Source organism: Anomaloglossus baeobatrachus, chromosome 12, assembly GCF_048569485.1.
Source record: "Anomaloglossus baeobatrachus isolate aAnoBae1 chromosome 12, aAnoBae1.hap1, whole genome shotgun sequence".
Taxonomy (NCBI): Eukaryota; Metazoa; Chordata; class Amphibia; order Anura; family Aromobatidae; genus Anomaloglossus; species Anomaloglossus baeobatrachus.
Window position 1 is genome coordinate 24,322,492 of NC_134364.1, and position 72,089 is coordinate 24,394,580.

Sequence of the window (72,089 nt, forward strand, 5' to 3'; positions counted from 1 at the left end):
AGTGTTTCTGCTGCTCCTCCAGCCTCCTGAGTGCATCATAAATCAAGTCAGTGACCCATAAGTTCAGTGGAAAATACGTACTGATGAGCTCCAAGGGCTGGAGAAGCAGCAGCAATATTTGCTCCTGTGATAATACAGGTAGGGGAAATGTGTCACAGGAGCAAGTGTTTCTGCTGCTTCTCCAGCCCTCAGAGTGCATCATAAACCAAGTCAGAGACTTACAAGGTCAGTGCAATATACTCACTGATGAGAGTGTTTCTGCTGGAGAAGCAGCAGAAGCATTCACTCCTGTGATAAAACAGGCAGGGAAATGAGTTCACTTAGGAAGCAGCAACTGTGTACTCACTTATTATAAGTTACTTATGCTTCCACCCTTGGCCTGGAGCAGTGGTATGTACCGACCATGAAGTAGGGCAGCTCTGCATGGTCAGACACTGTACACAGCTGGGGCACAGTTATAAGATTACCTCGGCACAGGCACATTTTTTAACACATTCATATATGGAACTTATTATTTTTCCATGATTTATTGATTAAAATGTACTTTATTCACTGGAAAATCCCTTTAAGTGCCATCTTTTGCATCTTGTCATACTCTGTAGTGGGGCTGTAGTCACTAACCAAGTCGCTAAAAACAATATAATAATTATAATAGAGTTATCTAAGATTAGGATTAAATTAGCTTATTTTTCTGTCTTCCCCAGTTACAGTGCCACCCTTGTCTATGGCCGGGTCTGGTATTGCAGCTTAACTCCATTCAGGTAAATTGAAATAAACTGCAATACCTGGTGCTGCCTATAGACAAGAGGGGCGCTGTTTGTTGAAAAAAATCAAACCTTGCACAGCTTTGAAATATTTTTCTTTTAGACCACGGCTATTTTTCTAGTCCTGTTCGGAGACCCCCAGTCCTCTGTTTGCAGCCACATTCTGTAACATTTCATTAGTAGCTGATGCTCCATCCCCCGCTGATTATGGCCCCGTCATTGACACTCCTGCAGAGGTTTTGTTTTTTTCATGTGTTGTTCTTTGCAGAGCAGGATGAGATTGTTACTGATGGGGGCACATAGTTGCGGCTCTTCTGTCCATGGGGGGCGTTATCCAGGAGAGGCTCCATTATTAATACCAGGTTATGATGGGGAGGAAGGATGGTCACTTTGAAACCATTTTTTTTGTACTTTTTGTTTTCTCCATTTCAATAAGATCCACCCAGTTGGGAAGGTTCCAAAGGAAAGGGTCAGTCAGGGGAGAAAACCTGCGCCCCCCTTGTCCTCAGGTTGTGCCTGGTACTGCAGCTAAGCATCATACACTTCAGTGCAACTATGATGTAATATCTTCCTAAAAAGTAACTGGTGTTGTCATTTTTATTTTATAAATCGATAGTACACATTAATATAAGGGACTATCTTATTAGAGAAATCTACTTCTTTCTCGTCGTGGACTGATATTTCACTCTCAATTGAAGGGAGAAGCTTTGTATTCCGGAGAAGACGGATGTCCCCATTACTGTGATAGGAGAAGACAGTTAGTGCTCATAGGATTCTATGGAGAGAGGAGGAGGTAGAGACACAGACATTCTGCTGTAAGTTCTTCTGAAACAGCGGTTACAGTTCTTCATAGAACTTTATAAGCACCAACTGCCATCTCCTATCTCAATAATGGGAAATCTCTGTCTTCACTGCAATACTCGGGCATTGGATGGATGGGAGTAAGGGATACGTTGAGATGCTGGGAATGATAACAGGGGCGCAGGGCAGGAGGTTCATTGGTGGGAACAGTCAATGGGGCGGAGAGGAGCAGTAGTTGGAACGATTACAGGAGCATAGGGGGTGCAGTAGTGGGAAGAATTAGGGGCTGAGTGGGTGCAGTGGTGGGAATGCTCACAGGGGTCGAGGGGGTGCAGTAGTGGGGGAACGATCACAGGGGCAGAGGAGGTGCAGTGGTGGGAACAGTCCCAGGGGCAGAGTGGGTGCAGTGGTGGGAACGATCACAGGGGCGGAGGAGGTGCAGTAGTGGGAACGATCACAAGGCCGGAGGGGGTGCAGTGGTGGGAATGATCACAGGGGCGGAGGAGGTGCAGTGGTGGGAACGGTCCCAGGGGCAGAGGGGGTGCAGTGGGGGGAACGATCACAGGGCCGGAGGGGGTGTAGTGGTGGGAAGGATCACAGGGCCAGAGGGGGTGTAGCGGTGGGAACGATCATAAGGGCAGAGGGGGTGCAGTAGTGGGAACGATCACAGGGCATGAGGGGGGTGTAGTGGTGGGAACGATCACAGGGGCAGAGGAGGTGCAGTAGTGGGAACGATCACAGTCCCAGAGGGGGTGTAGCGGTGGGAACGATCACAAGGGCAGAGGGGGTGCAGTGGTGGGAACGATCACAGGGGCAGAGGAGGTGCAGTAGTGGGAACGATCACAGTCCCAGAGGGGGTGTAGTGGTGGGAACGATCACAGGGCCGGAGGGGGGTGTAGTGGTGGGAACGATCACAGGGGCAGAGTGGGTGCAGTAGTGGGAACGATCACAAGGCCGGAGGGGGTGCAGTGGTGGGAACGATCACAGGGCCGGAGGGGGTGCAGTGGTGGGAACGATCACAAGGCCGGAGGGGGTGCAGTGGTGGGAACGATCACAGGGGCTGGACAGGGTGCAGTGGTGGGAACGATGACCGGGCCGGACGGGGTGTAGTGGTGGGAACAATCACAGGGGCAGAGGGGGTGCAGTGGTGGGAATAATCGCAGGGGCAGAGGGGGTGCAGTGGTGGGAACGATCACAGGGCCAGAGGGGGTGCAGTGGTGGGAAGAACTATCACGGGGCAGAGGGGGTGCAGTGGTGGGAACGATCACAAGGCCGGAGGGGGTGCAGTAGTGGGAACGATCACAAGGCCGGAGTGGGTGCAGTGGTGGGAACAATCACAGGGGCAGAGGGGGTGCAGTAGTGGGAACGATCACAGGGGCAGAGGGGGTGCAGAGGTGGGAACAATCACAGGGGCAGAGGGGGTGTCACGGGCGGAGGAGGGGACGCCGCGCTCTCCCACTACTGCTCGGGTCCGGCTGCCGCGGCTGCTTCGGCCTGCTGCTGTTCGGTGGCTCGAGCGATGAGCCGGATCCCGGGGACTCTAGCGGCGCTCCTCGCCCGTGAGTGAAAGGGGGTTGTTGGGTGTGGGGATGGTTTATTGTCCGTGACGCCACCCACGGTTGTGGTGATTTATTGGCACCACCGCTGCTCTGTATGGGGATCCCGGGAAGAGTGGTATGGAGCAGCCAGTTGTTGTGTTGCCCCTCCGTGAGTAGGGGTTGGTGATCCCGGGGCCCAGTGATGAGATGGGAGATGCAGGGCTTGGTGGGCGCAGGGACGCGGGGGCAGCGCGGTGCCTTGCGGCACTGTGGTACTCTCTCAGCCTGAGACGTTGACACAGTTTTTCGGTAAACCACACGGCTGGAAAAACGGTTCCCACGGACGGCTGCACTTGCTCTCCCAGTAGGTAACAGTGATGTCCCTTTGACCTGCACCTAGTGTTTCTGTGTTGGTAGCGATGGGTTCCCACCGGTAACCCGCTCCCCGGCTTGGATATGGGCCGGAGGAGCCCTGCTTTGCCCGCAGACGCTGGCCCCGAGGAACTGGTGCCCTGGCGGTGGCGGTGTTCCTCCTTAATGGTTGCACTTTTGCCTTCAGTCGGGACTTGGTTGTTTGGAGACAGACGTCCCCTTCACTGACGGATTTGGCAAATTATGGCGACTCCTAGCCTTGCCGGGGTCCGAGAGGCCCCTGCCCTGGTGCTGACTGTCCTTCGTATACTGCTCCAGACCGCCGGGCCACTACCCGTCCGCGGTCCTTCCAGCAACCTCCGAGCAGTCCCCCTCCAGACAATCACCGCTGTTGCTGACCTTGCTGACACTGTCCTGCACTTAGCCGGACCAACTTCAGGGCTTTCTTCGCTCACTTTTACTCCTTTTCTTCCTTGCTCCACTACTACTTCACTTTCACTTAGCTGTTTACTCCTTCACTTCCCTAACCTTTCTCTTTTCTGGTTCTTCCCGCCTCCAGGGCTGTGAACTCCTCGGTGGGCGGAGCCAACCGCCTGGCCCACCCCCTGGTGTGAACATCAGCCCCTGGAGGAAGGCAACAAGGATTTTAGTAGCTTTGGTGTTCCTAACTGGGATGTAGGGTGTGGTGGTGTGATGGCCTATGACCCCTGGCTTGCCCAGGGCGTCACATTCCCCCTTAGCAAAATGCAGACCGTCCGCGGGCTGCCCGTCCAACACCGGTTTTATTTTCTGTAAATGTATAAAAAGTAAACGGTAACATATATCATAACATCATCCCACAACGGGAGGCACATTTCTTAAACGTTACTAAACGGTTTTACGGGTACGGTTTCCGCTCTCTCCCACCCAAGCAACCTGGCCCTGATGCTGCCCCTAAAGCCCAGGCAGCACCCCTTGACCCAAGTCCAGCACAAGTTACCTGAGCGGGATCTGTCCTTCCCCTCCAGAGGGTAGCCACCGATTCCTGTGGTGGCTGGGCCCCAGCCTGCTCTGCTGAGGGCCCTCCCTCCAACCTGCCTCTCCGGAGGCGGCAACTGCGGAAAACGGTACGGTAAAACAACTTATTTACAAGCCACTTAACGTTTGTGGTTGCCCTGCAAGTTCACGGGCTTGTCCATGGATAGTTCCCATGCTAACTTTTTTAAACGGTCCCCACGGGGACAACGGTGCCGGCTCCGGCCGGTTCAATCACTGTTAATCAGGTGAAGTACACGGTAATCATTTTCCATTTTCATCAATTTTCAAAACTTTTTAAACTTTTTCCAAACATTCAACAACACTCTGGTGGTCCCAACGGGGACTGGACAACGGTGCTCCGCTGCCCTACTCCGGACCCCTCCTCTTCTGACATGGGCTCGGTGTCAGGCCCGGAATCGCTATCGTCGGCCTCTGCACCAGGCGGGTGGCTACCAGCTGCCGTAGCCTCTAGGCTGGCTACTCTCGTGGCCACAGTCATGGAGGGGTATACGCCCGATGGGCCAGGCGCAGTACGGTGTACGGGTAAGGAGGACGGAGGTGGCGTGGGAGCCAGAAGCAGACCGGGTCCCTCAGCCGCAGCGGTCGGACCCTCGGGGACATGGGCGTGGGTCACTCACCAGCTCCTCCATCATGGCCTCCATTCCATATACTCGTGCAACCGCAGCTATATTCTCCACCTCCGCGGTCCACTGCTCCATCAGCCTGCAGATCTGGCTCCGGTAGTGTCGGCAGATCGCTGCCGTTCGGGCCCTCAGCCATGCCACTGTTCCGGGCACCGGCTCAGTAGCCTCCGCGTAGCTGGGCGGAACAGACATCTCGTTGTAAGGCTCGACAAATCACGGGGTCCCAGCGTCTTGGCTCATACAGCCGCGCGCTACATACATCCAGCCGCCATCGCGTCCCCCTTAGCTTCTTTTCGGCCCCTCCTCTATTGGGGCGGGGTTTTGGCCTTCGCGCCTCTGCTACTCGAGAAGACGCTCGAGCGGGAACTTTTCGCGCCAAAGATGGCGACTTCTGAAATTTTCCAGCCGGATACCTCCGGCGGTCACAAGGCGCACCTCTACCCAACGGCAGAGCGGTAAGATCCTGTTCGTGACGCCAAGTTGTCGCGGGCGGAGGAGGGGACGCCGCGCTCTCCCACTGCTGCTCGGGTCCGGCTGCCGCGGCTGCCGCGGCTGCTGCGGCCTGCTGCTGCTCGGTGGCTTGAGCGATGAGCTGGATCCCGGGGACTCTAGCGGCGCACCTCGCTTGTGAGTGAAAGGGGGTTGTTGGGTGTGGGGATGGTTTATTGTCCGTGACGCCACCCACGGTTGTGGTGATTTATTGGCACCACCGCTGCTCTGTATGGGGATCCCGGGAAGAGTGGTATGGAGCAGCCAGTTGTTGTGTTGCCCTTCCGTGAGTAGGGGTTGGTGATCCCGGGGCCCAGTGATGAGATGGGAGATGCAGGGCTTGGTGGGCTCAGGGACGCGGGGGCAGCGCGGTGCCTTGCGGCACTGTGGTACTCACTCAGCCTGAGACGTTGACACAGTTTTTCGGTAAAGCACACGGCTGGAAAGACGGTTCCCACGGACGGCTGCACTTGCTCTCCCAGTAGGTAACGGTGATGTCCCTTTGACCTGCACCTAGTGTTTCTGTGTTGGTAGCGATGGGTTCCCACCGGTAACCCGCTCCCCGGCTTGGATATGGGCCGGAGGAGCCCTACTTTGCCCGCAGACGCTGGCCCCGAGGAACTGGTGCCCTGGCGGTGGCGGTGTTCCTCCTTAATGGTTGGACTTTTGCCTCCAGTCGGGACTTGGTTGTTTGGAGACAGACGTCCCCTTCACTGACGGATTTGGCAAATTATGGCGACTCCTAGCCTTGCCGGGGTCCGAGAGGCCCCTGCCCTGGTGCTGACTGTCCTTCGTATACTGCTCCAGACTGCCGGGCCACTACCCGTCCGCGGTCCTTCCAGCAACCTAAAACAGGACCCCTCCAGACAATCACCGCTGTTGCTGACCTTGCTGACCTGTCCTGCACTTAGCTGGACTAACTTCAGGTCTTTCTACGTTCACTTTTACTCCTTTTCTTCCTTGCTCCACTACTACTTCACTTTCACTTAGCTGTTTACTCCTTCACTTCCCTAACCTTTCTCTTTTCTGGTTCTTCCCGCCTCCAGGGCTGTGAACTCCTCGGTGGGCGGAGCCAACCGCCTGGCCCATCCCCTGGTGTGGACATCAGCCCCTGGAGGAAGGCAACAAGGATTTTAGTAGCTTTGGTGTTCCTAACTGGGGTGTAGGGTGTGGTGGTGTGATGACCTGTGACCCCTGGCTTGCCCAGGGCGTCACAGGGGCATCAGCAATTGTCCTGTCTGCTTGGTCCACAGCGGATGACGCTTTTTGCAGGCGTTCCCATGGACGTGTCGGTGCCACTTGCCCTGAGCACAGGCGTTATTTCCTTACATTCTCGTCTCCTTCTGAATCTCATGAATTCTGTTGTTGTGTAAGAAAAATCACTTTCAAGTGAAATAAACATGATATTAGAACAAGATGTTTGTGCCTGAAGTGATTGAAATCCATCCAGCTGGACTGAAGTGTCCGATGCCCCCGTCTTCCTTCCTGTGGCTTCTTTCCAATGTTTAGATCTTTGTGACATCGGAAGACATAAAACGGACGGCAGAGCGGGGGTCTGAGCAAGTCCTGGGCCCCAAAAAAAGAAATCATGCTGGGCATGTTCCAAAGAAGAGATGAAAAGCCAAAATATAAGAAAACTGTAGCTGGTCATTTCCAAAAACAGCGACCCACCTTGTCACAGGTTGTGTCTGATATTGCAGCTCAGTTTTATTGAGTGGAGTGTTGAGGTCCTGGTGCATCTTATAGGGCGAGCGCCGCTCTGGTATATGGATATGTTGGCGCGTTACCCCAAGTGAAAGCAAATTTGCAGTCAATGAGGTTCTTTCACAAAAGGTTACTTTAAGACTAAGGCCTCATAGCCCCCCAAAATTCACACATTCTCGCTTTGCGTGCGACATTTTGTTGTGTATCTCCTTGTTTAGCTGCTCATTCCCACCAAACCATGCATGTACAGAGCAGATATAGGAATTAATGGTGCACACACTGGGACGAAGCCAGATAAGAGCGGTGGAGGAAGCCGTTGACTGACACGTTGCGTGCTGTCATGTCAGCTGGAACGATGATTCAGTTTGCTGGAGGAACTAAGTCATCCTAACTGAAAATGGCATCTGGGTTTTAGTAACTTCTACTGTTTGGTGCCTCCAGCGGGGCCCACCAGAGGATTCTCCTGCCCTCCTGTGGGCCAGTCCCAGCCTGGTGCTATGTACAGATAAATGCAATGCCCTGTGTTCACCATACAATGATTATTCTCTTTGTGCTCCTTCTTGCCTCCATACACTAAGGCTATGTGCCCACGCTGCGGAAAATGCGCGGATTTTGCTGTGGATTTCTCGCGGAAAAGCCGCGGATTTCCCGAAAATCTGCAGCTCAGGCACTTCCCAGCCATTTCTATGGCATTTTGGAAATGCTGTGCCCACGCTGCGGATTTTTCCGCAGCGGATTTCGTGCCGATTTTGATCCGGAAAAATCTGCAACATGTCAATTATTGTTGCGGATTTTCATCCGGATTTTGGCTTTAAAATTGGTAAAAAAAAAAAAAATCAGCAGCAATTCCGCGGTAAATCCGCGGCAAATCCGCACCTTTGAAAAGGTGCGGATTTTGCGGGAAAGCTGCGGATTTTGATGCAGAAAAATCTGCAGCTACATTCTCCCGTGGACACATAGCCTAATGATGTATAACACACCCCGATATTCAATAAAACAATAATCAAACCCTCGCATTGCTGTTCTCCATCACCGTGACCAGATTTCTCCCTCAGTATCCTGTGATTTCATTGTGCCGCCTGATGTCCCCCGTACACCTCCATCTGATCGGGCTCAGGTCTGTGACTTACCACATGGCGGAGCAGGGAGCCATAGGGTCTTTGTTCTAAGCCAGTTTTTCACTGTATCTACATCCTCAGTACACATGAAGTTAAAAGCAGGAGCCATCTATCTCTGTCTATTTCGCTCTGGTTGCTGCCTCGCTCTCTCTAGTGGCTGTCTTGCTCGCTCTGGTGGCTGTCTTGCTCGCTCTGGCGGCTGTCTTGCTCGCTCTGGCGTCTGTCTTGCTCACTCTGGCGTCTGTCTTGCTCGCTCTGGTGGCTGTCTTGCTCGCTCTGGCATCTGCCTTGCTCTCTCTGGCGTCTGTCTTGCTCTCTCTGGCGTCTGTCTTGCTCGCTCTGGCGTCTGTCTTGCTCTCTCTGGCGTCTGTCTTGCTCTCTCTGGCGTCTGTCTTGCTTACTCTGGCGTCTGTCTTGCTCTCTCTGGTGGCTATCTCGCTCGTTCTGGCGTCTGTCTCGCTCTCTCTAGTGGCTATCGCTCGCTCTGGCGTCTGTCTTGCTCGCTCTGGTGGCTGTCTTGCTCGCTCTGGTGGCTGTCTTGCTCACTCTGGTGTCTGTCTTGCTCTCTCTGGCGTCTGTCTTGCTCACTTTGGCGTCTGTCTTGCTCTCTCTGGTGGCTGTCTCACTCGCTCTGGCGTCTGTCTCGCTCTCTCTAGTGGCTGTCTCGCTTGTTCTGGCGGCTGTCTCGCTCTCTCTAGTGGCTGTCTCACTCGCTCTGGTGGCCGTCTCACTCGCTCTGGTGGCCGTCTCACTCGCTCTGGCGGCCGTCTCGCTCGCTCTGGCGGCCGTCTCGCTCGCTCTCTTGGCTGTCTTGCTCGCTCTCTTGGCTGTCTTGCTCGCTCTCTTGGCTGTCTTGCTCGCTCTCTTGGCTGTCTTGCTCGCTCTCTTGGCTGTCTTGCTCGCTCTCTTGGCTGTCTTGCTCGCTCTCTTGGCTGTCTCGCTGGCTCTGGTGGCTGCCTCGCTCGCTCTGGTGCACTTAGTCAAGAAATCTAATTTTGGAACACTCAAAAGAGTTGTTTGTTCTAAATCTGACCAGGATTAAAAGGGGGACTTTGATTCAGCCAGCTTGCACCATGAATTAGAAACGTTGCAGCTTTTTTGAGAAAACCTGTTGCAGGCGCTGCTGAGGGTGACAGGTGACTGGACCAAGTGCTATCTCCCGCTGGCTTCTCCTGGCCCAGTATACACAAATAGGAGAGACCTGTCAGTCCGGTGAACGGGCGGGGAGACGTCAGCGGGAAGAAACTCATCCCTAACTGCAGCGGAGCTCTTCAGTAATGGCCACAGCCGACATCTGCCTGAGACGTCTTGGCGTAAACAGTCACATTCTTTTATTTAAATCCGTTTTATTAGAAAAGGAACAATCGACACAAACACATTAAATTAAATAACGGCTCTGTATACATTATACTCAACAAAAACATTTGCTGCCTATGGAAAAATACGACATAAGTGCTTTCAGAAAAGTCTCTTTCTATTATAAACATTATCTGTTTTCCTTTGTTTGTCATTACTTCACAAACTTTAATTCCTCCTTTTTTTCCCCTTTTTTCACAAAAAAATTTCTGAGCGTCACAGGGTCTTTCCACTCTACTATTAGAAATTAATTGCACATTGCTTAATTATTGGTAATGGCAGATTGGGGAATAAACAGGTCATTTGTAATTAATTTCTAATTATATAGTAAAAAGCCGTGCAAAATAATTGCAGAGCTTTAAAATCAGCCATGAGTTTGATCTCACCTTTTAAAGGGAATATGTTGCAAGTTTAAAAGTGGCCACTTTTTGCTCTTATTTTATTCCCGCTGATATCCTGATTATTCTGTTTTTTGCGTTTTTTAAATCGGCCATACTGTTCCAGAGATATGGGCCTTTTTAGTTAGTGCTCACAGGTTCCTTGGGGGCGTGTCTTTAGGCTGCTCTGAGCCACGCCCTCGAGGAGAGACCATAAAAAAAGCACTAAATAAAAAGGCCTATATCTCTGGAACCGTACTATGGATTTAAAAAAAAAAAAAAAAACAGATTACTCAGGGGGGCAGGGGGGGTATAAAAATAGCAAAAAACTGTCTACCTTTAAACTAAAATTTTTATTTTTCGTTGCTATTTTTTTGTTTTCAGAGTTCTGGCTTGAAGGAAAGGCTTGGCATGCTTTAGGTTTTCGTGAACGATCAAGCAAAATTCCTTTCTAAGGCTTTGAATCCAAAAATTTGGATTCCTAGTGGTCCCATCCATGCAGAGTAGTTGGCATGATAGTAGGTCATTCTTTATAAATCTATATTAATAATAAGTACTTCCTGTAAACCATAATCCGTCCTTAGCTCTATAAAGTGCAAAATATAAGGAAATTATGGGACATTTTTATAAGTGCTTAGGTTCTAAAGAAAAATACCGTAATGGAGGCACGTCAGGTACAATACAACATAGCGGTGGCACCACGCCAAACTGAGGTCTGATAACTATGCCCTGCGTTTCCTTGAAAGAGGTAAGACATTATGTACACCAGATCTGTAATTTTTCACAATACAAATAGGTTAGATGAAGCAGATGTACTTACTCTGAAAAAAAGTCAGAATGACTATAGAATCTAGAGGTTGGCTTATAAAAATGTCAGATGAGAAAGCTTCAATAAAGGTTACACAGCCGGTCTGATATATATTTTCAAAGTAAGTCCACCAGCCTCATCAGGTCCGATTTAATAATATGCACTTATATTGTGAAATCTGTTGACAGATCCTTTTTTTAAAAGGGGTTTTCTGATCAAAGCAGACCCCTGCACCATTAGGGCATACTGCAGAAGGAGATCTTAATGCCGGAGACTCCTTGATGGACATATATGAGGCAGCCCCGGACTCCAGGGCCATGTACTGTGATCCAAGCATTGTCTGTGTTCCTCGGACGTATAAAGCCAGTCTTAGCTGAGAATGCCCCCCGTATTATGTAAAAATTTTTGTTTTTGGGCAAAGTTGACTGAGCAAAAAACTGGTTGCAGAATCTAGGTCCAGAGGCCGTGTCGGAAGATGAAGGTACTTTGGTTCTTCAAGCTTTATTGTGGGACTACAATGGTGACCACAGGTAGACGGTGTCAACATGACACCCCGTGGCCCATAACTGTGCGTAGGAGCAACATATCAGTGGCTTGGTTCTCAAATCAGCAAGTCCCCATTGTGTGCCTGGTCCCCATTGTGTGCCAGGTCCCCATTGTGTGCCAGGTCCCCATTGTGTGCCAGGTCCCCATTGTGTGCCAGGTCCCCATTATATGCCTCCACGATGGACTCTGTAACGTGACCCATAACTGCATGCGCCATCTTATAACTTATGGCTTCTGATGATCTCAATCAGACGGTATTTGGCTTTCCTCTGTAACTCCGCCTGTCATTTATAAGCTCGCTACATAGACCCAACCTTTGCCGTTTATTACGCCGTGTCACGCCCTAGGTGTCCGTTTTCTCTCTCCATGCAATTTGGTCACCGTCCGATAAAGGTTTCTTCTGGGAAATCCCATACGTGGGGTCGGCAAAGTTTAGCTTAGTGTTGATTGACAGCCGGGTGCTGAGGGACGGGGAACCCCTGATGCTCCCAATGTTAAAAGAGGTTCGACAACAAAGCACCGAGCGCAGCAGCCGAAGAACGGAGGGGCGCAAGATGGTGAAAATCCACGGGTCAATAATCGAATTCACTGACAAAAATCTCAAGGCCAATAGGTCCATTTTGTCGTCTCCTTTATCACCGTCCACTCTGTTAATATAGGCTCGGACCTGAAAAACAAAAAATCAATGATGGGTGAATGACGTCTGGGAGGATTTATGGATCACAGAACGCTTCATATATATGCAGTATATAACAAAATATATCAGAAGCAGGAATGAATGAACCGTCTTATATTGATTGCATAATAGTGACCTGAAATAATACCGCTATATACAGTAATATTCACATGATATTGTATGCAATGTCTATATACTATACAAACAAAATCTACTCTATGGTACCCACATCCCAGCACCCAAAAATTGCATAAAAGCACCATACAGTGCTAAGGTAATAGTGCTGCAACATGTGATGCAACGCTGGCGGAGTCTTTTTCAATATATTTTGTTACAATTTTACCCAAATTATAGTAACCTGCTGTGCATAAATCATATTACCGCATAGAGCTCACAACATATTCTACGCAGTGCCACACCGTGCCAATAAAAAAAAGTACTCCATGGTGCTACATCACAGTATTGCCTTAGCCTTATGTAACTGTATTATTTGCAGCATGCGATTTCTACCTAATAGTGCCATCCACTTAGTAAATAATGGAGACGAGCCCTGGTCAATATCTATTGCAATTTTTTGCCCCCCTAAAAATAGTGACCTGCTTTAAAAAAATAATACAACCATGTAGTGTATATACATCGCTGGCATAATGACAGTGTGCCCACAAAAAGTGCTCAGTGGTGCCCATACCATAGTGCGGTATAGCATCATTTGTTTGTGCAGCTCTTGTTTAATTGCACAGTACACTGGCCACCTAATAGTGCCAAAAAGTGCCCGGTGTGCCATACCAGAAAAGTGCAGAGGGAGACAATATATTGCCATGATTCAGTCCAAATAATAGTGACCTGTTATACCTAAATAATAGCACAAACTGTCACAGGTGTGTCACGCGTTACAGACAGTCCTGTGGTGTCCGGCTATAGAAGGTCACAGTGTTTGGCTGCACAAAGTACTCCCTGACCTTCTATCATTTCTGCTTGGTTTTCATCCCCTTACCTTTAGAACCCTGCGGAGTTCCTCAGCCTGTCAGCTGCTGTTCATCAGCACTTCCCTTGTCTTTATATACCTTCACTTCCTATAACCCTTTGCTGGTGATATTTGATATATCTTTATCAAGTCTCCAGTGCAAGCAGGCGGCTTGTATACATCTGGGGAATCTTGGTGGTTGTTGAGGCTTCTCTCCTTGATGAACCCGAGATAAGTTGTTTGTTATCCCTGTGTGTCCTTTAGCGCATAGTGGGGTTGACTAAGTGCTCATCCCATCCGCTCCCTACCTAGGGCCCAGATCAGGATCAGCCTTGGGTCAGGTACCCTGCTCGGCGCATAGGTGTGGAACCTATCTAGAGCTGTGAGGGAAGCCAGGGCCCAGCGGTCGGCTTGGTCAGGGGTCACCACCTCTCCCTTCCCTAGACACAGGGTTTCCCTTACCTTTCCCCATTTGCTTGGTACGTCACCGTATCTAGCATGACAACTACATAGTGTTGATATATTGTATAAAAAGCCTACATGATAGCACCATACTGTGCCAACAAAAAAAGGAAAATGAGAAAAGTGTCAGCACTTCCTAACAGACAAGTGTGAACAGGTGCAAACTGAACTTGAAATATATGCTAACATATATATAGCTGCACTCTGAGGGGCCAAGGTATGCAAACATTGAATACAGAATACCAAATTATGTACAGAAGAAAATAATGAACACTAAATTAGGTTTCATTACTTTTTATCTTGTTTTTAATTACTTTTCAATAAACATTCAAATTTTATGGATCTTGTAATTTTTGTATTGGCTATTTTTTGGTCTGTAGGAGTATAAAACATTGAATATAGGATTATATAGACATGCATTACTGCTAAGGAGATGCATGTAAAAATTGAGATACTTAGAGCATAAAAAAGACCAGTTTTATGTGAGTCCAACAACCGGCGTCAGGGCGTATCGCTACCTAAATGTCTCTACCCGGGCTGAAAAGCCTACAATTTTATGGATTGGGTAAGAAACTGCTAATAGAGAATTAAACATTGCCTTAAGCTGGTGTGAAAGAGGCATGACCCTGTTATCTAAAATGAGAAAACTGACGGCACTTTCTAACAGACAAATGTGAACAGGTACAAACTGAACCTGAAGTATACCCTAACAAATATACAGCTGCACTCTGTTTCCACCTTTTCACATTTGTGTATAAGGAAGTTGTCTCATTTGAGATTATGGGGTCATGCCTTCTCACTGAGCACTTCTTTACAACAGTTTAAGACGATTTTTAATTTTCTATTAGCAGGTTCCTGCCCGCCCATAAGATTGTAGGCTTTTCAGTCCAAATAAAGATACGCCTTGACGCTGGTTGCTGGGCTCACATAAAACTGGCATTTTTTATATTCTAAATTTCTAAATTTTTACATTCATTTCCTTAGCAGTAATGCATGTTAAATTGCTATATTCAATGTTTGCATACAGAGTGCAGCTGTATATTTGGTAGAATAAAAAAAAGTGCTTATCATAGTGCTGAATAGTAACTAAACAGTATATATATAATACAAAATGCAGCCCTTGCTGTATACACCCTCACAGTTCGGGGCCATGCAGTGACGTATTTTTCCCATCAGACGGACAGATAGGGAGGATCTCGTTAGGTTTCATGAATAAATGATGGAGAGAATCCATTTTTGGCGCAGACTAATCGGCGCAGGAACAGCTCGATGGCTCTAAAACCTCATTAACGGGAAAGTGACCACAACCCCCCACAGCTCCGGTCTGCAGCGTCTGAGTATTCACAGGGTGCAGATATCTCTCCCCATTAGACAGCGTTTTCCTTCACTCAGACGACGCATTAACAGTCTGGAAACAATTGACACATAAAGGAGCGATTATTCTGTCTCCGGAAAAGTCCGAAAGTATTTTCTAATGGGAGGTTTCCTAATTTCATCCGGTTCCATAATGCATCGTAAATAGAGAAGAATATATAAATATTAAACATTCCAAATACAAGTTCTACAATATCTACTATTTTAGGCCGGACGGGGCGGCGGGGTACGGAGACCAGCAAGACTCCAAAAATTCCAACTGGTTCCGACTTTTTGCAACTTTCTTACAAAACTGCAGTACCTTGCAGATCGCAACGCGACTCCATGCACCTGCAGTCAGAAACTGCCAAGTAGCCCCAACCTTAAAGGGTTTGTTCACCTCCGAGGTATATATATATATATATATATATACATATATATATAAATAAATATAAATATACAGTGTGTGTATATATATATATTATAATGCGAAAAAAATTTGGCGCCAAATTAAAAAAAATAATAATAAAAAAAAATATATATATATATATTTAGATATATATATATCTAAATATATATATATATATATATATTTTTTTATTTGGCGCCAAAAATATTTTTTTCAGCTTGGTTTAAGTAAAAACGTTGCACCGTTTTGGCTTTAACAGTCTTTTTTCCCCTTACATTCAACTGTGCTGTGATCATAATTTAGCTGAGCGGAGCTAAAAAAAAAACTATGAGAGTTAGAAACTCTTCCAGTGGAAAATGAGCTCACTGACAGATTCACAGTTAACTCCTTCTGTATCCAGTAATAGACAGAAGGCTACAGAAGGCAAATGGTGCAATATTTTTAATGAAATGCAATTGCAAAAATGATTATCATTCATCTGGGGGGGGGGGGGGGGTTGGAGGTTCCTGCATATAAAAACCTTCATTTTTGTAGAAGTTGTAACGTGTTTCGCCATAAGGACGAGGCCACACGGTGACACTGGTTGTGCAAACTGAAGATCATTGATGGATTTAATGATCGGAATCGGGTCGTGTCACAATGTTGCATTGGTCACTGGTAGCAATTTTGCTTCTATGGACTATTCTGGTGCAACCAGTCTAAAATTGCTAAATTGTGGGGTGACAGCCGGGGTCCTAAAAACCCCCTATATAAACCTTGTTGTATTGTTTCTAGGTGATAAAAATAGAGCTTCACTGATGACCGCTACCAACAAGGATACCAGGACCATGGATTATGGACCGACGAAGCCCCTCCGGAAGGTAGGCTGGACACTTCCTATGCAATACAAGTCTCACATCTGATCTCTCATTGACTTTTCACACTTTGAAAAAAAAAAGAAGTTTAAAAAAAGTTTGAAAAAGTTTCCTGCTGATCCTTCCAGTAGGTGGCGATCTTGTGACCCTCCATTGCTGTGCCGGTGCAACCGGCCGCTCTCCCCGTGTGCCCGCACAGCCGGATGACACCGGCCGGGATCCTCGTGTGACGCCCTGGGCAAGCCAGGGGTCACGAGTCATGCACCATCACACCCTACATCCCAGTTAGGAACACCAAAGTTAAACTAAAATCCTTGTTGCCTTCCTCCAGAGGCTGGGGTTCACACCAGGAGGGTGGGCCAGGCGGTTGGCTCTGCCCACCGAGGAGGACACAGCTCTGGAGGCGGGAGAAACCCAGGAGTTGAGCCCAGGCAGGGCAAGAGTGAAGTCAAGCTAGGGAGGTGAAGGAGTAAACAGCTAAGATGAGCTAAGGAAGTGAAAGTAGTGAAGTGGAGGTGGTAAAGGAGGAGTAAGAGAAGCTGAAGGAAAGTGAGAACAGTTACAGAAGGAAAGCTTGAAGTGTGTCCAGCTGTGTGCAGGACGGAGTCAGCAAGGTCAGCAACAGTGGTGATTGTCTGGAGTGGGACCGTTTGGAAGTTCCTGGAAGGACCGCGGACGGGTAGTGACCCGGCGGTCTGGAGCAGCGTACCAAAAGACAGTCAGCACCAGGGCAGGGGCCTCTCGGACCCCGGCAAGGGTAGGAGTCGCCAAATTTGCCAAATCCGTCAGTGAAGGGGATGTAGATCCCCCAACAACCAAGTCCCGAGTGAAGGCAACAGCCCAACCTGTACAACAGAGACACCGCCACCGCCAGGGCACCAGTTTCTGAGGGCCAGCGCCTGCGGCAAAGAGTAGAGCTCCTCCGGCCCAGCTTGAAGCCGGGGAGCGGGTTACCGGTGGGAACCCATCGCAACCAACAGACAACATTAGGTGCAAGGAAAAGGGACATCACCGCTACCGACTGGGTGAGCAAGTGCAGCCGTCCGTGGGACCGACCAACCAGCCGTTTGTTTACCGAGAACTGTGTCACTGTCTCAGGCTGAGTGAGTACCACAGTGCCGCAAGGCACAGAGCTGCCCCCGCGTCCCTGCGCCCACCAGGCCCTGCACCTTCCACACCATCACCGGGCCCCGGGATCACCAACCCCTACCCACGGAGGGGCAACACAATAACTGGCTGCTCCCCCACCATCCCTCCCGGGATCCCCGCACCGAGCAGCGGTGGTGAAATCACCACAACCGTGGGTGGCATCACGGACATTATCCCAACACCCCAAAAACCCCCTTTCACTCACGGGCGAGGAGCGCCGTTCGAGAACCCCCGGGATCCGGCCCACGGCTCGAGCCACCACTGAGCAGCGGCAGCCGCCGGACCCGAGCAGAAGGGGTGAGCGCGGTGTGCTGACACCCTCCTCCCCGCCCGCGACAACTTGGCGTCACGAACAGGATCCTACTGCTCTGCCATCTGGTAGAGGTGCGCCTTGTGACCGCCGGAGGTATCCGGCTGAAAAATTTCAAAAGCCGCCATCTTTGGCGCGAAAAGTTTCCGCTCGAGCGTCTTCTCGAGTAGCAGAGGCGCGAAGGCCAAGACCCCGCCCCGAGTGAGGAGGGGCCGGAAAGAGCTAAGGGGGACGCGATGGCGGCTGGCTGCATGTAGCTGCAGCTATAAAAGCAGGGACGCCAGGACTCTGCAGACATACCGTTCCTGGAAACAAAAGTCACCATGTGGATGCCGTCCCGCGACACCGTAGCCCCCGCGCCTGGAACCGCGGCGTGGGTGGAGATCCGGACCGCGCAGCTCTACCAACAGCTGCAGGTGAAGATGCAGCTCCTCATGGAGGATTGGGAGGCCGACATGGCGGACGTTGTAGCCACCGTGCGGAGACGCGAGGAGGAAGCGGAGAAAGGGAGGGTGAGTGACCCACGTCCCGATGCCCTGGAAGGGCCGGTCATCGCGGCTGCGGGGCCCGGTCCAAGCCCTCTCCCTTCGCTGCCTCCCTCGCCACCCGTCCCGGAGGCTGTGACCCCGCCATTAGGCCTGCTACCACCGCAACCGGTAGCAGTACCCAGCATCCCCGCCCAGGCGGGCCAACCTGTAGCCGGAGCCCGCAGTAAACCGGAGGTGTTACCGTGGAAGATTCCGAAGGTTGAACCGGAGGCATCCCCGGAGAAGTTCCCCGAGCCGGAGCCGATGACCCGCCCCGAGCCGAAGGCCCAGCAGCGGAAAGCCCCTATGCCCATCCCCCACACCTCGGCTGAGGTAGCGCCGGGTTGTTGCTGCAAGGCAGCGCCCAAGGCCAAGACACCGCGGGACATGCCGCCCAGATTCCTGACAGTGGGCAATGTCCAGGATGTCCCGCGGGGCCCGACCCGTGCGCCGGAGCTCGCAGCAGCGCCGTATTGGGATAGGGAGCCGGCACCGTTGGGCCTGGAGATCGCTGAACGGGAACGGAAGAAGGCCGAGCTGGTGGCCAGAGCCATCCGGGAGAAAGAGAACCTTCGGCAAGCAACAGCCTGTGTCCGGGGACCGTTGTACGAGGGGCAGGTGAGGCGGTTTGATGTCCACCGGGGCTACGGGTTCATTTACGAACCGGGCCTGGAGGCCGAAGTGTTCATAGCCCGGCGGGATGTGAATGCCCACCTGCCTGAGGAGCATCCCGGCCGCAATCTGATGCCGGGAGACATCGTCCAATACACCCGGTACTTTGGGGAGCGGGGGTGGTTCGCGCTGAACGCTAAACTAAGGAGGGGCCCAGAGGCCCGAGCGAGCGCAGCACTCCCTCCCTTGGCAGCGGCACCAGAACTTGAATATCCGGAGTAGGGCGGCAGATGGCCGTTGCACCGTCCCCGTTGGGACCATCACTGAGTTTAAGTTTGTGTTTGAAAGTTTGAAAAATGATAAGAAGAAATGATTACCGTGTACCTCATCTGATTTTCCGTGTGATTTGCAACCGGCCGGAGCCGGCACCGTTGTCCCCGTGGGGACCGTTTACAAGTTGTTTATGCATGGGAACTATCCATGGACAAGCCCGTGAACTTGCAGGGCAACCACAGACGTTAGTGGCTTGTAAATATGTTGTTTACCGTTACCGTTTTCCGCAGGCCGCCTCCGGAGAGGCAGATTGGAGGGAGGGCCCTCAGCAGAGCAGGCTGGGGCCCAGCCACCAAAGGAACCGGTGGCTACCCTCTGGAGGGAAGGACAGATCCCGCTCGGGTACCGTGTGCTGGACTGTGGGTCAAGGGGTGCTGCCTGGGTTTTAGGGGCAGCATCAGGGCCAGGTTACTTGGGTGGGAGAGAGCGGAAACCGTAACCGTAAACCGTTTGAAACGTTTAAGAAATGTTCCTCCCGTAAGGGAAGAGTTATTAAAAATGTATTTATGTTTGATTAACCTTGTTACCCCTTTTTTTACAGAAAAATAAAACCGGTGTTGGAACGGCAGCCCGCGGACGGTCTGCATTTTGCTAAGGGGGAATGTGACGCCCTGGGCAAGCCAGGGGTCACGGGTCATGCACCATCACACCCTACATCCCAGTTAGGAACACCAAAGCTAAACTAAAATCCTTGTTGCCTTCCTCCAGAGGCTGGGGTTCACACCAGGAGGGTGGGCCAGGTGGTTGGCTCCGCCCACCGAGGAGGACACAGCTCTGGAGGCGGGAGAAACCCAGGAGTTGAGCCCAGGCAGGGCAAGAGTGAAGTCAAGCTAGGGAGGTGAAGGAGTAAACAGCTAAGATGAGCTAAGGAAGTGAAAGTAGTGAAGTGGAGGTGGTAAAGGAGGAGTAAGAGAAGCTGAAGGAAAGTGAGAACAGTTACAGAAGGAAAGCTTGAAGTGTGTCCAGCTGTGTGCAGGACGGAGTCAGCAAGGTCAGCAACAGTGGTGATTGTCTGAAGGGGTGACCGTTTGGAAGTTCCTGGAAGGACCGCGGACGGGTAGTGACCCGGCGGTCTGGAGCAGCGTACCAAAAGACAGTCAGCACCAGGGCAGGGGCCTCTCGGACCCCGGCAAGGCTAGGAGTCGCCAAATTTGCCAAATCCGTCAGTGAAGGGGACGTAGATCCCCCAACAACCAAGTCCCGAGTGAAAGCAACAGCCCAACCTGTACAACAGAGACACCGCCACCGCCAGGGCACCAGTTTCTGAGGGCCAGCGCCTGCGGCAAAGAGTAGAGCTCCTCCGGCCCAGCTTGAAGCCGGGGAGCGGGTTACCGGTGGGAACCCATCGCAACCAACAGACAACATTAGGTGCAAGGAAAAGGGACATCACCGCTACCGACTGGGTGAGCAAGTGCAGCCGTCCGTGGGACCGACCAACCAGCCGTTTGTTTACCGAGAACTGTGTCACTGTCTCAGGCTGAGTGAGTACCACCGTGCCGCAAGGCACAGCGCTGCCCCCGCGTCCCTGCGCCCACCAGGCCCTGCACCTTCCACACCATCACCGGGCCCCGGGATCACCAACCCCTACCCACGGAGGGGCAACACAACAACTGGCTGCTCCCCCACCATCCCTCCCGGGATCCCCGCACCGAGCAGCGGTGGTGAAATCACCACAAACGTGGGTGGCATCACGGACATTATCCCAACACCCCAAAAACCCCCTTTCACTCACGGGCGAGGAGTGCCGCTCGAGAACCCCCGGGATCCGGCCCACGGCTCGAGCCACCACTGAGCAGCGGCAGCCGCTGGACCCGAGCAGAAGGGGTGAGCGCGGTGTGCTGACACCCTCCTCCCCGCCCGCGACACTCGCGTGTTGGTGACAGTTTTTGATTAGGATGTGACTTACAATGTGCAGCGTATGTGTCACATATAAGAGGCGGGTGTCACATTTTGCAACATTTTGCGCAGGGCTCAGACGTGTTCAGCCCTGAAGGCTTTTTTTAATTTATTCTTTTATGTGGGGCTCAGAAGTGACCATCCCCTTTTAATACTAATTATTGATAAATAAATAATATAAAAATAATCAAATGAATAAATAATAATACTTTAATATATCTGGGTGCTCCAATAACAAGAGCACAGAAGCTTATAAATATCCGGTCCATAACGGTGAATTAAAGCAAAGAATACTTGAAACAATCCTGGAAATTTAGACTTTGGAATTTGCATTGTGCCTCAGTTACTCCTCCTGGAAACGTATTAAAAACCGGGAGTTGCCATTCCAAACATGACTAGTGTATCCCCCATATGGGCAGAACGACCTGGGAAAAGGTTTACACCTCTGACAAATGAAATGATCACTTTATACAGACATTGCCAGGAGGAGTAACTGAGGGACGACAAATGCAAAGTTCAAAGAAAAGGGCACAGGGGACCAGATGGGATTAATTATTGGATATGGTGGATTTTACATGGCTCAAGAATGAAAAAATCACATGCAAGGATTAAAAAAATCCCAGAGGTCAGAAGGATTTCCTGACTCTTTTGGAGTATTGCGACTTTCTTGATTCTCGCATACATGTAAGGAAATGAAGCTGCCGTCCCCGCGTTCCTTATTGTGCCCCGACTTGTAGAAGAATGCTGCTCGTTACGCAGTGTAAATATTGTCTTTCAAAACAAGAAACAAAAACAAAACAAAAGAAAACCGTTTACAGAAAAGTCGGAGAATCCTCCAGGAAACCGTCCATCCTGCAAAGATTTATTATTAAGATTATTATTTGCACATGGCAAAAAATGGACTGAAAAAGACGTGAAGCTGGAAACCCCGGAGTGTGGGCGGCTGCGAGCGATCGGGGGATGTGTTTGTTTTATGTGTCACTTTCCCATATTTCCAAGACTCTGGAATCAGACACTGAAATATCAGACAAGAAGTGACTTCTGAGTCAGCGGTGACGAGATGGCAGTGACCTTCCCTCGGCCCCAACACCTTCCCTCCGGCCCCGACACCTTCCCTCCGGCCCTGACACCTTCCCTCCGGCCCTGACACCTTCCCTCCGGCCCTGACACCTTCCCTCCGGCCCTGACACCTTCCCTCGGCCCCGACGCCTTCCCTCCGCCCCGACACTTTCCCTCGGCCCCGACGCCTTCCCTCGTCCCCGACGCCTTCCTCGGCCCCGACACTTTCCCTCCGCCCCGACCGGCCTTCCCTCGGCCCCGACGCCTTCCCCTCCGGCCCTGACACTTTCCCTCCGGCCCCGACGCCTTCCCTCCACCCCGACACCTTCCCTCGGCCCCGACGCCTTCCCTCGTCCCCGACGCCTTCCTCGGCCCCGACACTTTCCCTCCGCCCCGACGCCTTCCCTCGGCCCCGACGCCTTCCCTCGGCCCCGACGCCTTCCCTCGGGCCCCGGCGCCTTCCCTCGGCCCCGGCGCCTTCCCTTGGCCCCGGCACTTCCTGCTCTTATTCACATTTTAATTTTATGTAATGCAAGGTTCATCCGAGTATAAGGAGTAATCGCCCCTCACCCCCCACTACTGACCTCCATAATGCTACATCATTTCCAATTCTTTATAAAAAAAGGGATGTCTGACACATTTACCAACTTGTTTCTTTGATTAATTGATCTGTACTGAAAAAATGTAAAGCAGCAAATTGTATTTCAACACAAGTTTACATCAAGATATAATCTACAGTAACGTTGGAGACACTATATACATATATTACTGATCCTGAGTTACATCATGTATTATACTCCAGAGCTGCACTCACTATTCTGCATGAGCCTGTGGGCTGAAGAAAGCTGTAAGGGACGACTCATATACACTGTGGGTTATAGAAATATGTGACATTTTCAAGATTTAAGCAAAGTCTTATTTTCAGCTTTTTATGTATTTTTTGTTATTTTGTCCAATTTTTTGCTTTGTAGTTTTGTATTTCACGTAAAACCACATAATATGAGGTTTGTAAATTCAGTGACTCAGGAGCTGCAGCCACAAGAAATAACTGTAAAAGGATATTATGGAATCGGAGACCAGCCGTGCACAGGACTGAGGGTGGGCACGCCACCGGATATACAGGGGCACTCCTCAAAATCACCCACCATGGCTGCAATATACTCTGTGGCCTTGTCACTAATTTAGTGAGACAATGCTGAGAAATTAAGCTCTGAAGCCACATGCAGAGGAGCCTGGAAGAGCATCGTGCCTGTCGGAGCACCCACCCCCGAGTACAAGCACCCTCCCCTCGAGTACAAGCACCCTCCCCCTGGGTACGGAGCACCCTCCCCCTGAGCACTAGCACCCTCCACCCAAGCATGGAGCACCCTCCCCCGAGCACGAGCACCCTCCCCCCGAGCAAGAGCACCCTCCCCCCCCGAGTACGAGCACCCTTCCCCCGAGTACGAGCACCTTTCCCCCCCCCCGAGTACGAGCACCCTTCCCCCCGAGTATGAGCACCCTCCCCCCCGAGTATAAGCACCCTCCCCCCAAGCACGGAGCACCCTCCCCCGAGCACGAGCACCCTTCCCCCCGAGCACGAGCACCCCCCCGAGTATGAGCACCCTCCCCCCGAGTACGAGCACCCTCCCCCCGAGCACAAACACCCGCCCCCCCGAGCATGAGCACCCGACCACCCTCCACCTGAGCATGAGCACCCTCCCCCGAGCACCCCTCCACCTGAGCACGAGCACCCTCCCCCGACCACCCTCCCCCCGAGCATGAGCACCCTCCCCCGAGCACCCTCCACCTGACCACGAGCACCCTCCCATGAGCACCCTCCCCCGAGCACAAGCACCCTCCACCTGAGTACAAGCACCCTCCCCGAGCATGAGCACCCTCCCCCTGAGCACAAGCACCCTCCACCCAAGCACGGAGCACCCTCCCCCCGAGTACAAGCACCCTCCCCCCGAGTACGAGCACCCTCCCCCCGAGTACGAGCACCCTCGAGTACAAGCACCCTCCCCCCGAGTACGAGCACCCTCCCCCCAAGCACGAGCACCCTCCACCCGAGCATGAGCACCCTCCCCCAGAGTACGAGCACCCTCCCCCTGAGCACGAGCACCCTCCTCCCGAGCACGAGCACCCTTACCCCAAGCATGAGCACCCTCCCCCGAGCACCCTCCACCTGAGCACGAGCACCCTCCCCCCGAGCACGAGCACCCTCTGCAGACCACCCTCCCCCCGAGCACCCTCCACCTGAGCACTAGCACCCTCCACCTGAGTACAAGCACCCTCCCCGAGCGTGAGCACCCTCCCCCCAAGCACGAGCACCCTCCCCCTGAGCACAAGCACCCTCCCCCCGAGCATGAGCACCCTCCGCAGACCACCCTCCCCCCGAGCACCCTCCACCTGAGCACGAGCACCCTCCTCCTGAGTAAAGCACCCTCCCCGAGCACGAGCACCCTCCCCCCAAGCACGAGCACCCTCCCCCTGAGCACGAGCACCCTCCCCCCGAGCATGAGCACCCTCCCCCCGAGCACGAGCACCCTCCCCCTGAGCACGAGCAACCTTCCTCTGAGCATGAGCACCCTCCCCCCAAGCACGAGCACCCTTCCCCTGAGCATGAGAACCCTTCCCCTGAGCATGAGCACCCTGCCCCTGTGCATGAGCACCCTTCCCCTGAGCACAAGCACCCTTCCCCTGAGCATGAGCACCCTTCCCCTGAGCATGAGCACCCTTCCCCTGAGCATGAGCACCCTGCCCCTGTGCATGACCACCCTTCCCCTGAGCACGAGCACCCTTCCCCTGAGCATGAGCACCCTTCCCCTGAGCATGAGCACCCTTCCCCTGAGCATGAGCACCCTTCCCCTGAGCATGAGCACCCTGCCCCTGTGCATGAGCACCCTTCCCCTAAGCATGAGCACCCTTCCCCTGAGCATGAGCACCCTTCCCCTGAGCATGAGCACCCTGCCCCTGTGCATGAGCACTTTTCCCCTGAGCATGAGCACCCTTCCCCTGAGCATGAGCACCCTTCCCCTGAGCATGAGCACCCTGCCCCTGTGCATGAGCACCCTTCCCCTGAGCATGAGCACCCTTCCCCTGAGCATGAGCACCCTTCCCCTGAGCATGAGCACCCTTCCCCTGAGCATGAGCACTCTGCCCCTGTGCATGAGCACCCTTCCCCTGAGAACGAGCACCCTTCCCCTGAGCATGAGCACCCTTCCCCTGAGCATGAGCACCCTTCCCCTGAGCATGAGCACCCTGCCCCTGTGCATGAGCACCCTGCCCCTGTGCATGAGCACCCTTCCCCTGAGCATGAGCACCCTCTCCCTGAGCACTTCCAGGCTAATTTGCATGTGGCACATCATATTCTCCTGTTGATGGCTGGAGCAGGTCCCATGATGCCCCTGCGCTGGTTTCTGAAGTAAATCCTCCCGGGAAGTTTCCTTTAGGCCCGCAACACACATCCGTGCCTCCGGTACGTGTTTTGGTACGTTTTTGCACGTACCGGAGACACGGAGACATATAGACCAATGTTACTCTATGGTCGATGGCACACGTAAAATCACACGGTACGTGTGTCCGTGTCGTAAGTACGTGTGTGCGTTTTCCCGCACGGACGACATGTCTGTTTTTGGCCGGCAGCACGCAGGCACGGACCCGCTACAGTCTATGGGTCTGTGCCTGCACGGACCGCACACGGAGTATGTCCGTGTTCAGCACGTTTCGTCCGTGTGCGTTATTAAACAAGTGATCTATTTTTTTTTTTTTTTTTATTAATTCAGTCTACTTACCTTTTTTCCTGCTATTCTCAGTCATACTTACATTGGCGCTCGGTCTGTTTCTTCCCCCGGCTCATACCGCTCCCCGATCACCAGCGCGGCGAGGAACAGCTGTGCCGAAAATACGCAGCTTCAATTCATTTGAAAATGCCCGCCGCTCATTAATCAATCTCGTATTCCCTGCTTCCCCCGCCCACCGGCGCTTATGATTGGTTGCAGTGAGACACGCCCACACGCTGAGTGACAGCTGTCTCACTGCAACCAATCACAGCAGCCGGTGGGCGGGTCTATACTGTGCAGTAAAATAAATAAATAATTAATTAAAAAACCGACGTGCGGTCCCCCCCAATTTTTATTCCAGCCAAGATAAAGCCATACGGCTGAAGGCTGGTATTCTCAGGATGGGGAGCCTAACAATATCAGCCAGCAGCCGCCCAGAATTGCCGCATACAATAGATACGACAGTTCTGGTACTCTACCCGACTCTTCCCGATTTGCCCTGGTGCGTTGGCAATCGGGGTAATAAGGAGTTAATGGCAGCCCATAGCTGCCAAAGAGTCCAAGATTAATCATTGCAGGCGTCTATGGCCCCCACTCAGGTGCAGGAACATTATATGTTTTTATAGGGGATGACACGTCGGTGCCTTTCGCTCTGCAGCACTATGTGCAGTACTCTGGTATATGGCGGTATTATAGATAGCTGTAATTATTGCTCTCTACGTACAGTGCACTGGGGGCCCTTTTTGATGTTTCTGGGGCCCTATGACTTTGGGTTACGCCTCTGCTTGCAGTCAAGGGTTATTCTCTGCCTCCTCTATTACTACCTGTGTAAATGATGAAGAAGGAAGACTCCTAAGGATCGGACTAAACCAAAAAGACACATAAGTTTGCATAGGAGCTGTATACGCAAAACGGCAAGAGGCTTCTAACCAACACCTTTATTTCCCCCCTTTGCGTTGACTTTCCCCCTTTGCGTTGGCTTTTCCCCCTTTGCGTTGGCTGACGGGACCTACATTTGGGCGCCCGGTTTTCTCGGAGGCTCAGATATTGCATTTTGTGACTTGTAACCGCGGTTTCTGCATTGGCTCCGGGGGAATTACAGGCATTTTTGGATTCGCTGTGACGTTCGCTTTTATGGTATTTTTTCTCGTTTCTATTTATTCCCAGAAACAATAGTTTCAATTATCTCCTTTAAATCAGTTCTGATCACCTTCTTCATGCGGCCAGCGAGGAGCCTCCCCCACTGCGCCCTCTACAGGCAAAATGTGGTATTACATGTTAGATGGACGACCGCCCATGTTCTGGAGAACTTCAGCTATCTTTGTATTACAAAAAGCTCTTGTATAAAGTGTCTTTCTCTTGGGGTCATATAAAGGAGTCTTAGATCAGAATCCCCCCCCCATGATATTTTTCTGCCTATGCAGAGAGAACCATAAGAGCCCATGTATGTAATATGCAGTCATGACATTTCCCGTCCTCTCCTCTTTAGAAATCTTGGATTTCATTTATATCAGAACTGAGAGGCCGGACGGAGTTTATGTTGGCGCCGAGACGTAAATCTATTTTTAAAATAAAACTAAATCCAAAAAAGAAAAACAATGAAAAATTCCATCTCTGAGAAAGAATCAGCGATGACATCTGCTGCAGCTACAGCCACAGGACACTACACCGACATTATATCTGCTGCTACACATCAGAAGATACCGCACCGACATTATACCTACTGTTATACATCACCAGATACTGCACCGACATTATATCTACTGTTATACATCACCAGATACTGCACCGACATTATATCTACTGTTATACATCACCAGATACTGCACCGACATTATACCTACTGTTATACATCACCAGATACTGCACCGACATTATATCTACTGTTATACATCACCAGATACTGCACCGACATTATACCTACTGTTATACATCACCAGATACTGCACCGACATTATATCTACTGTTATACATCACCAGATACTACACCGACATTATATCTACTGCTATACATCACCAGATACTGCACCAACATTATATCTACTGTTATACATCACCAGATACTGCACCGACATTATATCTACTGCTATACATCACCAGATACTGCACCGACATTATATCTACTGTTATACATCACCAGATACTGCACCGACATTATATCTACTGTTATACATCACCAGATACTGCACCGACATTATATCTACTGTTATACATCACCAGATACTGCACTGACATTATATCTACTGTTATACATCACCAGATACTGCACCGACATTATATCTGCTGCTACACATCACCAGATACTGCACCGACATTATATCTGCTGCTACACATCACCAGATACTGCACCGACATTATATCTACTGTTATACATCACCAGATACTGCACCGACATTATATCTACTGTTATACATCACCAGATACTGCACCGACATTATATCTACTGTTATACATCACCAGATACTGCACCGACATTATATCTACTGTTATACATCACCAGATACTGCACCGACATTATATCTACTGTTATACATCACCAGATACTGCACCGACATTATATCTACTGTTATACATCACCAGATACTGCACCGACATTATACCTACTGTTATACATCACCAGATACTGCACCGACATTATATCTACTGTTATACATCACCAGATACTGCACCGACATTATATCTACTGTTATACATCACCAGATACTGCACCGACATTATATCTACTGTTATACATCACCAGATACTGCACCGACATTATATCTACTGTTATACATCACCAGATACTGCACCGACATTATATCTACTGTTATACATCACCAGATACTGCACCGACATTTTATCTACTGTTATACATCACCAGATACTGCACCAACATTATATCTACTGCTATACATCACCAGATACTGCACCGACATTATACCTACTGTTATACATAACCAGATACTGCACCGACATTATATCTACTGTTATACATCACCAGATACTGCACCGACATTATACCTACTGTTATACATCACCAGATACTACACCGACATTATATCTACTGTTCTACATCACCAGATACTGCACCGACATTATATCTACTGTTATACATCACTAGATACTACACCGACATTATATCTACTGTTCTACATCACCAGATACTGCACTGACATTATATCTACTGTTATACATCACCAGATACTGCACCGACATTATATCTACTGTTATACATCACAAGATACTGCACCGACATTATATCTACTGCTATACATCACCAGATACTGCACCGACATTATATCTACTGTTATACATCACAAGATACTGCACCGACATTATATCTACTGCTATACATCACCAGATACTGCACCGACATTATACCTACTGTTATACATAACCAGATACTGCACCGACATTATATCTACTGTTATACATCACCAGATACTGCACCGACATTATACCTACTGTTATACATCACCAGATACTACACCGACATTATATCTACTGTTATACATCACCAGATACTGCACCGACATTATATCTACTGTTATACATCACCAGATACTGCACCGACATTATATCTACTGTTATACATCACCAGATACTGCACCGACATTATACCTACTGTTATACATCACCAGATACTGCACCGACATTATACCTACTGTTATACATAACCAGATACTGCACCGACATTATATCTACTGTTATACATCACCAGATACTGCACCGACATTATACCTACTGTTCTACATCACCAGATACTACACCGACATTATATCTACTGTTCTACATCACCAGATACTGCACCGACATTATATCTACTGTTATACATCACCAGATACTGCACCGACATTATACCTACTGTTATACATCACCAGATACTGCACCGACATTATATCTACTGTTATACATCACCAGATACTGCACCGACATTATATCTACTGTTATACATCACTAGATACTGCACCGACATTATACCTACTGTTATACATCACCAGATACTGCACCGACATTATATCTACTGTTCTACATCACCAGATACTGCACCGACATTATATCTACTGTTCTACATCACCAGATACTGCACCGACATTATATCTACTGTTATACATCACCAGATACTGCACCGACATTATACCTACTGTTATACATCACCAGATACTGCACCGACATTATACCTACTGTTATACATCACCAGATACTGCACCGACATTATATCTACTGTTATACATCACCAGATACTGCACCGACATTATACCTACTGTTATACATCACCAGATACTGCACCGACATTATATCTACTGTTATACATCACTCAGATAATGCACCGACATTATATCTACTGTTATACATCACCAGATACTGCACCGACATTATACCTACTGTTATACATCACCAGATACGGCACCGACATTATATCTACTGTTATACATCACCAGATACTGCACCGACATTATATCTACTGTTCTACATCACCAGATACTGCACCGACATTATATCTACTGTTCTACATCACCAGATACTGCACGATATTATATCTACTGTTCTATATCACCAGTTACTGCACTGACATTATATCTACTGTTATACATCCCAAGATACTACACCGACATTATATCTACTGTTATACATCACCAGATACTGCACCGACATTATATCTACTGCTATACATCACCAGATACTGCACCGACATTATATCTAGAAAGAGAAATTTCCAGCGCAGTCCAACTTTTCTTATAAAAATTCATCTTTATTAGTCAATCCATAAATAAGGGGGATTTACCAGCGGTCAGCAAAATATAGCATAGAAGTTATGCAGACCCCACAAAGCTACGCGTTTCGACGTGAGTCTTAATCATGCATGTGAGAGCATGATTAAGACTCACGTCGAAACGCGTAGCTTTGTGGGGTCTGCATAACTTCTATGCTATATTTTGCTGACCGCTGGTAAATCCCCCTTTTTTATGGATTGACTAATAAAGATGAATTTTTATAAGAAAAGTTGGACTGCGCTGGAAATTTCTCTTTCCTGATTCTTCATGGCAGCCTAGCCTTCCGTGCGCCTCCCTGGAAATACAGCGGATCACAGCAATTCGGTGAGCTGAATTTTCTCTTTTGCTTTGACATTATATCTACTGTTATACATCACTAGATACTGCACCGACATTATATCTACTGTTATACATCACCAGATACTGCACCGACATTATATCTACTGTTATACATCACCAGATACTGCACCGACATTATATCTACTGTTATACATCACCAGGATACTGCACCGACATTATATCTACTGTTATACATCACCAGATACTGCACCGACATTATACCTACTGTTATACATAACCAGATACTGCACCGACATTATACCTACTGTTATACATAACCAGATACTGCACCGACATTATACCTACTGTTATACATAACCAGATACTGCACCGACATTATATCTACTGTTATACATCACCAGATACTGCACCGACATTATACCTACTGGTATACATCACCAGATACTGCACCAACATTATATCTACTGTTATACATCACCAGATACTGCACCGACATTATATCTACTGTTATACATCACCAGATACTGCACCGACATTATATCTACTGTTATACATCACCAGATACTGCACCGACATTATACCTACTGTTATACATAACCAGATACTGCACCGACATTATACCTACTGTTATACATAACCAGATACTGCACCGACATTATACCTACTGTTATACATAACCAGATACTGCACCGACATTATATCTACTGTTATACATCACCAGATACTGCACCGACATTTATACCTACTGGTATACATCACCAGATACTGCACCGACATTATATCTACTGTTATACATCACCAGATACTGCACCGACATTATATCTACTGTTATACATCACCAGATACTGCACTGACATTATATCTACTGTTATACATCACCAGATACTGCACCGACATTATACCTACTGTTCTATATCACCAGATACTGCACCGACATTATATCTACTGTTATACATCACCAGATACTGCACCGACATTATATATGCTATACATCACAAGGCCCAAAGTAAGAATGTAACAAGAATTAGGAAATGACATTCACATAGAAAATCCTGTACGAATTATATAGAGATTCTGTACAGACATTACATATCTGTATTATACTCCAGAGCTGCACTCACTATTCTGCTGGTGCAGTCACTGTGTACATACATTACTGATCCTGAGTAACCTCCTGTATTATACTCCAGAGCTGCACTCACTATTCTGTTGGTGCAATCACTGTATACATACATTACTAATCCTGAGTTATATCCTGAATTATACTCCAGAGCTGCACTCACTATTCTGCTGGTGCAGTCACTGTGTACATTACATTACTGATCCTGTACTGATCCTGAGTTACATCTTGTAATATACTTCAGAGCTGTACTCACTATTCTGCTGGTTTCAGAGAAGCAATCTCTGAATATTCCCTGCTTGTTCAATATTTCCATACAACTTGCTCTGGAGATTCACATAAAACAATTTGAGTGACTTCACTAAGTTTTATTTGGTGTGTTGTTGACAATTTACAACATGCAGCTCTGCAGCATAATCAAAGACATAACTCAGGATTGGTAGAAGATATGTACTGGAAGTCCACAGTGAGTGCAGCTCTGGAGTATCATACAGGACGTAACTCAGGATCAGTAATGTAATGTATGTACACAGTGCCTGCATCAGCAGAATAGTGAGTGCAGCTCTGGAGTATAATACAGAAGAGAACTCCGGATCAGTAATGTAATGTATGTACACAGTGACTGCACCAGCAGAATAGTGAGTGCAGCTCTGGAGTATAATACAGGAGGTATCTCAGGATCAGTAATGTATGTACACAGTGACTGCACCAGCAGAATAGCGAGTGCAGCTCTGGAGAATAATACAGGAGGTAACTCAGGATCAGTACAGGATCAGTAATGTAATGCATGCACACAGTGAGTATATATTGCAGTATATATTGGAGCTGTATTTTGTGTTCTCTTCCTATCCACCCCTGGTGGGGTTTAGTTAGTGCCAGATGCTACCTGCCGTATATCTGTAGACTTTTAGTCCAGGAGAGGAGTGTCACTATTATAGGGACCCATCAAGGAAAGTTCACCTTGCCGCGGTGGATGGGCTCACATGAATTGGCCAATACTTGCGCTGAGAACCTTCATTTTCCTAAGTCTATTTTATATAGCGTTAATGTATATTATATGTCACATATTCCGTGCTTGCTTTATCACAGGGGCTGCTGTATTCTTGTGTTATGCGCTATACACAGTGCGTGGCTGCTCGTCTCTCGATGCCTCCGGCTAATCTAAAGCGGAAATTGCTTATAGACATGTTCAGCATAGATTGAAATGGCGCATGCACGGCGGCTTCATCACCGCTGGATGGGACCAGAACTGTTTAGAAAAACATAACCAAAAGTTTGTAAATATCTTATTTCCTGTTTATCTGCAGTAATACTTCTGTTTAATTAACTGCTCCTTCTGGTGCTCACTCAGGAGCTGGAGAGAGCGTGTGCTAGAAAGTCAGAAGTCACATATGGTATGTGACTGCACCAGCAGAATAGTGAGTGCAGCTCTGGAGTATAATGCAGGAGGTAACTCAGGATCAGTAATGTACCGTATGTACACAGTGACTGCACCAGCAGAATAGTGAGTGCAGCTCTGGAGTATAATACAGAATGTAACTCAGGAACAGTAATGTATGTACACAGTGGCTGCACCAGCAGAATAGTGAGTGCAGCTCTGGAGTATAATACAGGAGGTAACTCAGGATCAGTAATGTATGTGGGAAAATAGAACGAAGGAAGGAGGGATCCAGCACAAATCCTCGTGGTTAAAAGTAAAAAAACATCCTTTATTTCAAAAATTTAAAAGATCATCAGAGACCCGAAGTAGGGAACATATTTACAGTGGGCGCATAGGCAAACTTTACGCGTTTCGGACTGGGGGGGTAAAAACAACGGAGTCCTTAATCATAAGGACCACTTATGATTAAGGACTCCGTTGTTTTTACCCCCCCAGTCCGAAACGCGTAAAGTTTGCCTATGCGCCCACTGTAAATATGTTCCCTACTTCGGGTCTCTGATGATCTTTTAAATTTTTGAAATAAAGGATGTTTTTTTACTTTTAACCACGAGGATTTGTGCTGGATCCCTCCTTCCTTCGTTCTATTTTCCCATTACCTTGGCTGGCCTGGACCTTCCAGCGGATCCGTGCACCCAGGAGATCACAGCAGTGGAGTCGGCAGGTGAGCTGAAATATCTTTATTTCAGTAATGTATGTACACAGTGACTGCACCAGCAGAATAGTGAGTGCAGCTCTGGAGTATAATACAGGAGGTAACTCCGGATCAGTACAGGATCAGTAATGTATGTACATAGTGACTGCACCAGCAGAATAGTGAGTGCAGCTCTGGAGCATAATACAGGATGTAACCCAGGATGGGTATAGGATAAGTAATGACATGTTTGTACTCTGTGACTCACCATATATATTTTTTTAGATCCTATCTGCATGTAAACTATAAAATTGTGCTCAAGGGTCACCACTGACTGTAAAGTCTATACATCTTATGGGAGGGACAAACTGACTTGGCTGCTTATGACAAAGTTCAAGGTAAAAGTTGAAGTGTTGCAGGCACAGCTGTGACGGGATGGCTGGGAGCAGTAGTGCAGCTGTGACGGGATGGCTGGGAGCAGTAGTGCAGCTGTGACGGGATGGCTGGGAGCAGTAGTGCAGCTGTGACGGGATGGCTGGGAGCAGTAGTGCAGCTGTGACGGGATGGCTGGGAGCAGTAGTGCAGCTGTGACGGGATGGCTGGGAGCAGTAGTGCAGCTGTGACGGGATGGCTGGGAGCAGTAGTGCAGCTGTGACGGGATGGCTGGGAGCAGTAGTGCAGCTGTGACGGGATGGCTGGGAGCAGTAGTGCAGCTGTGACGGGATGGCTGGGAGCAGTAGTGCAGCTGTGACGGGATGGCTGGGAGCAGTAGTGCAGCTGTGACGGGATGGCTGGGAGCAGTAGTGCAGCTGTGACGGGATGGCTGGGAGCAGTAGTGCAGCTGTGACGGGATGGCTGGGAGCAGTAGTGCAGCTGTGACGGGATGGCTGGGAGCAGTAGTGTAGCTGTGACGGGATGGCTGGGAGCAGTAGTGCAGCTGTGACGGGATGGCTGGGAGCAGTAGTGCAGCTGTGACGGGATGGCTGGGAGCAGTAGTGCAGCTGTGACGGGATGGCTGGGAGCAGTAGTGCAGCTGTGTCGGGATGGCTGGGAGCAGTAGTGCAGCTGTGACTGGATGGCTAGGAGCAGTAGTGCAGCTGTGACTGGATGGCTGGGAGCAGTAGTGCAGCTGTGACTGGATGGCTAGGAGCAGTAGTGCAGCTGTGACAGGATGGCTGGGAGCAGTAGTGCAGCTGTGACGGGATGGCTAGGAGCAGTAGTGCAGCTGTGACAGGATGGCTGGGAGCAGTAGTGCAGCTGTGACGGGATGGCTGGGAGCAGTAGTGCAGCTGTGACGGGATGGCTGGGAGCAGTAGTGCAGCTGGTGCGTAGACATGAGGTGCAATTGGAGCAGCACGGCTGAAACGACTCAGAATAGACGGATAAATGTAGCGAAGAATAACTTGTAATTTGGTATAAAATACACAGGGACGAGCGTTTATAAAGTGGTCAGACCTGTAGTTTTAGGTAAATGTGAATGGAGCCGGTTCCTTTGTTCTTGTCCTCCGTCCACTGAAGTGGCGCACAGATATATACGGATATATACAGATATATACAGATATATACGGATATGTACAGATATGTACAGATATATACGGATATATTCAGATATATAGATATATATGGATATATACAGATATATACGGATATATACAGATATATACAGATATATACGGATATATACAGATATATACGGATATGTACAGATATATACGGATATGTACAGATATATACGGATATATACAGATATATACAGATATATACGGATATGTACAGATATATACGGATATGTACAGATATATACGGATATATACAGATATATACAGATATATACGGATATGTACAGATATATACGGATATGTACAGATATATACGGATATATACAGATATATACGGATATGTACAGATATATACAGATATATACGGATATGTACAGATATATACGGATATACTCAGATATATAGATATATATGGATATATACAGATATATACAGATATATACGGATATGTACAGATATATACGGATATGTACAGATATATACGGATATATACAGATATATACGGATATGTACAGATATATACGGATATGTACAGATATATACGGATATATACAGATATATACGGATATGTACAGATATATACGGATATATACAGATATATACAGATATATACGGATATGTACAGATATATACGGATATATTCAGATATATAGATATATACAGATATATACAGATATATACGGATATATACAGATATATACGGATATATACAGATATATACGGATATGTCCCTGCATTAGGCACGCTGGCTTTATAGGAGGCACATACATTATATTAGGATTCTATGTAAGAGATCTTGAACTTTCACAACAATTAGAAGAGATTGGGAATGTCTTACCGTGAAAGGCACAGAGCAGATGGTGAAGGCGATGGTCATGATGGACAATAGTATGAGATGGTCAATCTCTTCGGACATGGAGAACCTCTCCCGCTTGTTGTTCATCAGGGACCCCACTCTCCGGGTTTTTTGTCTTTTATGCATCCGGACCAGATTGACGATGACGATGAGGTGGCAGGTCAATACGGCCAAGATGAGGATGAGCAGGAGGGCAGCATAGAGCATGGAGTACACGTTGCTGATGTAGCCATCCCTTTTTTGACCCCGCATGTTGATAAAGCACCAAGTCCCGGGACAGTATTGAATGAACTCTCCGAATCCCATAAATGGGAAGAGGCAAAATACGATGCAGAAGGCGTAGATGACTGGGAAGGTGATGATCCCACAACGCTTCTTGATGAACTTCTCGTAGAAGTAAGGATGTCCGATGGCCAACGCACGCTCCAGAGCCATGGCGAAGAGGACCATCAAGGTGACCAGGCTGAAGAAAGTCATGGCAAAAGCAAAATAATTGCAAAGATTGAGAGCGGAGAGACTCAGTCTCTTGGTATAAGACACCAACACCACCGGACTGATCATACAAGTGCCCAACAAGTCAGTGATGACCAGTCCGGTCACCAGGATGAAGAACAGAGAGATTCTGCCCGGGTTCTCTCTTCTACGTCGCTCCAGCAAAATCAGAGCTATTAAGTTCCCCAAGACCCCGGTGGAGAACATGACGGCACTGATAACCGGGGTCTCGTTGGGTCCTAAATCTGTGATGGATATGCATTTGTTGGTGAAGTTATATTCATCCATGGTGGTCCTGAAGTCAACCACTCCTGGTCCAGCTCTTCAGGCACATGGCAGGTGAGTCCTCAGCACTAGGAAGACTTGGGGAAGAAGAAGCACAACGTGGGAAGCCTCTGACATCACCAAGAACTTTCACTCCTCCCCGAAGCACAAGACGAGGAAGAAAGAAAAGAAAGGCAAAGCGATGAGTTTAGAAGGGTCAATCCTTGAAGGCACTTACTCCGCGGATGGTCACGTCTACTGGACCTGAGGGAAGATCCAAGAGCATCTCTACAGATGGAGATGTCTGCCCGGCTGAGAAGAGTCTGGAGTGATTGCTTCAGTGGAAGACAATTCCATGCGACTTCTATCCCCTCCCACATCCTCTGCCCACAGCTAGTTGTGTAAGGCGAGCCCCATTGAAAAGCTCGCCCGTCATCATCATCGCTGCACGAGGCGAAAGCTGAGAGCGCCGACTTCTAAAAAGGCTTCATAATCCGAACCTACAAAATCTGTGGCCGCCGGCGTCGCGAGTGCAACTACTAAAAAAAGGCAGAAATTGCTGCAAACTCCTCGCCGAAGCAAGAATGGCCTCATCCAGTGGATCAGCTGCTGGGCTCGGGGCCGCTCTGTGGAAAGTTTACTTTAGGTTTTGTAATTATTGTTTTTAAAACCTTTTTTATTTTTATTATCACACTTCTTATATGAGTGCAACTGCAGCGTAAGCCAGAGGATCCCGGAGGGAGAGAATGCACACCTCCGAAAACTGACTGACCTCTCCGAAAACTGACCGGCACCTCCGAAAACTGACTGACCTCTCCGAAAACTGACCGGCACCTCCGAAAACTGACTGACATCTCCGAAAACTGACTGACCTCTCCGAAAACTGACTGACCTCTCCGAAAACTGACTGACATCTCCGAAAACTGACTGACATCTCCGAAAACTGACCGGCACCTCCGAAAACTGACTGACCTCTCCGAAAACTGACCGGCACCTCCGAAAACTGACCAGCACCTAATAAAACTGACCGGCACCTCCGAAAACTGACTGACCTCTCCGAAAACTGACCGGCACCTCCGAAAACTGACTGACACCTCCTAAATCTGACCGGCACCTCCTAAATCTGACCGGCACCTCCTAAATCTGACCGACACCTCCTAAATCTGACCGACACCTCCTAAATCTGACCGGCGCCTCCTAAATCTGACCGGCACCTCCGAAAACTGACCGCCACCTCCTAAAACTGACCGGCACCTCCTAAAACTGACTGACACCTCCTAAATCTGACCGACACCTCCTAAAACTGACCGTCACCTCCGAAAACTGAACGCCACCTCCTAAATCTGACCGACACCTCCTAAAATTGACCGTCACCTCCCAAAACTGACCGGCGCCTCCTAAATCTGACCGGCACCTCCTAAATCTGACCGGCACCTCCTAAATCTGACCGACACCTCCTAAATCTGACCGGCACCTCCTAAATCTGACCGGCACCTCCGAAAACTGACGGACATCTCCGAAAACTGACCGCCACCTCCTAAAACTGACCGGCACCTCCTAAAACTGACCGGCACCTCCTAAATCTGACCGACACCTCCTAAATCTGACCGGCACCTCCTAAATCTGACCGGCACCTCCTAAATCTGACCGGCACCTCCGAAAACTGACATCTCCGAAAACTGACCGCCACCTCCTAAAACTGACCGGCACCTCCTAAATCTGACCGACACCTCCTAAATCTGACCGGCACCTCCGAAAACTGACTGACATCTCCTAAATCTGACCGCCACCTCATAAATCTGACCGGCGCATCCTAAAACTGACCGGCACCTCCTAAATCTGACCGGCACCTCCTAAAACTGACCGACACCTCCTAAATCTGACCGACACCTCCTAAAACTGACCGGCACCTCCTAAATCTGACTGACATCTCCTAAATCTGACCGGCACCTCCTAAATCTGACCGGCGCATCCTAAAACTGACCGGCACCTCCTAAATCTGACCGGCACCTCCTAAATCTGACCGGCACCTCCTAAAACTGACTGACACCTCCTAAAACTGACCGACACCTCTTAAATCTGACCAGCACCTCCTAAAACTGACCGCCACCTCCTAAAACTGACCGCCACCTCCTAAAACTGACTGTCACCTCCTAAAACTGACCAGCACCTCCTAAAACTGACCGCCACCTCCTAAAACTGACCAGCACCTCCTAAAACTGACCAGCACCTCCTAAAACTGACTGACATCTCCTAAATCTGACCGGCACCTCCTAAATCTGACCGACACCTCCTAAATCTGACCGGCACCTCCTAAAACTGACTGACATCTCCTAAATCTGACCGGCACCTCCTAAATCTGACCGGCACCTCCTAAATCTGACCGGCACCTCCTAAATCTGACCGGCGCATCCTAAAACTGACTGACATCTCCTAAAAGTGATCGGCACCTCCTAAAACTGGTGGTGGTAGTGCTCACTTTTCACTAGTTACAAATACTGAGCACTGGAGCATGGTAGTGCCCGCTCATCACTAGTTACGAGTACACGATCATGGTAGTGCCCGCTCATCACTAGTTACAAGTACACGATCATGGTAGTGCCCGCTCATCACTAGTTACAAGTACACGATCATGGTAGTGCCCGCTCATCACTAGTTACAAGTACCCGAGCATGGTAGTGCCTGCTCATCACTAGTTACAAGTACCCGAGCATGGTAGTGCCCGCTCATCACTAGTTACAAGTACACGATCATGGTAGTGCCCGCTCATCACTAGTTACAAGTACCCGAGCATGGTAGTGCCCACTCATCACTAGTTACAAGTACCCGAGCATGGTAGTGCCCGTTCATCACTAGTTACGAGTACCCGAGCATGGTAGTGCCCGTTCATCACTAGTTACGAGTACCCGAGCATGGTAGTGCCCACTCATCACTAGTTACGAGTACCTGAGCATGGTAGTGCCCGTTCATCACTAGTTACGAGTACTGAGCACTCGAGCATGGTAGTGCCCACTCATCACTAGTTACGAGTACTGAGCACCCGAGCATGGTAGTGCCTGTTCATCACTAGTTACGAGTACTGAGCACTCGAGCATGGTAGTGCCCACTCATCACTAGTTACGAGTACTGAGCACCTGAGCAGGGTAGTGCCCGCTCATCACTAGTTACGAGTACTGAGCACCCGAGCATGGTAGTGCCCGCTCATCACCAGTTACCAGTACTGAGCACCCGAGCATGGTAGTGCCCGCTCATCACTAGTTACGAGTACTGAGCACTCGAGCATGGTAGTGCCCGCTCATCACTAGTTACGAGTACCGAGCACCCGAGCATGGTAGTGCCCGCTCATCACTAGTTACGAGTACCGAGCACCCGAGCATGGTAGTGCCCGCTCATCACTAGTTACGAGTACCGAGCACCCGAGCATGGTAGTGCCCGCTCATCACTAGTTACGAGTACCGAGCACCCGAGCATGGTAGTGCCCGCTCATCACTAGTTACCAGTACTGAGCACCTGAGCATGGTAGTGCCTGCTCATCACTAGTTACCAGTACTGAGCACTCGAGCATGGTAGTGCCCGCTCATCACTAGTTACGAGTACCGAGCACCCGAGCATGGTAGTGCCCGCTCATCACTAGTTACGAGTACCGAGCACCCGAGCATGGTAGTGCCCGCTCATCACTAGTTACCAGTACTGAGCACCTGAGCATGGTAGTGCCCGCTCATCACTAGTTACCAGTACTGAGCACTCGAGCATGGTAGTGCCCGCTCATCACTAGTTACGAGTACTGAGCACCCGAGCATGGTAGTGCTCGCTCATCACTATATACGAGTACTGAGCTCCCGAGCATGGTAGTGCCCGCTCATCACTAGTTACGAGTACCGAGCACCTGAGCATGGTAGTGCCTGTTCATCACTAGTTACCAGTACTGAGCACCTGAGCATGGTAGTGCCTGTTCATCACTAGTTACCAGTACTGAGCACTCGAGCATGGTAGTGCCCGCTCATCACTAGTTACGAGTACTGAGCACCCGAGCATGGTAGTGCTCGCTCATCACTAGTTACGAGTACTGAGCACCTGAGCATGGTAGTGCCTGTTCATCACTAGTTACCAGTACTGAGCACCTGAGCATGGTAGTGCCTGTTCATCACTAGTTACCAGTACTGAGCACTCGAGCATGGTAGTGCCCGCTCATCACTAGTTACGAGTACTGAGCACCCGAGCATGGTAGTGCTCGCTCATCACTATATACGAGTACTGAGCTCCCGAGCATGGTAGTGCCCGCTCATCACTAGTTACGAGTACCGAGCACCTGAGCATGGTAGTGCCTGTTCATCACTAGTTACCAGTACTGAGCACCTGAGCATGGTAGTGCCTGTTCATCACTAGTTACCAGTACTGAGCACCCGAGCATGGTAGTGCCCGCTCATCACTAGTTACGAGTACTGAGCACCCGAGCATGGTAGTGCCCGCTCATCACTAGTTACGAGTACCGAGCACTTGAGCATGGTAGTGCCCGCTCATCACTACTAAAGACCCAAGCAGAAGCTGCTGGTACGAGCCCTCGGTGAGTGGCCATATAGTGCACTTCTATAGATGCGCCTCTTCTGTAGCAGATGTGTGGTTGTGTAAGGACCGGTTGCTGCCTCCGTCTATGGCTCCCGCTTGTGTCCTCTCTCCAGTTGGTCACTCCCCAGGTTTTAAGACTAATGTGAAGTTCTTGTTTTCTGATGCCTCATCACAGCCGCCCCCTCTATAAGGACGATGACAGCGGAAGTATCATTGTGCGCTACAAATGAACCATAGCAAATCCGTTACAGCAAACCGCGCCTTTAAGACAAAACCTATAGAAGCCTCAGCGTCTACAGAGACCTGCGCTGTCATTAACCCCTGCACTGATTACATGGGTTAATATGGAGCAATGCTACAATGTGCTGTGCCCGTCCACACTTTATATCATAAGATACTGTACATTGTCCGCACACGTATGGCAGCATTGTCTGTACACGTATGGCAGCATTGTCTGTACACGTATGGCAGCATTGTCTGTACACGTATGGCAGCATTGTCTGTACACGTATGGCAGCATTGTCTGTACACGTATGGCAGCATTGTCCGCACACGTATGGCAGCATTGTCTGTACACGTATGGCAGCATTGTCCGCACACGTATGGCAGCATTGTCTGTACACGTATGGCAGCATTGTCTGCACACGTATGGCAGCATTGTCTGTACACGTATGGCAGCATTGTCTGTACACGTATGGCAGCATTGTCTGTACACGTATGGCAGCATTGTCTGTACACGTATGGCAGCATTGTCCGCACACGTATGGCAGCATTGTCTGTACACGTATGGCAGCATTGTCTGTACACGTATGGCAGCATTGTCTGTACACGTATGGCAGCATTGTCTGCACACGTATGGCAGCATTGTCTGTACACGTATGGCAGCATTGTCCGCACACGTATGGCAGCATTGTCTGTACACGTATGGCAGCATTGTCCGCACACGTATGGCAGCATTGTCCGCACACGTATGGCAGCATTGTCTGTACACGTATGGCAGCATTGTCTGTACACGTATGGCAGCATTGTCCGCACACGTATGGCAGCATTGTCCGCACACGTATGGCAGCATTGTCCGCACACGTATGGCAGCATTGTCTGTACACGTATGGCAGCATTGTCTGTACACGTATGGCAGCATTGTCCGCACACGTATGGCAGCATTGTCCGCACACGTATGGCAGCATTGTCTGTACACGTATGGCAGCATTGTCTGTACACGTATGGCAGCATTGTCCGCACACGTATGGCAGCATTGTCCGCACACGTATGGCAGCATTGTCCGCACACGTATGGCAGCATTGTCCGCACACGTATGGCAGCATTGTCCGCACACGTATGGCAGCATTGTCTGTACACGTATGGCAGCATTGTCCGCACACGTATGGCAGCATTGTCCGCACACGTATGGCAGCATTGTCTGTACACGTATGGCAGCATTGTCTGTACACGTATGGCAGCATTGTCTGTACACGTATGGCAGCATTGTCTGTACACGTATGGCAGCATTGTCCGCACACGTATGGCAGCATTGTCCGCACACGTATGGCAGCATTGTCCGCACACGTATGGCAGCATTGTCCGCACACGTATGGCAGCATTGTCCGCACACGTATGGCAGCATTGTCCGCACACGTATGGCAGCATTGTCCGCACACGTATGGCAGCATTGTCTGTACACGTATGGCAGCATTGTCTGTACACGTATGGCAGCATTGTCTGTACACGTATGGCAGCATTGTCCGCACACGTATGGCAGCATTGTCCGCACACGTATGGCAGCATTGTCCGCACACGTATGGCAGCATTGTCCGCACACGTATGGCAGCATTGTCCGCACACGTATGGCAGCATTGTCCGCACACGTATGGCAGCATTGTCTGTACACGTATGGCAGCATTGTCCGCACACGTATGGCAGCATTGTCCGCACACGTATGGCAGCATTGTCCGCACACGTATGGCAGCATTGTCCGCACACGTATGGCAGCATTGTCCGCACACGTATGGCAGCATTGTCCGCACACGTATGGCAGCATTGTCCGCACACGTATGGCAGCATTGTCCGCACACGTATGGCAGCATTGTCCGCACACGTATGGCAGCATTGTCCGTACACGTATGGCAGCATTGTCCGCACACGTATGGCAGCATTGTCCGCACACGTATGGCAGCATTGTCCGCACACGTATGGCAGCATTGTCCGCACACGTATGGCAGTCATTCTGCGCTCCCAGATTATTCCCACCAGCCCAGATGTGACTTTCCCCAGAACTGATATGAATAGTTCATGTGATAGTGTGCAGAGATTAACCCATGCTTTACAGTAAATGTGCGGATGTAGCAGAGCTGAGTGCACACGGTAATATGGGGACCTGTAGGATTTATTTCCGAGACATCATATGAAAGCCACAGATCGCAGCCCCTGATATCACAATGGTAATATCATTCTATCTGCAAGCTTGTATTTAGGTAGGTCCACAATCTTTGTTTTATATATATATATATATATATATAATTTACACAAGAATGCGATCTTGAACATTAAACTACAGAACAATAATCAACTGGACATAAATAGTTAATACAGTCATATGAAAAAGTTTGGGCACCCCTATTAATGTTAGCCTTTTTTCTTTATAACAATTTGGGTTTTTGCTATTTCAGTTTCATATATCTAATAACTGATGTACTGAGTAATATTTCTGGATTGAAATGAGGTTTATTGTACTAACAGAAAATGTGCAATCCGCATTTAAACAAAATTTGACCGGTGCAAAAGTATGGGCACCTCAACATAAAAGTGACATTAATATTTTGTAGATCCTCCTTTTGTAAAAATCACAGCCTCTAGTCGCTTCCTGTAGCTGTTAATGAGTTCCTGGATCCTGGCTGAAGGTAGATTTGACCATTTACAAAACAATTCCAGTTCAGTTAAGTTTGATGGTTGCCGAGCATGGACAGCCGCTTCACATCATCCCACAGATGTTCAATGATATTCAGGTCTGGGGACTGGGATGGCCATTCCAGAACATTGTAATTGTTCCTCTGCATGAATGCCTGAGTAGATTTGGAGCGGTGTTTTGGATCATTGTCTTGCTGAAATATCCATCCCCTGCGTAACTTCAACTTCGTCACTGATTCTTGCACATTATTGTCAAGAATCTGCTGATACTGTGTTGAATCAATGCGACCCTCAACTTTAACAAGATTCCCGGTGCCGGCATTGGCCACACAGCCCCAAAGCATGATGGAACCTCCACCAAATTGTACTGTGGGTAGCAAGTGCTTTTCTCGGAATGCCGTGTTTTTTTGCCTCCATGCATAACGCCTTTTTGTATGACCAAACAACTCAATCTTTGTTTCATCAGTCCACAGAACCTTCTTCCAAAATGTAACTGGCTTGTCCAAATGTGCTTTTGCATACCTCAGGCGACTCGGTTTGTGGCGTGCTTGCAGAAACGGCTTCTTTCACATCACTCTCCCATACAGCTTCTCCTTGTGCAACGTGCGCTGTATTGTTGACCGATGCACAGTGACACCATCTGCAGCAAGATGAAGCTGCAGGTCTTCGGAGGTGGTCTGTGGATTGTCCTTGACTGTTCTCACCATTCGTCTTCTCTGCCTTTCTGATATTTTTCTTGGCCTGCCACTTCTGGGCTTAACAAGAACTGTACCTGTGTTCTTCCATTTCCTTACTATGTTCCTCACAGTGGAAACTGACAGTTTAAATCTCTGAGACAACTTTTTGTACCTTCCCCTGAACAACTAAGTTGAATAATCTTTGTTTTCAGATCATTTGAGAGTTGTTTTGAGGAGCCCATGATGCCACTCTTCATAGGAGATTCAAATAGGAGAACAACTTGCAAGTGGACACCTTAAATACCTTTTCTCATGATTGGATTCACCTGCCTATGAAGTTCAAAGCTCAATGAGGTTACAAAACCAATTTAGTGCTTTAGTAAGTCAGTAAAAAGTAGTTAGGAGTGTTCAAATCAAGAAATTGATAAGGGTGCCCATACTTTTGCACCTGTCAAATTTTGTTTAAATGCGGATTGCACATTTTCTGTTAGTACAATAAACCTCATTTCAATCCAGAAATATTACTCAGTCCATCAGTTATTAGATATATGAAACTGAAATAGCTGCTGCAAAAACCCAAATTGTTATACAGAAAAAAGGTTAACAATAATAGGGGTGCCCAAACTTTTTCATATGACTGTATATCCCACTTTACTAATATAAATATTTATACAATTGTCAATAAACTTATTTTTAAATGATCCCATTATAATCCCATGTGCAGCAGAGCAGTCATATTATGAGGTTCATCATGGTATCCCCCTGATGAAGCTTTAGGCGAAACGTGTATTAGGGTTCAGGGCAGTTTCTGTCATCTGGTTGATTTGGTATCACTTGATGAGTGTTATTTTATATTTGAGTTCTTGTTTTTTCGATCTGTGTTCATACTTTATATTGATAGTGATTCAGCGGTTTCTGTCATTTGTTATTGATGTCGCTGGAACCACTTTGTGATTGACATCCTCATCCGCCTGTCTGATTTATACACTGACTTTGATCAGTTTAGTATTACATTTCCTGATGGACCTTATATTATGACCGCACGGTTTATAATTGGATTTTTTTTTATTTTTAATTTTTTCAATTTTGACAATTTGTGTCATTTATGTGCTAATAAAGTGTGAAATGGTAAACTATTGGATTAATCTGCAGTCAAATATCCTTACAATGCCATTTGCCCATCATTCTAAAAACGCAACCTACTGAAAGTGTTTCTACCCAGCAGCCGCCGGCTTTCAGTCATGTGGGCGTGTTTACAGTCACTGCTTCCTATCTTCAGATTTCATTGACAGATGGCTCTGCAGTGTGTCAGTACAGAGTGAGCTGTCAGTCACAGTGCTGGGCGATGCTGTGAGTGGTGACTGTAGCCGCTCTGTTCTCGCCCCCATAACTGAAAGCTAGCGGCTCCCAGGAAGAATAAAGCTCATTTTCTCCCAGTAGCTGCACTTTGGATATGGTTGTTGGGCAGCATTGTAGCACTATTTATCTGCAGATTTACTCTCATGAAGCTTCTCTCTTGGGACGGATGTATAGACGGAGTTTTTTTTGTCTGACACATGACTTTCCGTACGTCTTCCCTCTCGCCCCTGTGTTATATTATAGTGCAAAGATACTAAATATGTAGAGTTTAGTTTAATTATTTTTGGTTATTTTTTTCCTAATAATTTTGAGTTTATCAGAATTTACTTCCACTTCCTCTGTTTTCTGACCATTGCCGGAAACTATTTATCTTGGTGTAATTTGGTTTATTGAAGGCCCTGTACTCAGCGCTGAGCATCGCCGGGGGGTAACTACAATGTGTGCAGGGGTAACAATCGCCCCACCTCTGGAATCTGGGGGGCCCCAATAAGACCAATGCTATTAAACAATTGGTGCCCCGCTGGAGCTATGGCTTCATGTTACGCCGCTAATCATAGCCATGTCCTTCACATTCTGCACGTGCTGACTCTGATCCCTAATACATGCCGGGTTCCTGATTCCGGTTTTTGGACAGGGATTATTTTTGGACCATGAATAGAATCTGGTGTCAGTCTGTGGCCTCCAGCACCCGCCCCGCTAACGCCACCGCTGTATATTCTGCCGGGACCACTACCATAGCCCAGGAGAAGTGGCACTGTGATGACGATCGGTCCATTACCCCACCATAGCCCAGCAGGAGTGGCACGGTGGTGACAATCGGTCCATTACCCCACCATAGCTCAGCAAGAGTGGCACGGTGGTGACGATCGGCCCATTACTCTACCATAGCCCACAGAAGTGGCACGGTGGTGACGATCGGTCCATTACCCCACCATAGCCCAGCAGGAGTGGCACGGTGGTGACGATCGGCCCATTACTCTACCATAGCCCACAGAAGTGGCACGGTGGTGACGATCGGTCCATTACCCCACCATAGCCCAGCAGGAGTGGCACGGTGGTGACAATCGACCCATTACCCTACCATAGCCCAGCAGGAGTGGCACGGTGGTGACAATTGGCCCATTACCCCACCATAGCCCAGCAGGAGTGGCACGGTGGTGACGATCGGCCCATTATCCCACCATAGCCCAGCAGGAGTGGCACGGTGGTGACGATCGGCCCATTACCCCACCACAGCCCAGCAGGAGTGGCACGGTGGTGACGATCGGCCCATTACCCCACCACAGCCCAGCAGAAGTGGCACGGTGGTGACGATCGACCCATTACCCCACCATAGCCCAGCAGGAGTGGCACGGTGGTGACAATTGGCCCATTACCCCACCATAGCCCAGCAGGAGTGGCACGGTGGTGACGATCGGCCCATTATCCCACCATAGCCCAGCAGGAGTGGCACGGTGGTGACGATCGGCCCATTACCCCACCACAGCCCAGCAGGAGTGGCACGGTGGTGACGATCGGCCCATTACCCCACCATAGCCCAGCAGGAGTGGCACGGTGGTGACGATCGGCCCATTATCCCACCATAGCCCAGCAGGAGTGGCACGGTGGTGACGATCGGCCCATTACCCCACCATAGCTCAGCAAGAGTGGCACGGTGGTGACGATCGGTCCATTACCCCACCATAGCCCAGCAGGAGTGGCACGGTGGTGACGATCGGCCCATTACTCTACCATAGCCCACAGAAGTGGCACGGTGGTGACGATCGGTCCATTACCCCACCATAGCCCAGCAGGAGTGGCACGGTGGTGACAATCGACCCATTACCCTACCATAGCCCAGCAGGAGTGGCACGGTGGTGACGATCGGCCCATTACCCCACCATAGCCCAGCAGGAGTGGTGCGGTAGTGACAATCGGTCCATTACTCCACCATAGCCCAGCAGGAGTGGCACGGTGGTGACAATTGGCCCATTACCCCACCATAGCCCAGCAGGAGTGGCACGGTGGTGACAATTGGCCCATTACCCCACCATAGCCCAGCAGGAGTGGCACGGTGGTGACAATTGGCCCATTACCCCACCATAGCCCAGCAGGAGTGGCACGGTGGTGACAATTGGCCCATTACCCCACCATAGCCCAGCAGGAGTGGCACGGTGGTGACAATTGGCCCATTACCCCACCATAGCCCAGCAGGAGTGGCACGGTGGTGACAATTGGCCCATTACCCCACCATAGCCCAGCAGGAGTGGCACGGTGGTGACAATTGGCCCATTACTTCACCATAGCCCAGCAGGAGTGGCACGGTGGTGACAATTGGCCCATTACCCCACCATAGCCCAGCAGGAGTGGCACGGTGGTGACAATTGGCCCATTACCCCACCATAGCCCAGCAGGAGTGGCACGGTGGTGACGATCGGCCCATTATCCCACCATAGCCCAGCAGGAGTGGCACGGTGGTGACGATCGGCCCATTACCCCACCACAGCCCAGCAGGAGTGGCACGGTGGTGACGATCGGCCCATTACCCTGCCATAGCCCAGCAGGAGTGGCACGGTGGTGACGATCGGCCCATTACCCTGCCATAGCCCAGCAGGAGTGGCACGGTGGTGACGATCAGCCCATTACCCCACCATAGCCCAGCAGGAGTGGCACGGTGGTGACGATCGGCCCATTATCCCACCATAGCCCAGCAGGAGTGGCACGGTGGTGACGATCGGCCCATTATCCCACATAGCGCAGCAGGAGTGGCACGGTGGTGACGATCGGCCCATTACCCCACCATAGCCCAGCAGGAGTGGCACGGTGGTGACGATCGGCCCATTACCCCACCATAGCCCAGCAGGAGTGGCACGGTGATGACGATTGGCCCATTACCCCACCATAGCGCAGCAGGAGTGGCACGGTTGTGACGATCGCCCATTACCCCACCATAGCTCAGCAGGAGTGGCACGGTGGTGACGATCGGCCCATTACCCTACCATAGCCCAGCAGGAGTGGCACGGTGGTGACAATCGGCCCATTACCCCACGATAGCCCAGCAGGAGTGGCACGGTGCTGACAATCGGCCAATTACCCCACCATAGCCCAGCAGGAGTGGCACGGTGGTGACAATCGGCCCATTACCCCACCATAGCCCAGCAGGAGTGGCACGGTGGTGACGATCGGCCCATTACCCTACCTTAGCGCAGCAGGAGTGGCACGGTGGTGACGATCGGCCCATTACCCCATCATAGCCCACAGAAGTGGCACGGTGGTGACAATCGGCCCATTACCGTACCATAGCCCAGCAGGAGTGGCACGGTGGTGACAATCGGCCCATTACCCCACCATAGCCCAGCAGGAGTGGCACGGTGGTGACAATCGGCCCATTACCCCATCATAGCCCAGCAGGAGTGGCACGGTGGTGACAATCGGCCCATTACCCCACCATAGCCCAGCAGGAGTGGCACGGTGGCGCCCCCTCCTCAAACCCGTCACAAACCGACCTGAAATGATACTGTAAAGTCAAATCACTGCGAACAATAGGACCTTGTGTTGCTGCATTATTCCCCCTCCATTAAAGGAGTGTAAAGGTAAATCATCAAAAGCTCTCACTCTTTCCAGCTCACACACTGCGGTCGGACCACCAGAATCCCTAAAATCAGGGGTCTGCAATCCTTCTCAGGATGCTCGGCACGGCCCCTTTCTTTGCTGTTGTTGGTGCCAGAGAAGGACGAGCGCTGCACTCCGCTAATGGACAACGGATTGAGTGGTAAACGTCTCCATACTGATGGGTCATTTCAGCTCTCACTTATGGGGTCCGACCATTGGAACCCCTCCTAATGGCAAGTTGTCATTCATCCTTTTGGATAAGCGATAGAACCTTTAATGAAGTTAAACTCCTTTAAAGGGAATCTGTCACTAGTTGGTTTTTTTTCCCACCAAATCTGAAAGCAGCATAATGTAGAGACAGAGCTCGTAATTCCACTGATGTATCACTTACTGGGCTGCTTGCTGTAGTTTTGATAAAATCAATGTTTTATCAACAGGAGATTATCACTAGAGGACTAATAAACCAGCTGCCAGGTTGTCCATCCCTGCTCCCACCACTGATTGGCAGCTTTCTGCCTATGCACAGTGTACACAAAAAGCTACCAATAAGTGTTTTGGGCTTGGATAGTCTAACCACAGCCCCACCACTGATTGGTAGCTTTCTACCGATGCACAGTGTACACAGAAAGCTGCCAATCAGTGGTGTCTGTGGGGTTAGTCTATATGGAATGGGATCCATATAATACTAGGATGGGGTCCACATAATACTAGGATGGGGCATATAATACCAGAAACTGAGTCATATATACGAGGATGGGGGACAAAAATACAAGCATGGGATGGGAAAGTTGGGTGAACAAGGCTCTTTCTATTCTCACCCAACTTTTCCATGCTCTGGTTTACATGTTTCTCTGAGTACCTGATATCATGGTAAAGCTGGGTGCTGAGGGCAAGATGTATACAGAGCATGGAAAAGCTGGGTGATGAGGGAATGATGTATGGCAGAGCATGGGAAAGCTGGGTGCTGAGGGCAAGATGTATAGCAGAAAATTGGAAAACTGGGTGATGAAGGAAGGATGTGTAACAGAGAATGGTAAAGCTGGGTGCTGAGGAAAAGATATACAGTTAGGTCCAGAAATATTTGGACAGTGACACAATTTTGGCGAGTTGGGCTCTGCATGCCACCACATTGGATTTGAAATGAAACCTCTACAACAGAATTCAAGTGCAGATTGTAATGTTTAATTTGAAGGTTTGAACAAAAATATCTGATAGAAATTGTAGGAATTGTACACATTTCTTTACAAACACTCCACATTTTAGGAGGTCAAAAGTAATTGGACAAATAAACCAAACCCAAACAAAATATTTTTATTTTCAATATTTTGTTGCGAATCCTTTGGAGGCAATCACTGCCTTAAGTCTGGAACCCATGGACATCACCAAACGCTGGGTTTCCTCCTTCTTAATGCTTTGCCAGGCCTTTACAGCCGCAGCCTTCAGGTCTTGCTTGTTTGTGGGTCTTTCCGTCTTAAGTCTGGATTTGAGCAAGTGAAATGCATGCTCAATTGGGTTAAGATCTGGTGATTGACTTGGCCATTGCAGAATGTTCCACTTTTTTGCACTCATGAACTCCTGGGTAGCTTTGGCTGTATGCTTGGGGTCATTGTCCATCTGTACTATGAAGCGCCGTCCGATCAACTTTGCGGCATTTGGCTGAATCTGGGCTGAAAGTATATCCCGGTACACTTCAGAATTCATCCGGCTACTCTTGTCTGCTGTTATGTCATCAATAAACACAAGTGACCCAGTGCCATTGAAAGCCATGCATGCCCATGCCATCACGTTGCCTCCACCATGTTTTACAGAGGATGTGGTGTGCCTTGGATCATGTGCCGTTCCCTTTCTTCTCCAAACTTTTTTCTTCCCATCATTCTGGTACAGGTTGATCTTGGTCTCATCTGTCCATAGAATACTTTTCCAGAACTGAGCTGGCTTCATGAGGTGTTTTTCAGCAAATTTAACTCTGGCCTGTCTATTTTTGGAATTGATGAATGGTTTGCATCTAGATGTGAACCCTTTGTATTTACTTTCATGGAGTCTTCTCTTTACTGTTGACTTAGAGACAGATACACCTACTTCACTGAGAGTGTTCTGGACTTCAGTTGATGTTGTGAACGGGTTCTTCTTCACCAAAGAAAGTATGCGGCGATCATCCACCACTGTTGTCATCCGTGGACGCCCAGGCCTTTTTGAGTTCCCAAGCTCACCAGTCAATTCCTTTTTTCTCAGAATGTACCCGACTGTTGATTTTGCTACTCCAAGCATGTCTGCTATCTCTCTGATGGATTTTTTCTTTTTTTTCAGCCTCAGGATGTTCTGCTTCACCTCAATTGAGAGTTCCTTAGACCGCATGTTGTCTGGTCACAGCAACAGCTTCCAAATGCAAAACCACACACCTGTAATCAACCCCAGACCTTTTAACTACTTAATTGATTACAGGTTAACGAGGGAGACGCCTTCAGAGTTAATTGCAGCCCTTAGAGTCCCTTGTCCAATTACTTTTGGTCCCTTGAAAAAGAGGAGGCTATGCATTACAGAGCTATGATTCCTAAACCCTTTCTCCGATTTGGATGTGAAAACTCTCATATTGCAGCTGGGAGTGGGCACTTTCAGCCCGTATTATATATATAATTGTATTTCTGAACATGTTTTTGTAAACAGCTAAAATAACAAAACTTGTGTCACTGTCCAAATATTTCTGGACCTAACTGTATGGCAGAGCATGGGAAAGCTGGGTGCTGAGGAAAAGATATATGGCAGAGCATGGGAAAGCTGGGTGCTGAGGAAAAGATATATGGCAGAGCATGGGAAAGCTGGATGCTGAGAGAAAGATGTAAAGCGGTGCTAATAGAAAGATGTATGGCAGAGCATGGGAAAAGTGGGTGCTGCGGGAAAGATGTGTAGCAAAGCATGGGAAAGCTGGGTGGTGAGAGCAAGATGTATAGCAGAGCATGGGGAAGCTGGGTGGCGAATTAAAGATATATAGAACAAAAAAAAAGCTGGGGGCAGGTCCAAACTGACATCATGAAGTGATCAGAAGTTGATAGAAATCGTTCATTACAAATTTGCAAAACTTTTTCTTTTGCAGAAAACTGACCCGCCACTGCCCAGCTACAATCCCCGTATACTGTACATGGCTGCGGCGGGGAAAGTAACCATGAGATATGGGATTTCTCTAGCGTTGTGCCTTCTGTTGTCTGGAGATTATATGCAGGATTACAATACACACCAATGCAAACAAAGGCAAATGTCACCGCTCCGATCTGTCACAAACGTTCCACGCGGCTTATGCTTTACTGTAAATGCCATTTCCTGATGACAGATCTCATCACACCTGACTTCAGCAATAAGTGTCTAGAATATTTCTCACAGGTATGAGCCAGCTGCTATACGATCTCCTCCGAAGATACTAATGTGTCTTCTTAGTGCATGTAAAATGAAAGACGTGTTCCAGTGTTCCTGCCGCTCCGCTGCACAGTTCTCCGCTGCACAGTTCTCCGCTGCACAGTTCTCCGCTGCACAGTTCTCTGCTGATCAGTTCTCTGCTGCACAGTTCTCCGCTGCACAGTTCTCTGCTGCTCAGTTCTCTGCTGCACAGTTCTCCGCTGCACAGTTCTCCGCTGCGCAGTTCTCCGCTGCGCAGTTCTCTGCTGCGCAGTTTTGCGCTGCGCAGTTCTCCGCTGCGCAGTTCTCCGCTGCACAGTTCTCCACTGCACAGTTCTCCGCTGCACAGTTCTCTGCCTCCACACGAGCCACAAACTATGTCATCTAGTCCTGCAGGCAAATTCCTCTCCACCTATGGAGGTAAGTATGAGCCCGCAGGATTACATGTGCTGCACGCAGAGCATTGCTCTGCAGAGTCGCTGTGTGAACTAATCAGCAGGACTTTTGTTGAAGATCTGTTGCCAAACTGTATATCCTATAACAAAGAGAGGAATCTACCGGTTCTGCCTCCAGGCGGTCACACTGTATTCCGGGTCGGCCGGGCTACACATCAAACGGCTGCTCAGTGGCATGAAAGCAGCGCAACAATCCAATGTATAGGGAAAATAGTCCGCATCACTCACCAACTGCCAATTCAAGCCTTTTTTTTTTTTTTGCAAAGCAGCAGGTCCACTGGAGGAACAGTGTCACGCCAGGGAAGGGGAACCCTGTGTCTAGGGAAGGGGGAGATGGTGACCCCTGATCGAACCTACTACTGGGTCCTGGGGTCCCTCACCACCATATATAGGTTCCACACCTATTTGCCAAGCCGGATACCTGACCTCAAGTATCCCTAGTGCTGGACCCTAAATAGGGAACAGATAGGATGAGCTCTTCATCAACCCCAGTAAACACTAGAGAAGACACAAGGAGGACACACAGGAGGCATGAACTACTTATCCACAGATGGCACAGGCAGGAGTTCAGCAACAATACCACAGATGAGTACAAGCCACCTACTTGCATCTAGAGCTAGAATGAATTAAATAATATCACCAGCACCAGACCAGGGAAGAAGAGAGTATTTAAGCGCCAAGATAATACTGATGATCAGCAGCTGGGTGGAAGGAGAGCTCCGCTAGTTCCAAAAGGGAAAAGGATGAAAACCCAGCAGTGGAAATACCTAGTACACTGACCCACCTCTTCCGACAAGCCTACAACCTGCCATAACCCTCAGTCTGATACAGCGCCACACGACCAGCTCTACCCTCACCTACTGTATCATCACCCATCCCTTGCAGACTGTGAGCCCTCGTTGGCAGTGACCTCCGTCCTCCTGTACCTGACTGTGCCTTGTATTGTTTACTGTACTTGTCCCTATTATATATACCCTTTTCCCATGCAAAGCGCCATGGAAAAAATGGCGCTATAATAATAAATAATAATAATAATACTGACAGCAGGAATAACAGAAAGTCAGGGAGCATTTTGTGCAGCCAAACACTGTGACCTTCTATTGTAGGACACCACAGGACTGTCTGTCTCCCATAACAAACAATGCTTTTACTACGGCTGTTTTGAGAGCATGTGTGCTTTTTTCAAGCTCTACAGACGTTTCGCCTGCGTGCAGGCTTTCTCAAGAGCTAGAATGTATGCAAAAATGGCTGTAGGAGCACGACTTAAAGAAAAACTTTTCATGGATTATTTGTATACATTCTATTCCAAAGTTGCTTCATTATCATTAGGGCTACAAAAATTATTTTAATTGTGTAAGTTTTAAACTTAAACTTTTATCAGTGCTGCTCTTCTTATGTTATTTAGGATAGTTTTTAGATAGTTTAGCCATTTTGGAAAACGTGAGACCAGTATGGTATACACCCTGTCACCCATACACATGGCTGTCAAATACTGGACCTGCCGTTACATTTTCACATTTGTAAGTAGTTGTCTGGCTGTTTAGGCATTTCCCACCCCCCGTAAATATGACACCTTTGTTGTAGGGATCTGATGTGCAGGTTATAAGATATCTAGAGTGGAAGGCGTATGCAAATCAGGCTGGATGTGTCAATATATTTGGACTGTTAAGGTCTACAGACGTTTCGCCTGCATGCAGGCTTCTTCAAGAGCTATACTTGTTGCACGGAAAATGGCTGTTCAACATTTTGGAGCACCACTTAAAAAAAAGACTTGATTCGGCAGATGGCGAATGCCGTGGATTATCTCTTCTTTACATTAGCATGAATATTCAGATCACCGAGGGTCATGATTTTCCTGCCACTGATCCCATCCCTGCCAATATAACAGCGTGTTCATATGGAGACAATGGAGTAGAGCTGCGTGGGGATACTACGGGATTGAGTTGTATATCGCCGTCAGCACATAACTGATAGATTCTGCTGTATAGACACATGCCTCCGCATACAGAGCAGTGGGGAGCGGACACCGATCTGTGACCCGGACGCACTGCTCGGGGGGACACATCCAGTTTTGTGCTTTGGATATAAGTGATTGATAATAAAAAGGTCAGTTTGTGCCAAGACAGAGATAATCTGCTTCTAATGACAGATCTGAAGCAGATGTGACAGAGGAAAGTCAATGTTCAGACAGTAACATGCTGCAATATTACACAGCAGCTTTTTATTATGGGAAATTGAGCTGCTTAACAGAATCCTCTGGGAATAGAAAAAGAAAGAAAAATGTCATTCTAAATAACTTCCTAAATAACATTAATCAGAAAAGCACATTTGTTTGTCTAAGAATTTAAAATTATAGTTCTGTAAAACATCCGCTGTCTTGAAACCTGTTCTGCAATGTTAGTAAGTAGCAGTGAGAGCAGCCTCCTCTTACCTCAGCACCCCTAGTGTATCCAACATTAGATCAGATAGAGAGGGTGGACAGCAGTGTGGGCAGCCTCTTCTTAACTCGCCACTCCTGATCTCTCCAGTATTAGATTAGATAGACAGGGTGGCAACAGTGTGAGCAGCCTCTTCTTACTTCAGCACCCCTGGTATCTCCAGTATTAGATTAGATAGACAGGGTGAACAGCAGTGTGAGCAGTCTCTTCTTAACCCACCACTCCTGATCTCTTCAGTATTAGATTAGATAGGCAGGGTGGCAGCAGTGTGGGTAGCCTCTTCTTACCTCAGCACCCCTGGTATCTCCAGCATTAGGCTAGAGAGGGTGGGCAACAGTGTGAACATCCTCTTCTTACATCAGCACCCCTGGTATCTCCAGCATTAGGCTAGATAAGGTGGGCAGCAGTGTGAGCAGACTCTTGTTACTTCAGCACCCCTGGTATCTCCATCATTAGATTACATCGACTAAGTGGGCAGCAGTGTGAGCAGACTCTTCTTACCTCAGCACCCCTGGTATCTCCAGGATTAGAATTGAGAGGGTGTACAGCAGTGTGAGCAGCCTCTTCTTACCTCAGCACTCCTGGTATCTCCAGCATTAGGCTAGCTAAGGTGGGGAGCAGTGTGAGCAGACTCTTGTTACTTCAGCACCCCTGGTATCTCTATCATTAGATTAGATCGACTAAGTGGGCAGCAGTGTGAGCAGCCTCTTCTTACTTCATCACCCCTGGTATATCCATAATTAGATCAGATAGACAAGGAGGACAGCAGTGTGAGCAGCTACTCTTGGTATCGCCATGCTGTATACATCCCTGTTTAGTCAACTCTCTCTAGTGGTATCTGCAGGAACTGAGAATTTTATTATTGGTTGCAAGAAGCAAGCGATTCCCAGCACAGCAGCAAAAACACTTCTTGTAAATCAGCGTAATGACCCCCATACTAACCCCTTTATCACTACAGTCCATCAGAGATACTAATTATGGAGCATTAAACTACTCTAGACCACCAGGGATATTATGAGGCGATGTTGCCCCTAATCCTTCCAATGTAAGGTGTCACAGAGTGCGCTTAGTACATTTGGAAAGCGGTTCAAAGCTGTAATAAACACCGCTACTGGATAAGATGGAAACATTCACACACTGCTGTTGGGGAATGTTTCCAGCGTTGCACTGGGCTGGCATTCCTTCTCATTCATTCTTGCGTTCCCTACATAATAACAAGGAAATAGCCTCCCCTGCCGGTTCTTGTACCCAGCTCCTGAGCAGTCTCCATCTCTACAGAATGGAAGACGAACCCTTCGTAGTTTTGGCCGACAGTGACTTCTTACTTCACTCCCTTGGAACCCATTAACCTACGGGCAGTAGAGAGTATAGCGGCTAGGGGAGGCAGTAGAGAATAGAGCGGGTAGGGGAGGCAGCAGAGAGTAGAGCGGCTAGGGGAGGCAGCAGAGAGTAGAGCGGCTAGGGGAGGCAGGAGAGAGTAGAGCGGCTAGGGGAGGCAGCAGAGAGTAGAGCGGCTAGGGGAGGCAGCAGAGAGTAGAGCGGCTAGGGGAGGCAGCAGAGAGTAGAGCGGCTAGGGGAGGCAGCAGAGAGTAGAGCGGCTAGGGGAGGCAGCAGAGAGTAGAGCGGCTAGGGGAGGCAGCAGAGAGTAGAGCGGCTAGGGGAGGCAGCAGAGAGTAGAGCGGCTAGGGGAGGCAGCAGAGAATAGAGCGGTTAGGGGAGGCAGTAGAGATTAGAGCGGCTAGGGGAGGCAGTAGAGAGTAGAGCGGCTAGGTGAGGCAGCAGAGAGTAGAGCATCTAGGGGAGGCAGTAGAGAGTAGAGCGGCTCGGGGAGGCAGTAGAGAGTAGAGCATCTAGGGGAGGCAGTAGAATGTAGAGCGGCTCGGGGAGGCAGTAGAGAGTAGAGCATCTAGGGGAGGCAGTAGAGAGTAGAGCATCTAGGGGAGGCAGTAGAGTAGAGCGGCTAGGGGAGGCAGTAGAGAATAGAGCGGCTAGGGGAGGCAGTAGAGAGTAGAGCGGCTAGGGGAGGCAGCAGAGAGTAGAGCGGCTAGGGGAGGCAGCAGAGAATAGAGCGGTTAGGGGAGGCAGTAGAGATTAGAGCGGCTAGGGGAGGCAGTAGAGAGTAGAGCGGCTAGGTGAGGCAGCAGAGAGTAGAGCATCTAGGGGAGGCAGTAGAGAGTAGAGCGGCTCGGGGAGGCAGTAGAGAGTAGAGCATCTAGGGGAGGCAGTAGAGAGTAGAGCGGCTCGGGGAGGCAGTAGAGAGTAGAGCATCTAGGGGAGGCAGTAGAGAGTAGAGCATCTAGGGGAGGCAGTAGAGTAGAGCGGCTAGGGGAGGCAGTAGAGAGTATAGCGGCTAGGGGAGGCAGTAGAGAATAGAGCGGCTAGGGGAGGCAGTAGAGAGTAGAGCGGCTAGGGGAGGCAGTAGAGAATAGAGCGGCTAGGGGAGGCAGTAGAGAGTAGAGCGGCTAGGGGAGGCAGCAGAGAGTAGAGCGGCTAGGGGAGGCAGCAGAGAGTAGAGCGGCTAGGGGAGGCAGCAGAGAATAGAGCGGCTAGGGGAGGCAGTAGAGATTAGAGCGGCTAGGGGAGGCAGTAGAGAGTAGAGCGGCTAGGGGAGGCAGCAGAGAGTAGAGCGGCTAGGGGAGGCAGCAGAGAGTAGAGCGGCTAGGGGAGGCAGCAGAGAGTAGAGCGGCTAGGGGAGGCAGCAGAGAATAGAGCGGCTAGGAGAGGCAGCAGAGAATAGAGCGGCTAGCGGAGGCAGTAGAGAGTAGATCGGCTAGGGGAGGCAGTAGAGAGTAGAGCGGCTAGGGGAGGCAGTAAAGCGTAGAGCGGCTAGGGGAGGCAGTAGAGAGTAGAGCAGCTAGGGGAAGCGGTACAGAGTAGAGCGGCTAGGGGAGGCAGTAGAGAGTAGAGCGGCTAGGGAAGGCAGTAGAGAGTAGAGCGGCTAGGGAAGGCAGTAGAGAATAGAGTGGCTAGGGGAGGCAGTAGAGAGTAGAGCGGCTAGGAGAGGCAGTAGAGAGTAGAGCGGCTAAGGGAGGCAGCAGAGAGTAGAGCGGCTAGGGGAGGCAGCAGAGAGTAGAGCGGCTAGGGGAGGCAGCAGAGAGTAGAGCGGCTAGGGGAGGCAGCAGAGAATAGAGCGGCTCGGGGAGGCAGCAGAGAATAGAGCGGCTAGGGGAGGCAGTAGAGAGTAGATCGGCTAGGGGAGGCAGTAGAGAGTAGAGCGGCTAGGGGAGGCAGTAAAGCGTAGAGCGGCTAGGGGATGCAGTAGAGAGTAGAGCGGCTAGGGGAGGCGGTAGAGAGTAGAGCGGCTAGGGGAGGCGGTAGAGAGTAGAGCGGCTAGGGGACGCAGTAGAGAGTAGAGCGGCTAGGGGAGGCAGTAGAGAGTAGAGCGGCTAGGGGAGGCAGTAGAGAATAGAGTGGCTAGGGGAGGCAGTAGAGAGTAGAGCGGCTAGGAGAAGCAGTAGAGAATAGAGCGGCTAGGGGAGGCAGCAGAGAGTAGAGCAGCTAGGGGAGGCAGTAGAGAGTAGAGCGGCTAGGGGAGGCAGTAGAGAGTAGAGCGGCTAGGGGAGGCAGTAGAGAATAGAGCGGCTAGGGGAGGCAGCAGAGAGTAGAGCAGCTAGGGGAGGCAGTAGAGAGTAGAGCGGCTAGGGGAGGCAGTAGAGAGTAGAGCGGCTAGGGGAGGCAGTAGAGAATAGAGTGGCTAGGGGAGGCAGTAGAGAGTAGAGCGGCTAGGAGAGGCAGTAGAGAATAGAGCGGCTAGGGGAGGCAGCAGAGAGTAGAGCAGCTAGGGGAGGCAGTAGAGCGTAGAGCGGCTAGGGGAGGCAGTAGAGAGTAGAGCGGCTAGGGGAGGCAGTAGAGAATAGAGCGGCTAGGGGAGGCAGTAGAGCGTAGAGCGGCTTGGGGAGGCAGCAGAGAGTAGAGCGGCTAGGGGAGGCAGTAGAGAGTAGAGCGCCTAGGGGGGGCAGTAGAGAGTAGAGCGCCTAGGGGAGGCAGTAGTAGTCGTGTGTACTGGGGTTGTCAGGACGCAGCGCCGTTTGGTAACCACTTGTGTCCTGGTCGCCACTCCACTGCAGGGATGCTGTCGCCAAAGTCCATTCTTCCACTGAGTCAATGAATCCGACACAGATGCACTTGTTTTGAACAGCGGAACTTTACTTGTTTTCACTACACGGGTACTTTCAACTCACATAACATGGGCACCGCTTCTGGCCCTGATGGGGTTCCCTCCAGACTCCGTTCCATCACTAAATTTACCGTCCGACCGCTTTCCTGGCACCTACGCTTCGTTGAATACTAGCCGATTCAAAAAGTCCTTTTGCCACTCCATCCCAACCACAGGGATTTAGCTGATGCTATTGAAGGGGCTTATTACGACAGCACTCCTCCACCCGTACTTCTGGCCAGGACCTACTCTTCTCCTTTAAGAGCCCATTGACCTTCAGTCTCGCAGGGAAATTTGTGCATTTTCAATCCTGGAAAGATGGAGGCCACCCTGACCGACCGGACTCAACCCCTCAACAGTCCTCTTAGGTGTAGGACCCCGCATATCCGATGTCAAAGGGTTGACCCTTAGGATCTTTTATAATGAAATCTTTGGGCTTGTCATCTCTTTGTCCTACTGGGGACTCTCCTGACCTCCTTCTACATCCTGCCCTATTTATACTCTGACCCCCTCCTTTCACTTAACCCCTTCCTATCTAAGGGTGTCAGGAAAGCAGTCAATAGGCCACCTCCCCACTCTGTGACCATATACCAAAATACACAATACAGGCCAATACATTTAACAACCTTCCTGCGTGCGGCCACTTCTGCAGGGGTGCCGTAGCCTTCAACCCCCTTACAAGAGGAGCATGGAAAAAAAGTGGCACAGAAATGTATGATCTGACTATACATTTTGGTGTTTGTAGTCTGTAACCATGGAGATGCAGAAGTTTGCATCGGAGCTGTTGACAAATAATGCAAGTGGAATTGTAAATAAGACTCCTTACAATGTTGCAATTCTATAGAGAAAATACTGCAAAAGTCTACACATCCTTCAAAAGTCAAGAGATCAGTTTTTCACTTGGATAGGGGTTTTTTTAGCATTTGGCTACTGTGTTGTTTGCTCTTCTCTTATTTTGGACTCCTGGATCTTCGCTGTCGGCCACATATCTGCTGCTTGCCCTGATACCTGCTAATGCAAAGCAGAGACACAGACGCTACTTTATGGACGGGGTTCAGGAAGAGGAATGCTTAATATTCATTTTACTATGTGGGGTCTCAGGCAACAATTTAAAAAACCCACCAGTGGACTGGAAACATGTGGACCACCCATGCTTCACAGGACGTGATCCATTACAGATATTTAGGTCCCGTGCACTTTTCTTAGTATTTAGCTTTAATAGATGGTGCAGACTTTTTAAATTGATTGGTAACGCTGGAAATGTTTCCTTTTAGATTTAATTATTCCTAGAAGGTTCCGTGTGTTTAAACCATGAACAAACCGCTTAGAATCTGCAGCTTTCTATGTGGAATGTGTAGTATCTAGAGTTGAGCGGATCGGCTATAAGCCGGGTCCGATGGATCCGGATCGGGTTGAAGCCGAAATCCGGAATCGAGAGAGGGAGAGAAGGAAAAAAAAAAAAACGGATCCGGATCGTGGATCCCGGGTACTGGTCGGACTCGGATCGGAACCTCGAACCGTGCAGATCCGGATTTTTCAGATCCGGGCCCGCTCAACACTAGTAGTATCGTGTTTTCAGGACTTGCATTGTGTACCCCGGTATAGCGGCATATGTCACATACTGTACATGACAAGTGTCCCGAATGTGTGAAGATAATCATTATTTGTCAGACACACAACTAATGGTTGCTAAAATCCCTGTCAGCGTACGGACTATGCTTTCACATCAATTTTTTGGGAGACCCATGCCCATGCATTATGCCTTCATGGGTCATGGAGGTCACTAGGACCTTTCAGTTCCTGATTTCCTTGACTGCAGATATGCAGCCACGTATCACAATTTCCTTGCAGTCTAGAGGGCAAAGTTTCTTCTTGAGGAGAATGTCTAGCTGGCATAAGGAGACTTCTAGAGTATACAATACTTCATGGGAAAATTGGTAGGAAATAAGTTCTTCAAAAGGAAAAAAAGTTGGGTCTCTAGTGTTCATGTCTGTGTGCTACATAAGGAGGAGACAAGGAATCTCTCATGTCTGTGTGCTACATAGAGAGAGGAGACAAGGGATCTCATGTCTGTGTGCTACATAGAGAGAAGAGACAAGGAATCTGTCATGTCTGTGTGCTACATAGAGAGAGGAGACAAGGAATCTCATGTCTGTGTGCTACATAGAGAGAGGAGACAAGGGATCTCATGTCTGTGTGCTACATAGAGAGAAGAGACAAGGAATCTGTCATGTCTGTGTGCTACATAAGGAGGAGACAAGGAATCTCTCATGTCTGTGTGCTACATAGAGAGAGGAGACAAGGAATCTGTCATGTCTGTGTGCTACATAGAGAGAGGAGACAAGGAATCTGTCATGTCTGTGTGCTACATAGAGAGAGGAGACAAGGGATCTCATGTATGTGTGCTACATAGAGAGGAGACAAGGAATCGCTCATGTCTGTGTGCTACATAGAGAGAAGAGACAAGGAATCTGTCATGTCTGTGTGCTACATAAGGAGGAGACAAGGAATCTGTCATGTCTGTGTGCTACATAAGGAGGAGACAAGGAATCTCTCATGTCTGTGTGCTACACCAAACTATGTAGGATATTAAAAACTGACCTTGATAGTATAATATTACAAAAAGATCCATGGATAAGATGTCAGAATGGGCAGATACTTGGCAAATGAGATTTAATGTTGATAAATGTAAAGTAATGCACCTAGGACGGAGAAATCCTATAGCTGCGTATACATTAAATGGAAGTAAACTCGGGACTACAGATCAGGAGAAGGACTTGGGTATTCTCATTACAAATAAGCTGAGCAGCAGCACTCAATGTCAGGCAGCAGCTGCTAAAGCAAACAAGATTTTAGGGTGTATAAAAAGAGAGATTAGATCCCGTGATCCCAACGGATTGTTACCCCTCTATAAATCACTTGTAAGGCCACATCTGGAATATGGGGTCCAGTTTTGGACTCCACATTTTAAAAAGGACATTCAGAAGTTAGAGTCAGTTCAAAGGCGGCAACTAGATTACTACAAGGAATGGAGGCCGCCCGTATGATGAGGAATGGAGGCCGCCCGTATGATGAGGAATGGAGGCCGCCCGTATGATGAGGAATGGAGGCCGCCCGTATGACGACAGGTTGAAAAAGTTAGATATGTTTAGCTTAGAAAAAAGACGTCTCAGAGGAGATCTCATTTATATGTATAAATACATGTGTGGTCAATATAAAGGACTGGCACATGACTTATTTCTTCCGAAGACAATACTAAGGACCAGGGGGCACTCACTGCGAGTGGAAGAAAAGCGATTCCAACAGCTAAATAGGAAAGGGTTCTTTACAGTTAGAGCAGTCAGACTGTGGAATACCGACCACAAGAGGTAGTAATGGCAGATACTATAACAGCTTTCAAAAAAGGGCTGATGATTTTCTCAGTACAAAACATTGTTGGTTATAAATGACTTAGTGACCAAATGTAGAACTGGTGGAGGAAGGTTGAACTAGATGGACCTAGGTCTTTTTTCAACTTTAGTAACTATGTAACTATGTAACTATGTAACTATGTAAGGATACAAGGAATCTCATGTCTGTGTGCTACATAGAGAGGAGACAAGGAATCTCATGTCTGTGTGCTACATAGAGAGGAGACAAGGAATCTCATGTCTGTGTGCTACATAGAGAGGAGACAAGGAATCTCATGTCTGTGTGCTACATAGAGAGGAGACAAGGAATCTCATGTCTGTGTGCTACATAGAGAGGAGACAAGGAATCTCATGTCCGTGTGCTACATAAAGAGAGGAGACAAGGAATATCTCATGTCTGTGTGCTACATAGAGAGAGGAGACAAGGAATCGCTCATGTCCGTGTGCTACATAGGGAGAGGAGACAATGAATCGCTCATGTCTGTGTGCTACATAGAGAGAGGAGACAAGGAATTGCTCATGTCTGTGTGCTACATAGAGAGAGGAGACAAGGAATCTGTCATGTCTGTGTGCTGCATAGAGAGAGGAGACAAGGAATCTCTCATGTCTGTGTGCTATATAGAGAGAGGAGACAAGGAATCTCATGTCTGTGTGCTACATAGAGAGGAGACAAGGAATCTGTCATGTCTGTGTGCTGCATAGAGAGAGGAGACAAGGAATCTCATGTCTGTGTGCTACATAGAGAGGAGACAAGGAATCTGTCATGTCTGTGTGCTGCATAGAGAGAGGAGACAAGGAATCTCTCATGTCTGTGTGCTATATAGAGAGAGGAGACAAGGAATCTCATGTCTGTGTGCTACATAGAGAGGAGACAAGGAATCTGTCATGTCTGTGTGCTGCATAGAGAGAGGAGACAAGGAATCTCATGTCTGTGTGCTACATAGAGAGGAGACAAGGAATCTGTCATGTCTGTGTGCTGCATAGAGAGAGGAGACAAGGAATCTGTCATGTCTGTGTGCTGCATAGAGAGAAGAGACAAGGAATCTGTCATGTCTGTGTGCTACATAGAGAGAGGAGACAAGGAATCTGTCATGTCTGTGTGCTACATAGAGAGAGGAGACAAGGAATCTGTCATGTCTGTGTGCTACATAGAGAGAGGAGACAAGGAATCTGTCATGTCTGTGTGCTACATAGAGAGAGGAGACAAGGAATCTCTCATGTCTGTGTGCTACATAGAGAGGAGACAATGGATCTCGTGTTTGTGTGCTTTTCGATTAAATTTTATAGACTCTGTATTTTCCAAAAAGGAGAGTCAGAGTCTACAGGCTGTAAACTAATCTCTCAGCAATCGTCTAATACTGGGTAAATATAAATCTGTCCTAATTAAAATGTCAGCAATTAACAACCTCCCTTTAGCTTTTATCAGCCGTGTAGGAGAGGTTGTGCTGAGTGAGTGCGGCACGGGAGGCTTTATCGCTGCTTTCATCAGTCATTGCTTGGCTTGGCCGGGTACCAGGCGCCTCTGAAATGTCGTATCGGCGTAATATCATTTCCTCTGTGATGATGACATTGTCACTAGTGTCAGGGCTTATTCTCTAGCATCATTCTTCACCTGCTGCAGATCTCGCTCATGTAAAGCCGTGGGTCAGAGGCAGATCTGGCATGAAAAGACGTACAGCGTCTGCTACAGAAGTATACAACCCAAGGAAATGAATTACTTAGTTTTTCCTATAACTGAAGAAGGGAGTCGTTCTGCGTCCCACGCGAGGCCGAGTCCAAACACGGTGAATCATTGCACAGATAATTTTGGGTCATGACTGTCACGGGCGAGTGTTCAGAGGTGCAAAAATCTGAGTAATGGAAAACTCACTGTACTTGTCACTATTGGCACTATGTTTTATGTCAGGAAAAGGGGGGGGGGGTGACTGGATGGGAGCCCCGACACAGACCAACTGACTAAGCGTACCCTAGGCTTTCCCTCAACCCAGAGGTACGCTTAAAGGTAATGAGGTGTGGGCCCCCAACGTCTCCCTATCTCCTGTCCTTGTCCCTTATGATAAGACCCCCCTTTTCGTGACATAACCAGCGAGAGGAGAGACCCCCCAACCGGCATGGGCTCATTCTCCACTGGCTGTGGGACCTCCACTTCTGGAATGGCTATAGAGACCCTGGTCTTTGTAGATATTTCTCTGAGGCGTCTATCCACCCTGATGCCAAGAGCCATGGTGGCCTAGGAGTACTTCTCGGAGTTTTGGAGATGGGCCACGGACACCCTATGGAACAATCAGTCTCTCAGGAGTCAGTTTGTCCAGGGGTTGTCTGCTCGGCTCATGGACTCCCTTCTACAGTACTCTGTGCCACATTCCTGCAGGCCGTCATGGGGGCCCAGACCCCATTACCTTTAAGTGTACCTCTGGGTTGAGGGAAAGCCTAAGGTACGCTCAGTCTGAGGGTCAGCATAGGGGCTCCCTTCCAGTCACCCCCCCCCCTTTTTAAATGACAATTCGAAACACATATGTCATCATATATTAGGACCCGGCGTAACTCAGGATCCGTTTATAAACTTTGTTTCAAACTTTATCAATATTTGTGTGGAACTGTAACTTGTGATTATTTTATGCACCGTGGGCGAAACCACAACCTATGAGTAACCCAAAACGTATGCGGACTGTTCCTCAGCCAATCTGTTGTTAGCAGTGACACCGTGTGGCTCTAAATGATATTCTGTGGATTCACATGTTTTGAACAAACAACGACATCTTGTGGATCCAAACCTAGTGATCCTGACAGCTGATACATGAAGCCCGAGGATTGAGCACCATGCATCAGGCATCGGCTGTACGATCTCAGCCAGGTGTGTGTGACTCTGAAGCCCATAAATTGAAGGGTTTTTAACACAAAGAGAGGCATTAGAGTAGGCGGGACCCAACAAAAAGAGCTGGCTGTTGGGCTCACATAAAAGTGGCCATTTTTGTGTGCTATCTCAATTTTTACATGTTTTCCATAGCAGTGATACACGCCTATAGTCCCATATACATTGTTTCACATATCTTAGCACTACAGAGTGCAACTGTCTCCTTTTTGTTACTCTGTTTCATGGTCAGTTTGCACCTGTTCACATTAGAAAGGATGTGATTTCAGTCTTTTTCTTAGATTACAGGGTCATACCTTCTGATTGAGCACTCCTGCTCTTCAGACACATGTGGTTTTTAATTCTCCATTTTCAGGTTCCTGTCCACCCATATATCTTAGGTTCATTTTAAACCAAAGAAAGGCATTAGTTTGATAGGGACCCAACAAACACAGGTCGCCTTATCATTGGCTGTTGGGCTCACATAAATCTGGCCATGTTTGTGTGCTAAGCATCTCAATTTTTACATGCTTTCCATAGCAGTAATACATGTCTATAGTCCCATATTGGCTGTTCCACATATCTTAGCACTACAGAGTGCAACGGTCTCCTTTTTGTTACTATGTTTCATGTTCAGTCTGCACCTGGTCACATTATAAAGGTAGTATGAGCCATCAGTCTTTTTCTTAGTATAGGGTTATGTTTTCTGATTGAGCGCTCCTCCTCTTCAGCTTCAGGCGATTTTAATTCTCCATTTGCAGGTTCCTGTCCACCCATATATTGTATTTTTTTTTAACCGAAAGAGAGGCATTAGTTTGGTAGGAACCCAACAAAAAGAGCTTGCCTTGCCGCTGGCTGTTGGGCTCACATAAATCTGGCCATTTTTGTGAGCTAAGTATCTCAATTTTTGCATATTTTTCATAGCAGTAATGCATGTCTATATTCCCATATTCATTGCTTCCCATATCTTAGCACTGCAGTGTGCTACTATCTCCTTTTTGTCACTGTGACTCTGAAGCGCTGTCTACAGGTAGTCTGTGGTATTGCAACTCAGCAGCTCATCACTGCACTGGCTCAGGAGTCGAGCTCCACAGGTGGCGGCTGTGTTATACAGCCAGCATCCAAGTCTAACTGCAGCAATTGTGACATCGTCATTTAGGAGGCGGTGACGGAGGGTGTCCATTCCGACCGCCACGACTCGACCCTGCGTCATGATTGTGAGTACTGAAAAATATGATAGGCTTTAATAGGAAATCATTAATTTTCCAAAACCATGCAATACTATAGTAGTGCAGAGTATTCTACAAGTCCGGTAAAATACTAATAAAATGTAGAAGAAACAATTAAATATATTGATAAAAAATAAATAAAAAATAATCTAAACATAAAACAAATATTAACACGAATTAAACAAAACAAATGAAGACAAATGTTTATTTATCACCATTTAACTGTCAGAACTAACAGGATCTAATATTTAATAAATACGCCAAAACGAAAAATATAAATCAAATTGTCAGAATTACTGTTTTTTCCACTTTGCCAACCCTAAAAAAAAGGAATAAGAAGAGATTAGACTCTAGAAGGTCGTATTGGCGCTAAAATGATAAAATCTCCTACAAAATAACAAGAACTAATACAACTTTATGGAAACAATAGTTCTGGGAATATTTGGAGTGAAGGGGTGCAACATAGATGGAATTGTCCATGGGAGGCAGCCCTGGACCCATATATGAGCCGCGGCCCTTGGAGAGCAGACCAGCCAGTAATCGCATAGCTTCTGTATTGTGGGCACCAGTGACCTCTACAGTCCAGGAGGAGGTACTGCACTCCATATATTAAATTGCTTGCAGCTGTGCTCATGATTTGAGCTGTAAATGTCTGTGTAATGAGGTCTTATATATGATCAGCAGGGACAACCTCTGACATTGGACATTGATCAAAAAACTGAGCCTGTATTAAAAGAGCAGCCACCTGTACGACATAAATAATACTGAAATCTGCTGTTATTTTACTATTCTTGCAGTTAACATATCACTGATACTATGAGGGAGCTGGCCCATAGGGAATGCCCATGTGACTGTTATGAAAGGAGGTGCCCCCCTATTCCAATGAGGGGTGGGGTCCTTATGGTAAGGGCAACTGAGGCTTTAATGAGTAGGAAAGGGGAACTATTTAGGGGTCCACACCACCTTACAAGAGATGCAGCTGAGCAAAGACGTGAGAGGGAAGGTAATGGTGACATATATGTTCCACCCCTTATCATTACCATGCACTTCCAGTTCCTGATTTCTATTAACTCTATCAATGGATTTGGGCTCTAATTTGCAACACAAAAATTAAGGTAACTTTTTTTTTCATTATTATTGATCGGTTTTTGCAAAATTTTGAATGTTTGTAATGTACTGCATTACCTTTCCTTGTTTCCTTTTCTCCCAAGCTCCATGCGGCAATGGCTGTTTTATCTGCCTAATTCCTGCACTTAGTGAAGCTGATTTGAACTGCAGGTGAGATTCTCTGCGCTCCTCCTTCATGCTCAGGTGCAATTTACCAACCATCTCCATGACTGAGCCTGGGTGAGGGGAGCAGAGACGCTCACAAAGGAGTACAGATATTTACTAGACCAGCAGTTCAAAACAGCCACTTTAAGTGCATGAATAAGGCCGCTAAAACAGACCCTCCTGCATGAATTTGGGAGAAAAGGGAACACAGAGCTCATTACAAAAATGTAATACTTTGCAAAGATCAAATCAAATAAAAAAATCTTTTGGTTAACTTTTAGTGTGACTTTGGTTGACCCTTATAGGAGCAGAGGCAGTTAAAAAAGGCAATTAAAACAGCCTTTTCAGCATTAATTTTTCAACAAAAGGAAACATGGAACACATTACAAAAATGTAATACTTTGCTAAGACTGATTAAAAGTTAACTAAAAGATTTTTGATTATTTATTGTTTTAACTTTGGTTATCCCTTTAAGGAGCAAAGTTTTTACCTTATATAAGCAGAGGCAGTTACACAAGGCAGTTAAAATAGCCCTTTCAGCATGAATGTGGGAGAAAAGGAAACATGGAGCACATTACAGAAATGGAATACTTTGCAAAGATTGATCATTAAATAAATAATCAAACAATCTTTCAGTTAACTTTGGTTACCCCTTTAGGGAGCAAATGTTTACCCTTATAGGTGCAGAGGCAGTTAAACGAGGCAGTTAAAGCAGCCCTTTAAGCATGAATTTGGGAGAAAAGGAAATATGAAGCACATTACAAAAATGTAATACTTTGCAAATACTGATCTGATCTGATGTAACTTATGCCTGTTTGGTCCTGAGGAAGGGAGCAGAGTCTCCTGAAATGCGTAGACCTGTGCAAGAATAAAAAGTTTACATTAATCCAAGATTTCATCAGTGATCTTTGGCGCGGTTTACAAAGCCCCATTCCACAATTTCTCTCTGTTATCAAATACTGATCATAAAATAAATAAACAATCTTTGGTTAACTTTGGTTACTCCTTTAGGGGATAAAAGTTGACCCTTATAGGAGCAGAGGCAGTTAAACAAGGCAGTTAAAACAGCCTTATCAGCATGAATTTGGGAGAAAAGGAAACATGGAGCACATTACAAAAATGTAATACTTTCCAAAGACTGATCAAAAAATCTTTTGGTTAACTTTCAGTGTAACTTTGATTACCCCTTTAGGGAGTAAAGATTGACCCTTATAGGTGCAGAGACAGTTAAACAAGGCAGTTAATGCAGCCCTTTAAGCATGAATCTGGAACAAAAGGAAATATGAAGCACATTACAAAAATGTAACACTTTGTAAATACTAATAATTAAATAAATAAACAATCTTTGGTTAACTTTGGTTACCCCCTTTAGGGGATAACAGTTGACCCTTATGGAAAAAGAGGCAGTTAAACAAGGCAGTTAAAACAGCCCTTTAAGCATGAATTTGGCAGAAAAGGAAACATGGAGTACATTACAAAAATGTATTACTTTGTAAAGACTGATCAAAAAAATCTTTTGGTTAACTTTTAGTGTAACTTTGGTTACCCCTTTAGGGAGTAAAGATTGACCTTTATAGGAGCAGAGGCAGTTAAACAGGCAGTTAGAACAGCCATTTTAACATGAATTTGGGAGAAAAGGAAACATGGAGTACATGACTAAAATTTAATACTTTGCAAAGACTATAAATAAATGATGAAAAATCTTTAGGTTATCTTTGGTTACCCCTTTCGGGAGTAAAGGTTGACCCTTATAGCAGCAGAGCATATTCTGCTGTAAGACTGGGCACGAATACTGACTGGTGGGTGATATTGATTTTCCCTATAGGGCTCCTTCTTTGTGCACCTTGTAAGAGGAGATCTGAAGATGCCAGACCCGCGCATGGTCTGTATAACATCTTCACTTGTCTCCCGGTACTTTACATGATGAACATGAACTGAGCAGATAAGACGGATGATTCACCCTGTACATGATTAAGGAAATGTTCTGCAAGTGATTGGCCTGGGTCCTGGGCAGATGTAGAGGAACGTCCCACAAAGACCCTGATCATACACAGAGCTGTGCTGCGCTGTGCTGCGCTGGAGATACATTCTCAGGAAAACCAGGCGGGATTCATTAAGCGGAGTCAGGACATCTGGAGCGCACATGGCGTTACACGCTCATTTATACAGCGTTTGTGTGTGTACACCATCTACATTCTTTTACAAGTCTTTTATTCTTTTTTGGCACGTTGTTCAATACAGATATTTGATTTGCCTCTTGTTTCGTGCAGCTGGAAGACTCAGATATGTCTGACTTTATGGATATGTCAATTTTTTCAGCCAATTGCACAACTTTGTGCATGATTTTGATTAAAAAGAAAAAAAATTGCTTAACATTGTGTATGCAGCCCCAGTGCAAAACTGCTGGACTCCTTAAAGAAGGCTATAAGGCTAAAACAAAAATCACTAAGTAACTCTGAAACTACTAAAATGCTA

The 72,089-nt window shown here is 48.3% G+C and overlaps 1 protein-coding gene across 1 annotated transcript; it reads right to left on the bottom strand.

Annotated features, from left to right (window-relative positions):
* Window positions 1-9,946: 9,946 nt before the first annotated feature.
* PTGER2 (prostaglandin E receptor 2) lies at window positions 9,947-37,647 on the bottom strand. Its single transcript, XM_075330760.1, has 2 exons — window positions 36,546-37,647; window positions 9,947-12,201 (listed from the first exon to the last, which is right to left on the bottom strand). The coding sequence occupies exons 1-2, from the start codon at window positions 37,341-37,343 to the stop codon at window positions 11,878-11,880; spliced, it is 1,122 nt and encodes a 373-aa protein (XP_075186875.1). The 5' UTR covers window positions 37,344-37,647; the 3' UTR covers window positions 9,947-11,877.
* Between the last annotated feature and the right edge of the window lie 34,442 nt (window positions 37,648-72,089).

Coding starts and splice junctions, on each gene's coding strand:
- PTGER2 (XM_075330760.1), bottom strand. CDS start 37,343: ATGGATGAATATAACTTCACCAACAAATGCATATCCATCACAGATTTA. Junction 12,202..36,545: donor TCTGCTCTGTGCCTTTCACG/GTAAGACATTCC, acceptor TTTGTTTTTCAG/GTCCGAGCCTATATTAACAG.